Consider the following 56305-nt stretch of genomic DNA (forward strand, 5'->3'; position numbering starts at 1 on the left):
CCCGCAATTGGATACCAAGACGGCCATCAAGGAACTTCACTGGACTTTATGCAAACTGGAAACCATATATCCCGAGGCTGCATTTATTGTAGCTGGGGATTTAACAAAGCTAATTTGAGAACAAGGCTACCTAATTTCTATCAGCATATCGATTGCAGTATACGAGCGAGCAACACGCTCGACCATTGCTACGCTCACTTCCGCGATGCATACAATGCCCTACCCCGCCCTCCTTTTGGCAAATCTGACCATGACTCCATCTTGAAGCTCCCCTACTATAGGTAAAAACTAAAACAGGAAGCGCCGTGCTTAGGTCTATCCAATGCTGGTCTGACCAATCGGATTCCACGCTTCAAGATTACTTCGATCACATGGACTGGGATATGTTCCGGGGAGCCTCAGAGAACAACATTGACGTATACACTGACTCTGTGAGCAAGTTTTTAAAGAAGTGTATAGGAGATGTTGTACCCACTGTGACTATTAAAACCTTCCCTAACCAGAAACCGTGGATTGATTACAGCATTCGCGCAAAACTGAAAGCACGTACCACCGCATTTAATCATGGCAAGGCAACTGGGAATATGGCCAAATACAAACAGTGTAGTTATTCCCTCCGTAAAGCAATCAAACAAGCAAAGTGTCAGTATAGAGACAAAGTGGAGTCACAATTCAACGGCTCAAACACGAGATGTATGTGGCAGAGTCTACAGACAATCACGGATTACAAAAAGAAAAACAGGCCCGTCGTGGACATCGACATCTTGCTTCCAGATAAATTAAACAACTTCTTTGCACGCTTTGAGGACAATACAGTGCCACCGACACGGCCCACTACCAAAGACTGTGGGCTCTCCTTCTCCGTGGCTGACGTGAGTAACACATTTAAACATGTTAACCCTTGCAAGGCTGCCAGCCCAGACGGCATCCCTAGCCGCGTCCTCAGAGCATGCGCAGACCAGCTGGTGGCTGTGTTTACAGACATATTCAATCAATCCTTATCCCAGTCTGCTGTCCCCATGTGCAAGATTGCCACCATTGTTTCTGTTCCCAAGAAAGCCAAGGTAGTTGAACTAAATGACTATCGCCCCGTAGCACTCACTTATGTAATCATGAAGTGCTAGTCAAGACTAGTCAAGGATCATTTCACCTCCACCCTACCTGTCACCCTAGACCCACTTCAATTTGCTTACCACCCCAATAGGTCCCCACACGATGCAATCGCCATCACACTGCACACTGCCCTAACCCATCTGGACAAGAGGAATATCTATGTAAGAATGCTGTTCATTGACTACAGCATTCATCACCATAGTACCCTCCAAACTCATCATTAAGCTTGAGTCCCTGGGTCTTGACCCCGCCCAGTGCAAGTGGGTCCTGGACTTCCTGATGGGCCGCCCCCAGGTGGTGAGGGTAGGAAACAACATCTCCACTCCGCTGCTCCTCAACACTGGGACCCCACAAGGGTGCGTTCTCAGCCCTCTCCTGTACTCCCTGTTCCCCCACGACTGCGTGGCCATGCACGCCTCCAACTTAATCATCAAGTTTGCAGACGACACAGCAGAGGTAGGCTTTATTACCAACCATGACGAGTCGGCCTACAGGGAGGAGGTGAGGGCCCTCGGAGTGTGGTGTCAGGAAAATAACCTCTCACTCAATGTCAGCAAAACAAAGAGATGATGGTGGACTTCAGGAAACAGCAAAGGGAGCACCCCCCTATCCACATAGACGGGACAGCAGTGGAGAAGGTGGAAAGTTTTAAGTTCCTCTGTGTACATATCACCGACAAACTGAAATGGTCAACTCACACAGACAGTGTGGTAAAGAAGGCGCAACAGTGCCTCTTCAACCTAAGGAGGCTGAAAAAATGTGGCTTGTCACCGAAAACACTTACTAACTTTATAGGTGCACAATCGAGAGCATCCTGTCGGGCTGTATCATCGCCTGGTACGGCAACTGCACCGCCCAAAACAGCAAGGCTCTCCAGAGGGTGGTGCTGTCTGAACAACACATCACAAGGGGCAAACTACCTGCCCTCTAGGACACCTACAACACCCAATGTCACAGGAAGGCAAAAAAGACCATCAAGGACTTTAACCACCCGAGCCACTGCCTGTTCACCCTGCTTCCGTCCAGAAGGCGAGGTCAGTACAGGTGCGTCAAAGCTGTGACAGAGAGATTGAAAAACAGTTTCTATGTCAAGGCCATCAGATAGTTAAACAGCCATCACTAGCACAGAGAGGCAGCTGCCTACCTACAGACTTGAAATCATTGGAAACTTTAATAAATGGAACACTAGTCACTAAAATAATGCCAGTTTAAGAATGTTTACATCTCTTGCGTTACTTATCTCACATGTATATACTGTATACTACACTATCTATTGCATCTTAGCCGCTCTGTCACTGCACATCCATATATTTTATGTTTATATATTCTTATCCCATTCCTTTACTAGATTGTGTGTATTAGGTTTTGTTGTGGAATTTGTTAGATATTAGGTTTTATTGTGGAATTGTTAGATATTACCTGTTAGATACTGCTGCACTGTCAGATCTAGAAGAATAAGCATTTCACTACACTCGCAATAACATCTGCTAACCATGTGTATGTGACCAATAAAATTGGATTTAGAATTCAAGGCACACTTAACCAGCATGGCTACCACAGCATTCTGCAGCAATACGCCATCCCATCTGGTTTGGGCTTAGTGGGACTATCATTTGTTTTTCAACAGCACAATGACCCAACACACATCCAGGCTGTGTAAGCGTTATTTGACCAATAAGGAGAGTGATGGAGTGCTGCATCAGATGACCTGGTCTCCCCAATCACCCGACCTCAACCCAATTGAGATGGTTTGGGATGAGTTGGACCGCAGAGTGAAGGAAAAGCAGTCAACAAGTGCTCAGCATATGTGGGAACTCCTTCAAGACTGATGGAAAAGCGTTCCAGGTGACGCTGGTTGAGAGAATGCCAAGAGTGTGCAAAACTGTCATCAAAGCAAAGGGTGACTACTTTGAAGAATCTAAAAGATAAAATATATTTAGATTCCATATGTGTTATTTCATAGTTGTGATGTCTTCACTATTATTCTATAATGTAGGAAATAGTGAAGAATTAAGAACAATCATTAAATGTGTAGTTGTGTCCAAACTTTTGACTGGTACTGTATGTCCTAATATGTCCACCTACACCTGCTCTTCTTCCCTCCATACGCCTGTGGAGAGCTAATGAGATGTGGGCTAATTTACATGAAGGTCATGCACTCTTCAAAGCCCCATGACGGCAGGCAGTAAACCACAGTGGTCTGGTCACCATGGCCCTCACTTCAGCATTCTGATAGGGTCTGCAATTCTCTGTCAACATTTGATTTCAAGCTGCCTGGATCGTGCTCTCAGAGGAGGGGAGGTCACCTCAAGGCTCACATCAACAAAGAGGGCACCTTGCTGACTTTGTTTAGATTCACCAAAGACTCATGTTGTTTAATATATAATGCCGGTGATGCTTTAAAAATGCCATAAAATCTTAACTTTTAAGTGAACATGTATTTTAGACTTTTTGTGTTATCTGCCTCCATTTGTGTTACTTTTAATTCAAATGTAATTCTGGCTCTTATCAAGGTCTCACACCTGACTTTCTCAGCTCTGCTCCTGTGTGATTCCCATGTATCCAATCCTACCATCCACCTCAAACCTGCTCCCTGGGCACTGCAGCTGTTAGTACTGTGTTCACCCCTGACCTCTCACATCTGTTGAATTAGCTTCCTTACTATATAAGGGAGTGTTTTCAGTCTCAACACAATCATTTTACTGTTAGATTAATAGGGTGGCAGGTAGTTAAGTAGTTAGAGCATTGGGTCAGGAACAGAAAGGTCGCTGGTTTGAATACCCGAGTAGAGAAGCTGACAAATCTGTCTATGTGCCCTTGAACAAGGCACGTAACCCTAATTTGCTCCAGAGGCGCTGTGCTACTTTGCCTGACCCTGTAAAACAACACATTCCACTGCACCTATCCAGTGTATGTAACAGTATAAACATGTTTTATATACACTGAACAAAAATATAAACGTGGAGTGTTGGTTCCATGTTTCATGAGCTGAAATAAAATATCCCAGAAATGTTCCATACGCACAAAAAGCTTATTTCTCTCAAAATGTGTGCACACATTTGTTTTCATCCATGTTAGTGAGAATTTCTCCTTTGCCAAGATAATCCATCCACCTGACAGATATGGCATATCAAGAAGCAGATTAAACATCATTATCATCACACAGGTGCACCTTGTACTGGGAACAAGGCCACTCTAAAATGTGCAGTTTTGTCATACAACATAATGCCACAGATGTCTCAAGTTTTGAAGGAGAGTGCAATTGGCATGCTGACTGCAGGAATGTCCACCAGAGCTGATGCCAGAGAGTTTAATGTTAATTTCTTTACCAAAGTCGTTTTAGAGAATTTGGCAGTACGTTCAACCGGCCTGAGAACCGCAGACCACGTGTATGGCATTGTGTGTATGCTGATATCAAGGTTGTAAACAGATTGGTGACAGTGGGATTATGGTATGGGCAGGCATAAACTACAGACAACGAACACAATTGCATTTTATCTATGGCAATTTGAATGCACAGAACAGGAGGCTGGTGGCACATTAATTGGGGAAAATGGGCTCGTGGTAATGACTGGAGCGGAATCAGTGGAATGGTATCAAATACATCAAACACTTCGTTCCAGACATTATTATGAGCCGTCCCCCCTCTCAGCAGCCTCCGCTGATGCATAGAGATATTGTGGCAAGATCCTGAGGCTCATTGTCGTGCCATTAGTTCGCCACCATAATATGTAACCTTTTATTTATTTAACTAAGCGTGTACACAATTCCTGGAAGCTGAAAATTTCCAAGTTCTTCTACGGCCTGCATTCTCACCAGACATGTCAATGATTGAGCATGTTTGGAATTCTCTGGATCGAGAGTACAACAGCATGTTCCAGTTCCCAACCAGAAACTTCGCACAGCCATTGAAGAGGAGTGGGACAACATTCCACAGGCCACAATCCACAGCCTGGTCAACTCTATGTGAAGGAGATGTGTCGCGCTGCACGAGGCAAATGGTGGTCACACCAGATACTGATCCATGCCCCTACCTTTTATTTAAGGTATATGTGACTAAAAGATGCATATCTGTATTCCCAGTCATGTGAAATCCATAGATTAGGGCCTAATGAATTTATTTCAATTGACTGATTTCTTTATATGAACTGTAACGCAATAAAATCTTTGAAATTGTTGCATGTTGCGTTTATTTTTTTGTTCAGTATATATATTTTTTGCATACCTTAATAGAAAATGACTCAAGTAAAAGGGAAAGTCACCCAGTAAAATACTACTTGAGTAAAAGTCTAAAAGTATTTGGTTTTAAATATACTTAAGTATCAAAAGTAAATGTAAGTATCAAAATAAAAAGTAAAAGTATAAATAATTTCACATTCCTTATATTAAGCAATAGCCAGGGGCACACTCCAACACTCAGACATAATTCACAAACAAAGCATTTGCGTTTAGTGAGTCCGCCAGATCAGAGGCAGTAGGGATGACCAGGTATGTTCTCTTGATAAGTGTGTGAATTGGCACATTTGTCTGTCCCGCAGGGCATTCAAAATTGAACTAGTACTTTTGGAAGTCAGGGACAATGTATGGAGTAATAATTTGAAATACATAAGGTATTCAGGCTATCATAGGTATTTTCAATAGATGGTACCTTACCTCTATATTGTAATAGTGAATGTAATAGTGAATGAGAAGTCAAGGTTAAAAGGTAGGCTGAGCATAATGACATGGCAGAAAGTAGGCTAAACTGTATAGTGGGTCAATTTCCACAACCACTAAGAGCGCAGAAGTGTGAGGCTCAACTTCTCTGCTGTTTTGGTGGCCTGGCTACCATGCTGTGAACAGCATGATGGGAACCCATGCACATGCGCAGATACTGTATGTGAATATGTGAGAGAAAAGTCTTGCATCTCGCATATCTCAATATCTGTGGTGCTGCTCTACCTTTATGCTTTTTCAAAGCATGTTACAGTACGTATCCCTCTATCAAAATTTATGGTGAGGTATGCAAGTTCTGGTTCTGAGAGGCACTAATGGATACAGACTTCCTCTCATGTCTGCCGCTCAGTCCCTGAATGCTTTGGGTTCATCATAGGAGTTTATTCAGAATTATTCATAGGGAATATTGAAGACTATGAAAATGTGATTTATAAGCATCACTTGTGCCTGAAATTACCACAAAACCGAAGTGTGTGTGTGAATGTATCTTTATGCAAGAGGTTCTGAAATGTTTTGTACACACACTTTTTGTATCCTGTATATGTCTTTAGGTGCCTGTATGTGAGTGTGTGTGTGTGTGCACATTGGCTGCCCCAAGCACTGCACCTGGTCCTTTAGTGATCAACCAAAGCACAGGCCTCCGTAGCATCGCAGTAAACATATTCGTTCCAATATAAAATTCATTAGCTTTCCCCTGTGTTACCGCAAGCCAGCCAACACTGCTGTGTTAGACACAGGAATCCTGCAGCTCCTAACCTGCTCTGGATCGCAAAGAAAATGTTGTGTGGTGACGATTAAAGCTTGTCTATCCTTATCTAGAAAGCACCACACAAGCATGCATCTGTCACTTCCGATTCATCCATGTTCATCAAAACAAATGTGAATGGACAGGAAGTTTCACTTATTCAAATTTGCTGAGACTGATTTGCTCTCAATGTAGATTTATTTCAGACTTTTTGCAACCACTGAGATGATAAGGAGATTCCTACATTCAACATAGGCTCCAGATTAAGATTGTTCTATTACGGCAAACCCCCTGTCCTTATACACCTCATTTAAATATCCAACCTCTGTATGTTTACAGTATAGCTGGCAAACATATTTCAGCACAAGGCCACAAGGTCTAGTCTTGTCTGTATTTATTGATTCTGTATCATTGATACACTTTTTCCCCTATGGTTTAAGACCCCTTTATCCCTCGATTCACACACCCTGAATAATGTCACAAACTAACAGAAATATGTTTGCCAGCTATACTGTAAACATACAGAGGTTGGATATTTAAGTGAGGTGTGTAAGGATCTTAATTTGAGCCAGTTTGCTACAGCAGGAAAATAATCCTGCATCTACAGGAAATTAGAATTATTATGTGAATTATAACTAATGGACATTTACAGTGGCTTGCAAAAGTATTCACCCCCCTGTAACGGCATTCCTCCTCCTCTTCTGAGGAGGAGAAGTAAGAAGGATCGGAGGACCAATGCGCAGCGTGGTAAGTGTCCATAACGTTTATTTAAAGACATAAACTGAACACTACAAAACAATAAACGTGAAACATGAATGAAACCGAAACAGTACCGTGTGGCAACAAACACACACACAGAATACAAAAACCCACAACTCAAAAGTGAAACCCAGGCTACCTAAGTATGATTCTCAGACAACTAACGACACCTGCCGCTGATTGAGAACCATACTAGGCCGAAACAGAAACCAAACATAGAAAAACAAACATAGACTGCCTACCCCAACTCACGCCCTGACAATACAAAATAAAGACAAAACAAAGGAAATAAAGGTCCGAACGTGACACCCCCTTGGCATTTTTTCCTGTTTTGTTGCCTTACAACCTGGAATTAAAATAGATTTATTTGTATTTTTTATAATTTGATTTACACAACATGCCTACCACTAGAAGATGCAAAATATTTTTTATTGTGAACCAACAAGAAATAAGACAAAACAACTGATAACTTGAGCATGCATAACTATTCACCCCCCAAAGTCAGTACACCTTTTGCAGCAATTACAGCTGCAAGTCTCTTTGGGTATGTCTCTATAAGCTTGGCACATCTAGCCACTGAGATTTTTGCCCATTCTTCAAGGCAAAACTGCTCCAGCTCCTTCAAGTTGGATGGGTTCTGCTTGTGTACAGCAATCTTTAAGTCATACTACAGATTCTCAATTGGATTGAGGTTGGGTTTTGACTAGGCCATTCCAAGACATTTAAATGTTTCCCCTTAAACCACTCGATGTTGCTTTAGCAGTATGCTTAGGGTCATTGTCCTGCTGGAAGGTGAACCTCCGTCCCAGTCTCAAATCTCTGGAAGACTGAAACATGTTTCCCTCAAGAATTTCCCTGCATTAAGCTCCATCCATCATTCCTTCAATTCTGACCAGTTTCGCAGTCCCCGATGATGAAAAATGATCCCCACAGCATGATTCTGCCACCACCATGCGTCACTGGGATGGTGTTCTATGGGTGACGAGAAGTGTTGGGTTTTCACCAGACATAGCGTTTTCCTTGATGGCCAAAAAGCTCAATTTTAGTCTCATCTGACCAGAGTACCTTCTTCCATATGTTTGGAGAATCTCCCACATGCCTTTTGGCGAACACCAAATATGTTTGCTTATTTTTTTTCTGGACACTCTTCCGTAAAGCCCAGCTCTGTGGAGTGTGTGGCTTAAAGTGGTCCTATGGACAGATACTCCAGTCTCCCATGTGGAGCTTTGCAGGTCCTTCAGGGTTATCTTTGGTCTCTTTGTTGCCTCTCCGATTAATGCCCTCCTTGCCTGGTCTGTGAGTTTTGGTGGACAGCCCTTTCTTGGCAGGTTTGTTGTGGTGCCATATTCTTTCCATTTTTTAATACTGGATTTAATGGTGCTCTGTGGAATGTTCAAAGTGTCTGATATTTTTATATAAGCCAACCCTGATCTGTACTTCTCCACAACTTTGTCCCTGATCTGTTTGGAGATTTCCTTGGTCTTCATAGTGCCGCTTGCTTGGTGGTGCCCCTTGCTTAGTGGTGTTGTAGACTCTGGGGCCTTTCAGAACAGCTGTATATATACTGAGATCATGGTACAGATCATGTGACACAGATTGCACACAGTTGGACTTTATTGAACTAATTATGTAACTAATTCTGAAGTTAATTTGTTGCACCAGATCTTATTTAGGGGCTTCATAGCAAAGGGGTGAATACATATGTACTCAACACTTTTCTGTTTTTTATTTGTTAGAATTTTTTGAAACAAGTTTTTTTTTCATTTTTTTTTTTCACTTCACCAGTTTGGACTATTTTGTGTCTATCCATTACATGAAGTCCAAATAATAATCCATTTAAATGACAGGTTGTAATGCAACAAAATAGGAAAAACGCCAAGGCAGGTGAATACTTTGCAAGGCACTGTATGTTTGGGCTGAAACATTTTTCGTGAGGGAAAAATCAAGTCTGAAATTTTTATGTGGAAATTACTAATTTCAGAAGCCTTTTTAAACCTCAAATGCATTGCAGGAAAGTTATCAAATTAAGATCCTACACCTGTATAGGTCCACATTTATTATTAAAGAAGATATATGTTTGAACCTTTATTTAAGTAGGTACAACACTTATGAACACCAATTGTTTTGTGGAGGGAAACATGTGTGTGGTGGAAATATCTCAGAAGAAATTATGCAATTAATTTGATTGCACCATCTGACTCATGGGCCAAACAATGCTTTGTATTTCACAAAGTCAGGCCACCATATCCCCCTGATGTTAAATAATGAAGTCACAGTGTGGAGCCCGACACACTCAGCGTAGCTGCTCTGCTGCGATGCAATCACTGGCGACCTCTGCAGATTAGTGTAATCAGCTCTCACAGCTTGTGTGAAATTATATTGCTCCGAATGAAAGGAAACGGGTGGAATTCAATGGAAAGGATCCAGCGGCACAGCCCAAATACATTGGGGGGAAGAGATGTCATTAACACAGTGAGCAGACACTGTGTGAAAAGCCCAGCATCTTCAGGGATCATGGTACAAGTTAATTTAATTCTGTTGAACAGTGGAGATTCATGGTGGCTTTGGGGTTCAGCAGGAGGAAACAAGAGTTGATTGATTTAAAGATTTTTGAAAAAAACTTTTTGGCAAATGGTCCTTGAAAGTCATTGCTCACATGATGACTGCACTGCAGCTGAACAGACATGAGGAAACCTGTCATCTGTGACATCTTCTGTTTTATGTTTTACAGTACCTGCCTTTCACTGACTCCTCAGGCATGCATCCCTAATGGTACTGACAAGGTCTTTTTTTTTACCTTAAGTTTACATATTCCTATATAATACTTGCAGTGGTTGCAGGTGGCACTTTAAATGGGGAGGACAGGCAAATATTGTCTGGAACAGAATTAATGGAATGGTCTCAAACATCAAACACCTGGCTTCCATGTGTTTGATACCATTCCATGCACTTTATTCCATTCATTTTTTATGAAATGTCCTTCCTTCACCAGCCTCCTCTACTAGTACTTGTATTCACATCCAATGTGCGTCACGTCTTTGTTGTATAGAGGAGCTGAATATGAACAAATCTTGAGGCAGACATCACGTTCTGATAAGGCTTTCCTTCTGTCAGGGGATCCCTTTGCAGATGGTTGTTGATTAACATTGTTGTCAAAGCCACTGTTAGGAATATGCTCCTGCATGTTGATTTGAATGCCATAAGGACAAAGTAGAGGAAACTGTAACCAGTAACCACATCTTATGTTGATTAAAGGAAGACTCAGTGATATGACGTAGATGCAGAAAGTAAACCGCATAGTGGGCCAATTTCCATATCAACTAAGAGCATTGAAACGCGAGGCTTAACTTCTCCTGTTTTGTCCTGTGGCTCCCACGCTGTAACAGTGTGAAGCGAACCCATGCACATGCACAGATGTGTGACTGTGCGAGAGTGAAGACTTGCATCTCGCTCATCTCAATATCTGCGGTGCTGCTTGTGGCAATTTAATTTTCACTGAGTGTACCTTTAATATAATACAGCTCAGGCTTTCCTTTACGCTTTCCTTGACCATCTTTGTGTTAAGGAACAGGTTAACGTCTTTAAAACAATAGTTGATGTTGTATCTGTGTATTAAGGATTAAACAAGGTTTTGACTGCAGTTAATCAAGTTTTAAGTCTGGAGGAGGATAGAGAGTTTTTAATAGCACCACAGCTGGCCTTGTTTTATTGCTTTAGGAGGGAGGTAATAGAAAAACTACAACAACCAGAGGGCCATAAAAATCGTTGGTAATTAAGTCTCTGGGTAATTATTTTCAGCCAAACATTAATTTTACAGGTTTAATAGATGTTCCAATGGTTTCCAGGGCCAAGTGCCTTGGGCCTGGTTTGTAATGCAGTACCATTAATCATGGGTTCTTTCTCTGACTTTAAGTCTTCATAATAACAGTAACAATGTTCTCTTATGTCTTCGCAGGAAAGTTTCAACCAAGCAAAACACCCAGACAGGACAAAGTAATATAGCCACGGAGAACATTAAAATAACAATTGTGGACTCCTTGAAATGGAAAAAGCCTACATTAAATTTAGCATTACCACACACTGCTCATCATTCACGGCCGCCAAGGTTATGAGAGATGTCACCTCCAGCAGCGTTTCTTGGAGCCTTTATGGTATATTTACCATCTCAAACACAGCATGTGTAGTGTGATGTAAGACAGATTTTAATTACCTACATAGCAGGGGGTTTTGGAGACACTGCTGACCGTTGACCATAGCCACTCACACTTTTCTCCTTCTTTGTTTATCAACACCTGTTTATCAACACCCTGCTTGGCTTTTATACAGTAGGGTCATCTTCACTGGATTGGAAAGAACAACCATATTTTCCATCAATTGTAACAGCGTCATGAAGTGTGAGTATTTTGCCTTGCCAAAGTGCTTGTGTTTTATAACTTAGAATTTTACTGCCCGTCTCCTCTCTTTTCCCTTGTGTTGCTAGCATCGCAAGCTTGACTGGTTTACAATGGCCTCCTGTTTGGATATTGTTGCTATTGCACTACTGTCACAGATCGCTGGTCACAGTGAAGAGTGACAACATGGAGGCCCCTGCCAGACAACACTCATAAATCCCGAATGATGCAGATTGAAAAGGTGGTTTTCTGCTTGTCTCACATGCAGCCTTGCGCTGAATCTTTATTTCTCTTTTATTTTCATTTTACAGACACTCTGTTAGAGGACCTACAAGGCTGTATAGAGTGTATTTGTGTGTGACTGTGTGTATGCATGTGTTGCATCATGCCATAGTTGCTCTGTAATTATTTTTGAATTAATGACAGTATTATGATTATGCAATTACAATGCTGCAAATCCTGAAAATAAAATAAAGAAGTCCTGTAAAAGTTACCACCTGCATAATTATCGTATAACAATAAATGTAAATTCAATCTCACTCTATAGTATCTGTGCAACTTGTAAAGTAAACAGGAAAACGTGTTACCTCTTAATTTATGGGGACCTACAGCTAAGGTCCTTGGAATGTCAAGTCCCCATCAGTTCCTCAAAGCAAGTCTCCTCTTAAAAAAAAAAAGGAAAAAAAAAGTACCCTCTTCAGAATATCACGACAACGAAGTGCTTTACGGTAACATTTGCTGTTTTAAGTTTGTAGCGGGACATTGCGAGGCTGACATAGCCACTATTCATTGTTGGTAACTGTAACGTTTGCCCGAAACTTAACATTTCGTCATGGACGTAGGCGAGCTACTGAATTATCAGGTAATTAGCTGGTTAGACATATCCTCATATCCTAGCTAGCTAACTTACCGGTAACGTTAGTTAGCTAGCAAAATAAGGGTGCTGTAAACAGCGTATTTGACTCTAGCCCTATAGTTACGTTGTTAGCTAACGTTACTGGCTAAAATGATTGGTATTTAGCGAATAAACCAAGTTCGCTTAGCTAGTTAACGTTGTGACAAATTTAAGAAGTTGGCTATCTGATTTCCAGTTAGCCTAAAAAACGTTAGCACATACAGTTAACAAGTTACTGTAGCTAACTAACTACAGTATCTAGCTAAGCTATCTTGTGATACAAACGCTTGCCTAATTTAGCTCAGCTGAAGATATTTGCTATTTTTTATTTTTTCTATCTGTGGCTCAGCCTTGTTAGCTAAAGTAATGTTGCTTTCGAGGAATGTAATTTCTTGAGCACACTACATGACCAAACGTGGGCATTAATATGGTGTTGTATAGGGTTGAGGTCGGGGCTCTGCACATGCCAGTCAAGTTCTTCCACACTGATCTCAACAATCCATTTCTGCTTGTACCTCGATTTGTGCATTGGGGCATTGTCATGCTGAAACAGGAAAGGGAATTCCCCCAAACTGTTGCCACAAAGTTGTAAGCACAGAATCATCTAGAATGTCATTGTGTGCCTTAGAGTTAAGATTTCCCTTCACTGGAACTAAGGGGCCTAAATTATGAACAAGCAGCCCCAGATCAATATTCCTCCTTCACCAAAACTTTACAGTTGGCACTATGCTTTGGGGCAGGTACAGTGGCTTGCGAAAGTATTCACCCCACCTTGGCATTTTTTTTCCATTTCAATTTGGACTATTTTGTATCTGTCCATTACATGAAATCCATATAAAAATCCATTTAAATTACAGGTTGTAGTGCAACAAAATAGGAAACCTGCCAAGGGGGTGAATACTTTTGCAAGGCACTGTAGTGTTTTCCTGGAATCCGCCAAACCCAGATTCATCTGTCGGACTGCCAGATGGTGAAGCGTGATTCATCACTCCAGAAAACTTGTTTCCAATGGTGACAAGTTTGGCATTGCACGTGGTGATCTTAGGCTCGTGTGCAGCTAATCGGCCACGGAAACCCATTTTGTGACACCCCGACATACAGTTCTTGTGCTGACGTTGCTTCCAGGGGCAGTTTGGAACTCGGTAGTGAGTGTTGCAACCGAGGACAGAAGATTTTTACATGCTTTAGAATAGAGGTCGACCGATTATGATTTTTCAACGCAGATACCGATTATTGGAGGACCATAAAAGCCGATGCCGATTAAAAAATATATATATAATAATAAATAAATAAAAAAATAAATATTTATTTTATTTTAAATTTGTAATAATGACAATTACACCAATACTCAATGAACACTTATTTTAACTTAATATAATACATCAATAAAATCAATTTAGCCTCAAGTAAATAATGAAACATGTTTAAATAATGCAAAAACAAAGTGTTGGAGAAGAAAGTAAAAGTGCAATATGTTCCATGTAAGAAAGCTAATGTTTCAGTTCCTTGCTCAGAACATGAGAACATATGAAAGCTGGTGGTTCTTTTTAACATGAGTCTTCAATATTCCCAGGTAAGAAGTTTTAGGTTGTAGTTATTATAGGACTATGTCCCTCTATACCATTTGTATTTTGTTAACCTTTGAATATTGGATGTTCTTATAGGCACTTTAGTATTGCCAGTGTAACAGTATAGCTTCCGTCCCTCTCCTCGCTCCTCCCTGGGCTCGAACCAGCAACAAAATGACAATTAGCGCGCGCTAACTAGCTAGCCATTTCACTTCGGTTACACGAGCCTCATCTCGGGAGTTGATAGGCTTGAAGTCATAAACAGCGCAATGCTTGCCGCACAACGAAGAGCTGCTGGCAAAACGCACAAAAGTGCTGTTTGAATGAATGTTTACGCACCTGCTTCTGCCTACCACCGCTCAGTCGGATACTTGTATGCTCAGACTATATGCAACGCAGGACACGCAAGATAATCTAGTATTATCGTCAACCATGTGTAGTTAACTAGTGATTATGATTGATTGTTTTTTATAAGATCAATTTAATGCTAGCTAGCAATTTACCTTGGTTTACTGCATTTGCGTAACAGTCTCCTTGTGGAATGCAACGAGAGAGAGGCAGGTGGTTAGTGCGTTGGACTAGTTAACTGTAAGGTTGCAAGATTGGATCCCCCCAGCTGACAAGGTGAAAATCTGTCCTTCTGCCCCTGAACAAGGCAGTTAACCCACGGTTCCTAGGCCGTCATTGAAAAGAAGAATGTGTTCTTAACTGACTTGCCTAGTTAAATAAAGATTAAATAAAGGTGTGAAAAAATAATAAAAAATCGGCAAATCGGCGTCCAAGAATACTGATTTCCGATTGTTATGAAAACTTGAAATCGGCCCTGATTAATTGGCCACCCCTCGAATTCGGCAGTTCTGTTCTGTGAGCTTGTGTGGCTAACCACTTCTCGACAGAGCCGTTGTTTGAAAGGTGGCATCCAATGACGGTACCACATTGAAAGTCACTGAGCTCTTCAGTAAGGCCAATGTGTTTCTGTGGAGATTGCATGGTTGTGTGCTCAATTTTATACACCTGTCAGCAATGGGTGTGGAATACACAGATTTGAATTTGTCCACATACTTTTGGCCATAGTGTGTATCAGAAAATCAAGTGCTATTGCATGTAAAGATGAATGCATTTGCTACATTATTAACTGTTTGCTTGGATACATTGCAAGTCCTTATGACTTGACATCCCTGTTTTGATGTACCTGCTCAACATGGTGTTGATGGTGTGATCTTCATTGTAGCCTGACAGGGGGGCAAAGCGTCTGCGGGATGATGATGATGATGATGATGGTGATGACCCCAGAAGCAAGAAGGTTGGCAGAGACCTGGCCAGACGCCTGAAGAGTGACTGTGATGACCCGAGTAGTGACAGGAAGAGGATACTGGAGAAACTCATGGATGATGATGAGGACGCAGACGACCAAGAGGTCGGCAAAGTTTTACTGACATAAAATCAATCAAATCAAATTGTCATATGCACCGAATACAACAGGTGAAATGCTTACAAGCCCTTAACTAACAATGCAGTTTAAAAAATAAGAATAAGAAATAAGAGGAACAAGTAATTAAAGAGCAGCAGTAAAATAACAATAGCAAGACAATATACAGGGGGTACCGGTAACGAGTCAATGTGCAGGGGCACCAGTAAGTGGAGGTAATTGAGGTAATATGTACATGTAGGTAGAGTTATTAAAGCGACTATGCATCGATAATAACAGAGTAACAATGGTGTAAAAGAGGGGGCAGCAATGCAAATATTCTGGGTAGCCACTTGATTAGATGTTCAGGAGTCTTATGGCTTGGGGGTAGAAGCCTCTTGGACCTAGACTTGGCGCTCCGGTACCGCTTGCTTGCCGTGCTGTAGCAGAGAGAACAGTCTATGAGAGTCTACGACTAGGGTGGATGGATCATTTTTAGGGCCTTCCTCTGACACCGCCTGGTATAGTGGTCCTGGATGTCAGGAAGCTTGGCCACAGTGATGTACTGGGCTGTACGCACTACCCTCTGTAGTGACTTGTGATTGGAGGCCGAGCGTTGCCATACCAGGCAGGGATGCAACCAGTCAGAATGCTCTCGATGGTGCAGCTATATAACCTTATGAGGATCTGAGGATACATGCCAAATCTTTTCAGTCTCCTGAGGGGGAATACGTTTTGTCGTGTCCTCTTCACGACTGTCTTGGTGTGCTTGGACCATGTTAGTTTGTTGGTGATGTGGACACCAAGGAACTTGAAGCTCTCAATCTGCTCCACTGCAGACTTGTCGATGAGAATGGGGGTGTGCTCGGTCTTCCTTTTCCTGTAGTCCACAATCATCTCCTTAGTCTTGATCACGTTGAGGGAGAGGTTGTTATCCTGGCACCACACGGCCAGATCTGTCGGTGATCAGGCCGAGTACTGTTGTCATCGGCAAATTTAATGATGGTGTTGAAGTTGTGCCTGGCCGTGCTGTGCCGAGTGAACAGGGAGTACAGGACGGGACTAAGCACGCACCCCTGAAGGGCCCCCGGTGTTGAGGATCAGCGTTGCGGATGTGTTGTTACCTACCCTTACGGCCTGGGGGCGGCGCGTCAGGAAGTCCAGGATCCAGTTGCCGAGGGAGGTGTTTAGTCCCTGGGTCCTTAGCTTATTGATGAGCTTTGGTGTTGAACACTGAGTATTGAACGCTGAGCTGTAGTCAATGAATGGCATTCTCACATAGGGCATTTGCAAATTGGCTACATAAGTGAGTGTTACTGGTCGGTAGTTGTTTAGGCAGGTTACCTTAGTGTTCTTGGGCACAGGGACTATGGTAGTCTGCTTAAAACATGTTGGTATTACAGACTCTAACAGGGAGAAGTTGAACATGTCAGTGAAGACACTTGCTAGTTGGTCAGCGCATGCTTGCAGTACATGTCCTGGAAATCCGTCTGGCCCTGTAGCCTTGTGAATGTTGAGCCTGTTTAAAGGTCTTACTTACTGAGAGCGTGATCACACAGTCTTCTGGATCAGCTGGTGCTCTCATGCATGTTTCAGTGTAATTTACCTCGAAGCGAGCGTAGAAGTAGTGTAGCCCGTCTGGTATGCTCGTGTCACTGGGCTGCTCTCGCCTGTGCTTCCCTTTGTAGTCTGTAATGGCTTGCAAGCCCTGCCACATCTGACGAGCAGAGTCAGAGTCTGTGTAGTACGATTTGATTTGGTCCTGTATTGACGCTTTGCCTGTTTGATGGTTCGTTGGAGGGCATAGTGGGATTTGTTTGGTCTTAGTGCCAGCATCCGTCTGTGCTGGTAAATGGACCGCTACAAAAAATACAGATGGTGTGGTCTACAGCTTATCATGAGATACTCTAACTCAGGCGAGCAAAACCTCAAGACTTCCTTAGATATTGTGCACCAGCTGTTTACACATTTACATGGTACGCCACCCCTTGTCTTACCAGACGCCACTGTTCTATCCTGCCGATAGAGCGTATAAGCAGCTAGCTGTATGTTGATGATGTTGTCGTTCAGCCACGACTCCATGACGTGTAAGATGGTTTTTAATGTCCCATTGTTAGTTTAATCTTCCTCGTAGGTTGTCGATTTTATTTTCCAATGATTGCACATTAGCTAGGAGAACGGAAGGCAGTGGGGGTTTATTCGATCGCCTACAAATTCTCAGAAGTCAGGCCCCCGCCCTCTTTTTCTCCGTCTTCTCTTCACGCAAATAACGGGGATTTGGGCTTGTTCCCGGTAAAGCACTATTTAAAAAATAAAATAAATAATTACATTATTTCACCTTTATTTAACCAGGTAGGCTAGTTGAGAACAAGTAAAGCATAGCAATTTGACACATACAACAACACAGTTACACATGGAATAAACAAACATAGTCAATAATACAGTAGAACAAAAGAAAACGTCTATATACAGTAAGTGCAAATGAGGTAAGATAAGAGAGGTAAGGCAATAAATAGGCCATGGTGGCGAAGTAATTACAATATAGCAATTAAACACTGGAGTGGTAGATGTGCAGAAGATGAATGTGCAAGTTGAGATACTGGGGTGCAAAGGAGCAAGATAAATACTGTAGGGGGATGAGGTAGGTAGTTAGATGGGCTGTTTAGATGGGCTACGTACAGGTGCAGTGATCTGTGAGCTGCTCTGACAGCCGGTGCTTAAAGCAAGTGAGGGAGATATGAGTCTCCAGCTTCAGAGATTTTTGCAGGTCGTTCCAGTCATTGGCAGCAGAGAACTGTAAGAAAAGACGACCAAAGGAGGAATTGGCTTTGGGGGTGACCAGTGAGATATACCTGCTGGAACGCGTGCTACGAGTGGGTGCTGCTATGGTGACCAGTGAGCTGAGATAAGGCAGGGGCTTTACCTAGCAGATACTTGTAGATAACCTGTAGCCAGTGGGTTTGGCGACGAGTATGAAGCAAGGGCCAACCAACGAGAGCGTACAGGTCGCAATGGTGGGTAGTGTATGGGGCTTTGGTGACAACATGGATGGCACTGTGATAGACTGCATCCAGTTTGTTGATTAGAGTGTTGGAGGCTATTCTATAGATGACATCACCGAAGTCAAGGATCGGTAGGATGGTCAGTTTTACGAGGGTATGTTTGGCAGCATGAGTGAAGGATGCTTTGTTGCGAAATAGGAAGCTGATTATAGATTTAACTTTGAATTGCAGATGTTTGATGTGAGTCTGGAAGGAGAGTTTACAGTCTAACCAGACACCTAGGTATTTGTAGTTGTCCACGTATTCTAAGTCCGAGCCGTCCAGAGTCGTGATGCTGGACGGGCGAGTAGGTGCGGGCAGTGATCGGTTGAATAGCATGCATTTAGTTTTACTTGCGTTTAAGAGCAGTTGGAGAGCTGTATGGCATTGAAGCTCATCTGGAGGTTAGTTAACAAAGAGGCACCAGAAGTATACAGAATGGTGTCGTCTGCGTAGAGGTGTACCAGAGAATCACCAGTGTACCAGAGAATCACCAGCAGCAAGAGCAACATCATTGATGTATACAGAGAAGAGAGTCGGCCCGAGGATTGAACCCTGTGGCACCCCCACAGAGACTGACAGAGGTCCGGACAGATTTGACACACTGAACTTTATTAGAGAAGTAGTTGGTAAACCATGTGAGACAATCATTTGAGAAACCAAGGCTGTCGAGTCTGCCGATAAGAATGTGGTGATTGACAGAGTCGAAGGCCTTGGCCAGGTCGATGAATACTGCTGCACAGTAATGTCTCTTATCGATTGTGGTTATGATGACGTTTAGGACCTTGAGCGTGGCTGAGGTGCACCCATGACCAGCTCTGAAACCAGATTGCATAGAGGAGAAGGTACGGTGGGATTCAAAATGGTTGGTTATCTGTTTGTTGACTTGGCTTTCGAAGACCTTAGAAAGGCAGGGTAGGATAGATATAGGTCTGTATCAGTTTGGGTCTAGAGTGTCTCCCCCTTTGAAGAGGGGGATGACCGCGGCAGCTTTCCAATCTTTGGGAATCTCAGACGATACGAAAGAGGTTGAACAGGCTAGTAATAGGGGCTGCAACAATTTCGGCAGATAATTTTAGAAAGAGAGTGTCCAGATTGTCTAGCCCGGCTGATTTGTTGGGGTCCAGATTTTGCAGCTCTTTCAGAACATCAGCTATCTGGATTTGGGTAAAGGAGAAATGGTGGGGGCTTTGGCGGGTTGCTGTAGAGGGTGCCGGGCAGTTGACCGGGGTAGGGGTGCCAGGTGGAAAGCATGGCCAGCCGTAGAGAAATGCTTATTGAAATTCTCAATTATAGTGGATTTATCGGTGGTGAGTGTTTCCTAGCCTCAGTACAGTGGGCAGCTGGGAGGAGGTGCTCTTATTCTCCATGGACTTTACAGTGTCCCAGAACTTTTTTGAGTTTGTACTACAGGATGCAAATTTCTGTTTGAAAAAGCTAGCCTTAGCTTTCCTAACTGCCTGTGTATATTTGTTCCTAACTTCCCTGAAAAGTTGCATATCACGGGGGCTATTCGATGCTAATGCAGAACGCCACAGGATGTTTTTGTGCTGGTCAAGGGCAGACAGGTCTGGAGTGAACCAGGGACTACATCTATTCCTAGTGCTAAATTTTTTGAATGGGGCATGCTTATTTAAGATGGTGAGGAAGGCACTTTTAAAGAATAGCCAGGCATCATCTACTGACGGGATGAGGTCAATGTCATTCCAGGATACCCCGGCCAGGTCAATTAGAAAGGCCTGCTCACAGAAGTGTTTTAGGGAGCGTTTGACAGTGATGAGGGGTGGATGTTTGGTCGCAGACCCATTACGGATGCAGGCAATGAGTAATCGTTGTTCTTCTGTCCAGAAGTTATTTTCGGTGGTAAGATACGGTAGAAGCAACATTATGTACAAAATAAGTAAAAACCAATAAGTTGCAAACAAACTAACAGAAAATAACCCCACCTCTTTCAGGAATACCTAGGATAGGATAAAGTAATCCTTCTCACCCCCCTTAAAAGATTTAGATGCACTATTGTAAAGTGGCTGTTCCACTGGATGTCTTAAGGTGAACGCACCAATTTGTAAGTCGCTCTGGATAAGAGCGTCTGCTAAATGACTTAAATGTAAATGTAAAATCAGTTGATTAGGAGCACTTAAAACATCAGCCATCTTCTCTCATGCGGTGTTAAATGTGCTGATCTTCTTCCTAAAATACTTTTTTGTTGTCTTGGTTACACTTTTCACAAAAGGGCACTCTGTTTTCAGGGTGAACCAGTGGATGAGAGTTCGGTGAAGAAAATGATCCTGACCTTTGAAAAAAGGTCTTACAAAAACCAAGAGCTGAGGATAAAGTTCCCAGACACCCCGGGGAGGTGAGTTAATGAGGGACATTTATACGTAAGGCTGTGACGGTCATGGAACTTTGGATGACTTTATATTTGAGATTCTTCAAAGTAGTCACCCTTTGCCTTGATGACAGCTTTGCACACTCTGGGCATTCTCTCAACCAGCTTCATGAGGTAGTCACCTGGAATGCATTTCAATTAACAGGCGAGCCTTGTTAAAAGTAAATTAGATTTTCTTTCCTTAATGTGTTTGAGCCAATCAGTAGTGTTGTGACAAGGTAGGAAGGAGAAGAGCCCTATTTGGTCAAATATCAAGTCCATATTATGGCAAGAACAGCTCAAATAAGCAAAGATAAATGACTTTAAGAAATGAAGGTCAGTTAATCCAGAAAATGTCAAGAACTTTGAAAGTTTCATCATGGGCAGTTGCAAAATCCATCAAGCGCTATGATGAAACTGGCTCTCATTAGGACCGCTACAGGAAAGGAACACCCAGAGTTACCTCTACTGCAGATGACAAGTTCTTCAGAGTTAAAACCTGTTATGGCAAGGCGTTCCCCGAGGGGAACTCCACCCCCCCCATTCAACTAAAAAGGTGGCGCAGTGAATTCAAAAATATTCTTTAGAAATATTTAACTTTCACACATTAACAAGTCCAATACCTCAAATGAAAGATAAACATCTTGTTCAACTACCCATCATGTCAGATTTTTTAAATGTTTTACAGCGAAAACACAACATATATTTATGTTAGACCACCACCAAATCAAAGGAAAAACGCAGCCATTTTTTTCAGCCAAAGATAAAATCACAAAAGCAGGATTAGAGATAAAATGAATCACTAACCTTTTGAAAATCTTCATCAGATGACAGTCATATGACATGTTACACAGTACATTTGTGTTTTGTTCGATAATATGCATTTTTATAACCACAAATCTCGGTTTACATTGACGCCATGTTCAGAAATTCCTCCAAAATATCCGGAGGAATTATGGAAAGCTACGCCAGATAACAGAAATACTCATCATAAACTTTGACTAAAGATGCATGTTCTACATATAATTAAATATACACTGGTTCTTAATGCAACCGCTGTGTCAGATTTTTTTTAAACGTTACGGAAAAAGCCTAACATTGCAATAATCTGAGACAGCGCTCAGACGTAACAGTATTTCTCCGCCATGTTGGAGTCAACAGAAATACGAAATTATAACATAAATATTCCCTTACCTTTGATGATCTTTCATCAGAATGCAGTGCAAGGAGTCCTAGTTCCACAATAAATTGTTGTTTTGTTCCATAATGTCCAAAACTAGTGTCCAAGTAGCTGCATTTGCTATCACTTTCAGCTCACGTGCCCAAAAACTGACTGCTGGTCCAAGATAACTCGCACGAAAACTTCAAAAAGATATATTCCAGGTCGAATAAACTGGTCAAACTAAGTAGAGAATCAATCTTCAGGATGTTATTATCATATATATCCAATACCGTTCCAACCGGATCATACGTTTTCAGCTGGAGCCAAATTGAACAGCGATAGCACCCACAGAGAAATGCGCCACAGGAAAATGGCATTCTGTCGGGACACTGACTATTTCCCCTCCCATTCGGTCAAGGTTAACAGCAAATGCTCCATTCTACTTTCTACTGAATGAGGACATCTAGTGGAAGGCGTAGGAAGTGCTTCCAGATCCATATCTTGTTGGGAAAGGAGGGGGCGATGATGTCAAAGCTGTCCCAACTTTCAGAATTTCACTTCTTGTTTGGAAGATTGCCTGCCCTATGAGTTCTGTTATACTCACAGACATAATTCAAACAGAGAAGTTTTAGAAACTTCAGAGTGTTTTCTATCCAATAGTAATAATAATATGCATATATTAGCAATCTAGGACAGAGTAAGATGCAGTTCACTATGGGCACGCAATTCATCCAAAGTGAAAATACTGCCCCCTATCCTCAACAAGTTTTAACTGCACAGATTGCAAATAAATGCTTCATAGAGTTCAAGTAAGACACATCTCAACATCAACTGTTCAGAGGAGACTGTGTGAATCAGGCCTTCATGGTCGAATTGCTGCAAAGAAACCACTACTAAAGGACACCAATAAGAAGAGACTTGATTGGGCTATGAAACACGAGCAATGGAGATTAGACAGGTGGAAATCTGTCCTTTTGTCTGATGACTCCAAATTCCAACCCCCATTTCTTTGTAAAACGCAGAGTAGGTGAACGGATGATCTCTGCATGTGTGGTTCCCACCGTGAGGCATGGAGGATGTGTGGGTGTGCTTTGCTGTTGACCCTGTCTGTGATTTATTTAGAATTCTAGGCACACTTAACCAGCATGATTATCACAGCATTCTGCAGCAATACGCCATCCCATCTGGTTTGTGCTTAGTGGGACTATCAGTTGTTTTTCAACAGGGCAATGACCTAACACACCTCCATAGTAGAGAGAATAATTTATTTCAGCTTTAATTTCTTTCATCACATTCCCAGTGGGTCAGAAGTTTACATACACTCAATTAGTATTTGGTAGCATTGCTTTTGAATTGTTTAACTTGGGTCAAACATTTTGGGTAACCTTCCACAAGCTTCCCACAATAAATTGGCTGAATTTTGTCCCGTGCCTCCTGACAGAGCTGGTGTAACGGAGTCAGGTTTGTAGGCCTCCTTGCTCGCACACGCCTTTTCAGTTCTGCCCACACATTTTCTATAGGATTGAGGTCAGGGCTTTGTGATGGCCCCTCTAATACCTTGACTCTGTTGTCTTTAAGCCATTTTGCCACAACTTTGGAAGTATGCTTGGGGTTATTGTCCATTTGGAAGACCCATTTGCAACCAAGCTTTAACTTCTGACTGATGTCTTGAGATGTTGCTTCAATATATCCACATAATTTTCCTACCTCATGATGCCATTTATTTTGTGAAGTGCACCAGTCCCTCTAGCAGCAAAGCACCTCCACAACACGATGCTGCCACTACCGTGCTTCAATTGCACCTCTTTGTCCATGTGCAATTGCAAACCGTAGTCTGGCTTTTTTTATGGCGGTTTTGGAGAAGTGGCTTCTTCCTTGCTGAGCGGCCTTTCAGATTATGCCGATATAGGACTCATTTTACTGTGGATATAGTAACTTTTGTACCGGTTTCCTCTTCTTCACAAGGTCCTTTGCTGTTGTTCTGGGATTGATTTACACTTTTTGCACCAAAGTACGTTCATCTCTAGGAGACAGAACGCATCTCCTTCCTGAGTGGTATGACTGCTGCGTGGTCCCATGGTGTTTATACTTGCGTACTATTGTTTGTACAGATGAACGTGGTACTTTCAGGCGTTTGAAAATTGCTCCCAAGGATGAACAAGACTTGTGGAGGTGTACAATTTTTTTTCTGAGGTCTTGGATGATTTCTTTAGATTTTCCCATGATGTCAAGCAGAGAGGCACTGAGTTTGAAGGTAGGCCTTGAAATACATCCAACAGGAAATGTGTTGAGTGGTTGAAAAACTAGTTTTAATGACTCCAACCTAAGTGTATGTACGTAAACTTCCGACTTCAACTATGTCTGTATGTATATTTATATATATTTATTTTAAGAGGTACATTTTCTCCTCCACTCCTGACTGCATGGGCTGCTGCTGTAGGCTAGATTGAAGATAACAGGTTAGGATTCCATGTAGAAACTTTTAGAATATTAACAAGTTTATGTGACGTGCCGTTGCGAAATACCAGTGCCGTTGCTAACTAGCATAGCTGGTTCCATTGCGGCGAAGAGTTGTGGGATATTGGAATCCTTTTATCTTAACCTTTGGGTGTGTTTGTAAATTTGCTTTGGCAAACTACTCTATCAGAGCACTCTTGTTTTTGTGACAGAGTGCAGAATAACTGATGAATTTACGAATGCACAACACCCGTTGAATTTGACAGGTATCAGTAAATGTCAGACAAAAAAACAGAAATAAGTTGTTGCTAGCAGCACAGTTACAATCCCCAACGCTCTAGATAACAGTGAGGTGTGTTCTCTCATTCGTGTCTGGCAGTAGCTAGCAAGCTAGCCATCTTTAGCCAGTTAAATTGGGTGCTTGACTGCCTTTAGGTCAGAATGCTTGCACACTTTTCCCCCTAGACCAGAGCGTCCAGTGTGCACTCTGAATAATCCAAGAGCGTAATACACTGAATTTGCGCACAGATAATCTGACAACGCTCTGAATATACGAACCCGCAGAGTGCACTCTGAGCGCACTCACACTTCAGAGTGAATTTACAAACGCACCCGTAGTCATCTTCAACCTAGACTTCAGGGAGGGGGGCGTTGCCCTAGGCACCGAAGACTCTTGTTAAAACAGGTATGACTGTTATTTTATTTTCATGGCAGTCTTCATCCATAACCGTCGGTTTATACGGTAATCGTGCCAGCCCTAGTTTATACATTAAGTATTCATGCTTTTGTCTTATAAAGGTATCATTATTTTTTAAGGGTAAATTGATCTGCTCCAGTCTTTAATTACATGACATTGCATTCAACAAGTCTGGATTTATTTTCCATTTCTGACATACTTTATTATGCCTCTGCTCAGGTTCATGGAAACAGAGCTGGATCTGAATGACATCATCCAGGAGATGCATGTCATCGCCACCATGCCTGATCTCTACCACCTCTTGGTGGAGCTCAATGCTGTCCATTCCCTGCTGGGCTTACTCAGCCACGAGAACACAGATATCCTTTCCTTCAAAGATGGCTTACTGGGCATCATTCACTGTTAAGTTCAGTTAATTTACCTGCACTTGTTAAACCATTGACTAATGCTATTCTATGCATTTTACCTTGAATAAGGCTACTAATGATTCAAAACTGAACATAGAAAAAATCTAACATATTAATACCGCGGTAAAAATCCTTAGCCTCTCCTACATATTGCCATTGCAGTGGTTGATTTGTTACAAGAGCTGACGGACATCGACACACTTCATGAAAGTGAGGAGGGCGCGGAAGTACTCATAGACTCTTTGGTGAGTCCATTTTGTTTGTATACAATCTAGTCATGGCTAGCAGCCATTTTGTGTTATTTCTCATCCCCCCTACAACCATATTGATGCGGATGATATACTCAATAGATTAAAAGCAGATTCAATCCCAGCTAATGTCCATTGCTTTAGTGAAAATGGTCGGTCTTAAGGCGTCCGCATGCTTCCCATCCAAAACAACTTGTGCATATATTATGACAACACTTTGTGACGTTTGTGTTAGTTCTGGTCTTCGGCAAGTTTTTTTCCGGCTGTTCGTTCCAAAGAAAAATCTTGAGGCGAGCCAAATTTCAGAGCTGAAGTCTACGCCCCTTCGTCGGTCATTGGTCAACAGTAGGGATCCTTCAATAAAGTGTTGTCATTCAACGATAGATGATTCGTTTTCATGCATATTTTTTCATTCAAGAAATACTGCACCGAACATCTTAGATAAAAATTGTGTGACTAAGATCTCTGCAAAAACTGCAAAATTAATGACAGATTTCTTGAGTTGTCTTGGATTAATTCTGACTATTTTTTAAATAATACATTTGACCCCCCCCTTTTCTCCCCAATTTCGTGGTATCCAATTGTTAGTAATTACTATCTTGTCTCATTGCTACAACTCCCGTACAGGCTTGGGAGAGACTTTTATGGTCTTTCTAGCTAAGGTATTTTATGAGAGTATGCGAGCACACTCGTTCGTTTCCAAATGAAGCATGCGGAAGCCTTAGCCCTCCCTTTGCACTCACTTTGACAGCAGCAAAGTTATTGGCGGTTTTCTGGAAAAGGTTGAGTACCCCATCATAATGTCGGCTGACATTTAGAAAGACCAAGGAGGCAAAGGTCAAATCACTCTGGTCTTATGACTTATAAGTTAGCAACGGAAATTAGGCCTGAGCCTTTATTGTTGTCACTCAACCACACAGTATTCCATAATGCTGTGATAAACAGCCTGTCTTCTTCTTTAACTGTAGCTGGAGGGACAGGTTGTGGCCCTTCTGGTGCAGAACATGGAGAGGCTGGATGAGCAGGTGAAGGAGGAGGCAGATGGAGTCTACAACACATTAGGTAAGACCCACTGCAGAATGATTGGACAAAATACGGGGATTATTTAAATGTTTGTAAATGCTGGCGTGGAGCAGTTTTAGCCCATAGTCTAAAAATCTGTTTGTCATATCATGTCCTAACGGTTTGTGAATCAGTGGGATGCCCTCCACTCAATTCACATAGAATAAACACGTTCCGATTATTTAATCATTACATTTGGGCTCAGTGCTCCTAGTGTTTTGATGGCGTCTTATCAAGGCAGTTCTCCAGGCTTGAATAAGCCTTTTGTTTGCTTCGTGGTTGGGGCTCAGAGGCTCATGTCCTCCAGGATGGTGTCTGCTGTCTGCTCAGCTGGAATTAGTGATAAAGGCTTCCCTCTTCTCCAGCAGGCCTATATTGCTTCCTCTCCTTGTCCTTTTGTCGTCTCTCTCTCTGGGGTTTTGCCGACCTTCTCCTGGCTGATTGAGGAATAAGGTGTCTCAGACGGCTTTATAATGCAAGTATTAGCAAAGGAATCTGAGACCTCTATACTTCTCAGCGAGGTGCTGTCATAATCTGAAAGTCTCATTCGCCTCTCTTCTCCCATCAGCCATCATTGAGAACATGGCAGAGTTCAGGCCTGGCCTGTGCACAGAAGCAGCTCAGCAAGGACTCATGCAGTGGTTGCTAAAGAGAATAAAGGTGAGGATATGACTGAAAATGACACAATCCATGTTTTATTGATGCTTTAAGTAGAGGTTTTTGCAGGCTGGTTGGGTATGTCTCATTGAAAATGTCTGTTCTAGACCTGTACCTACAGTACAGCATATAGGCTTTCAATTGCTCATGCTGTCACTGATTTTGGCATTCACCCCCCTTTCTCTCTTTCAGGCAAAGATTCCATTCGATGCTAACAAGCTGTACTGCAGTGAAATCTTGGCTATCTTGCTTCAAAACAATGACAGTAAATTTACAGCCCTTTCTCCTCTACTTGCTGTACAACGTGATGAAAACTGCTCTAGTCGAATGTGTTATTGTCAAATAAACATTGCCACAGAGGTGGTTGGTGTGATTACTCTGTCTGGACCAAAATTGTAGAGTAACATGACTGGTTAAAGTATACTTTTGTTCGTTTCTGAGTGGCTAGGTCCAGAAGGCCTTGTAGTGCTGCTAGATGACAGCCAGGCACTATGTCCAGAACAATAATGCACTGGGCCACATTGATATTCTGTCCTATCTAATTTTCTTCTCGGTCTCCCCCTCTGAGTGAGTTTAGCTGCCTGGGTTGGTTGTGCTGCCTCGATCGATTCACCGTCTCCCACCGTCCCGCTCTAACTATGTTTGTCAATGTTTATGTCCACAATATTTTAAGTTTCTCTCTCTCTCTCTCTCTCATGCTCTCTCTACACCTACCTACCTACCTCCAGGCACCAGGGAGCTCTTGGGGGAGCTGGATGGGATTGACGTTTTACTGCAGCAGCTCTCTGTAAGACTCCTAGGGATTTTACCAACCTGTCTGTTCACACTTTCTACTGCTCCTCCTTCTCTCTCTGATTCATCATTCTCTCTCACACACACCTTACATCACACTGTTGAAGTTTCAGCAGCTCATAAGAACGGTGTGTTCTTTACAGTAGTGATCTAGCCATACCCACTTCATCCTCACATGAACACAACCTCAGTTAGATTAGCCTTATGTGCAGGATTCTTTTGGCTATGTATTATAATATTTGATATATTCAAGGTCTCCAGTATAATGCTGTCTAATGCAAATTAATAAGATTTTGAAATGTAACTTGATGCTAGACAGATCTTCTGCTTTGCAAGTCTCTCCACCTTGTTGGCGATGCCGGTTGCAAGGATTTCAGTGTGTCCTTAGTTCCGAGGGCAATTATATTGTACTTTTGAAAACTAGATGACTACTTTCAAATTCAGAAAGGATGTTTGTGATTTTTTAATTATTTTTTTTCAACTTTCTGTTTGCTCAATGACATTCAAATCAGAGTTCCTCCCTTCTAAACTCCTCTGTGGTATTGTGCTCCATACAGTCAAAGACAAGTTAAATTTAAGAAGACCACGAGTGGGTCTTTTGTTGCTCAATCAAATTTGTGCTAATTCAAAAAATTATTCTATAAGCCTAATGGACATATGCTCAAACTCACACACTTTTGATTGACTTAAACAGCTGCAAATGATCACGATATCAGTGTCACCAACAAAAGCGTAAACAATAGGCCTATAGCAAATGCAGCATATGTCATTAATTTCTCACATGCAAAAGGGACTTTTCGGTAGTGCTCAAAGCACTACTTTCATGAGAGCAGCATTTATTTTTCAACTCGAAACAATGAGCCCAATCCTCCATGACAACAAAATCATAAACAGAGTAGGCTAATAAATCCTTATTATAAATCCTTATTTCCAAGTCCTGTTTTTGAAGATCAATGGATATTATATTAATTGGAATGACAGTCAGATTTCCAGACTTTGGTTTGTAATGTATAGAGAGCATAATTGTATTATTACTATTATTGTCTGTTGTAGAAACCAATGGATTAATACATAACCAACCCATAAAGTAAAATGCAACATAATTGTATTATTACTATTATTGTCTGTTGTAGAAACCTCCTCAAAGGAGGTACTTGGCTTGGATCTAGGCCTTTTTTAAACCCTCCTTTCAATTCACACTGGTCACTGGTGATCTGATATCTAAGTAGGGATTTACAGTGCATTCGGAAAGTATTCAGTTCTCTTCACTTTATCCACATTTTTGTTACGTTACAGCCTTATTTTAAAACTGATTTAAATTAAATGTTTTTCCTCATCAATCTACACACACTACCACATAATGACAAAGCGAAAACCAGGTTTTTAGAAATGATTGCTAATGTATTAAAAATAAATGACAATATCACATTTACACATGTATTCAGACCCTTTACTTTGTTGAAAGTAAAGCCTTGAGTCTTCTTGGGTATGACGCTACAAGCTTGGCACACCTTTATTTGGGGAGTTTCTCCCATCCTTCTCTGCAGATGTTCACAAGCTCTGTCAGGTTGGATGGGGAGTGTCGCTGCTCAGATATTTTCAGGTCTCTCCAGAGATGTTCGACTGGGTTCAAGTCTGGGCTCTGGCTGGCCCACTCAATGACATTTAGAGACTTGCCCCGAAGCCACTCCTGCATTGTCTTGGCTGTGTGCTTAGGGTCATTGTCCTGTTAGACTAGGGCGAAGGTTCACCTTCCAAGGTCCTGAGCGCTCTGGAGCAGATTTTCATCAAGGATCACTCTGTACTTTGCTCTGTTCATCTTTTACTCAATCCTGACTATTATTTCTGCCACTGAAAACACCCCCACAGCATGATGTTGCCACCACCATGCTTCACTGTAGGGATGGTGCCAGGTTTCCTCCAGATGTGACACTTGGCATTCAGGCCAAAGAGTTCAATCTTGATCTGTGCCTCGACACAATCCTGTCTTGGAGCTCCACAGACAATTCCTTCAACCTCATGGCTTGGTTTTTGCTCTGACATGCACAGTCATCTGTGGGACCTTATCTAGACAGGTGTGTGCCTTTCCAAATCATGTTAAATCAATTGAATCAATCAAGTTGTAAAAACATCTCAAGGATGAATAATGGAAACAGGATGTACTTGAGCTCAATTTCCAGTCTCGTAGCAAAGGGTCTGTATACTTATGTAAATAAGGTATTTATGTTTATTTTGAATATCAAATCAAATTTATTTATATAGCCCTTCTTACATCAGCTGATATCTCAAAGTGCTGTACAGAAACCCAGCCTAAAACCCCAAACAGCAAGCAATGCAGGTGTAGAAGCACGGTGGCTAGGAAAAACTCCCTAGAAAGGCCAAAACCTAGGAAGAAACCTAGATAGGAACCAGGCTATGTGGGGTGGCCAGTCCTCTTCTGTGCCGGGTGGAGATTATAACAGAACATGGCCAAGATGTTCAAATGTTCATAAATGACCAGCATGGTCGTATAATAATAATAATAATAATAATAATAAGGCAGAACAGTTGAAACTGGAGCAGCAGCACGGTCAGATGGACTGGGGACAGCAAGGAGTCATCATGTCAGGTAGTCCTGGGGCATGGTCCTAGGGCTCAGGTCCTCCGAGAGAGAGAAAGAAAGAGAGAAGGAGAGAATTAGAGAACGCACACTTAGATTCACACAGGACACCGAATAGGACAGGAGAAGTACTCCAGATATAACAAACTGACCCTAGCCCCCCGACACATAAACTACTGCAGCATAAATACTGGAGGCTGAGACAGGAGGGGTCAGGAGACACTGTGGCCCCATCCGAGGACACCCCCGGACAGGGCCAAACAGGAAGGAAATAACCCCACCCACTTTGCCAAAGCACAGCCCCCACACCACTAGGGGGATATCTTCAACCACCAACTTACCATCCTGAGACAGGGCTGAGTATAGCCCACAAAGATCTCCGCCATGGCACAACCCAAGGGGGGGGGGGGTATTGTGTGTAAATTGTGTAAATTGATGAGGAAAAACATGTATTTAATCAATTTTAGAATAAGGCTGTAACGTAACAAACTGTGGGATAAGTGAAGGGGTCTGAATACTTTCCAAATGCACTGTATGTACATTGACAGGGTTGAGTGTCTTTTTTCACAAAACACGTCTCTGACTCTGCTCAGCTGCCAGTCCAGTCAATCAGTCGACACGGCGCTGGAGCACCACGACATTGACCTTAAAGAGCAATAAATAGACGCATTTATGAAACCCTCCATGCCCAAGCTCTAATCATCATGCCGACGCCTAGCAGACAGCTGGATTTACACACACATCGACGTCTATACTGAACAAAAGTATAAGCGGAACATGGATTTATGGATTTCACGTGACTGGGAATACAGATGTGCATCTGTTGGTCACAGATACCTTAATAAACATGGGCCTCGTGATTTTCGCTCCTTCAAAACTTGAGACATCTGTGGCATTGTGTGACAAAACTGTACATTTTACAGTGGCGTTTTATGTCCCCAGCACAGGGTGCACCTGTGTAATGATCATGCTGTTTAATAATCTTCTTGATATGCCACACCTGTCAGGTGGATGGATTATCTTGGCAAAGGAGAAATGGTCACTAACAGGGAAGTAAAAAAAAAAAAAAAGAAGAAAAAAAGCTTGTTGTGTGATCATTTATTTCAGTTCATTAAACATGGGACCAACACTTTGCATGTTGCATTCATATTTTTGTTCAGTATAATTATAGCAATGCAAAACTCACTTTTATATTATCCCCAGGAGAAAGCTTTCCGAATGGGTTATCTAGGGAGGAACGTGTAACTCTCTTTTCACTTCCCTTGAGATTCACAGAATCATAAGTTCTGCACCTCTGCTTTAATACTTTTCTCTATTTTTGTAGAGGTTAGTCTTTATCAAGGGGTTTGCAATATGAGCTTAGGAACACGGTTGAAGGCATCTTTATAATTGCCTCTGCATTCTTAAAACCCTTTTAACTTTGTCAAAAAAGATTACTACCTCCATAAGCTGCAGAAAAGTTGTGTTATGAGGAGTTATCTTTAAAGGACTGCCAATAGATTTAGATAATGGAGAGGGACTCCATGTTGCTAGGTCACTAAGTCTGTGTGCCTGGCAAAAGTCCATCATGAACATGCTGTGAGCTAGCTGTTGTGCCAGAGATGGTTGAGCCCTTCTGAAATGTTTTTTTTGTTTTTTTGTACACTTCCCAGGGAAAAGAAAATGTCACGGACCAGCGCCCTGAAGGTCTTAGACCACGGCATGATTGGCCCAGAGGGTTCTGATGACTGCCACAAGTTTGTGGACATCCTAGGCCTGAGGACCATCTTCCCCCTGTTCATGAAGACTCCTAAAAAGATGAGGAAAGCTGGGACAGTAGACAAAGAACATGAAGGTTTACTAATTTCTCTATAAACTCCAAATTTCCATTGGAAACAAGATATTATTGTTTGTCTGAAGTTACATTACAGTAGATGTTTCCTCAGCAAAATCTGCAAAAGCTTACAACTGTCCCACTGAGTACCCAAAACACAATTTGCCATGGCAGGAGATCGAATCAGGTTTGTTTCATGGCTTTTTAGTCTGTCGATTTGTTATCAATATAGCATTGACTAATTTGTTTGATTTTCTTCTCAGAAACCATACTTGCGTTGTGAAATAAGAAAATGCTTATCAGCCTCCCTCCCCTCCCCCTTTTGATGAGGTGGTCAACCAACAGGAAAACATCTCTCTCTCTAATTATATTTCATACGTCCTGACAGCCCACCCAAGGTGAACAAATTGGCTTCCTTTGTCTGTCTCCTTCATCTGGGGGACAGAATGAATTAACCTGAGACCTGCAGAATAGCCTGAGATAACAGGGCCTGCTAAAGCTTCTCCCCCTGGTGCTCCCACTGATGAACCTCCCACTAGTCACAGCCAAGCCAGCCAGCCATGAAGTATGGTTACACTGCTGTGTCCCGCTTTTAATGCTTAGAGTAATTGTATGCTGAGGCAGGAGGACATCTAGGTTATAGAACAGTGGACTACCGCTAGTAACGTACCCTTGGACTATAATAATCCTTTTCATATGCCTAGACATGTTCCTAATGCATAGCATAATTTATTGACTAAGATGTGTCCTTACAACATTTGTGTTTTTATATATTATTTTGAGTGACAACCAATTATATAGTAGTGTAAGCACTATTTAGCACTTTTGCAACATTTTGAGTCGTGGCTCTTTCATAATATAGCAGTGACATTTTAGAATGCGTATTAAATTGCTATTGTTTTGAGGGCATATGATTTCCACATGACCATAGGATTTGTCATATAGCATGTGACAGTAATTAGACCTAGAGTGGATCCTCCTTTGCTGTAATTGAAAAACGGATGCGAAAATTGGTTCTGAAGAATAACACAATGCAGTCATAGATTAATTAATTATCAGCGGCTACACATGAGTGTAAGTAATTAAGAGGCAAAGCGCTCTCCAAACCCCTCTCTCTATCATATAAAGAGATTGATCCCCATGAAATCGCCTCTGAAAATATTCTGAGGCCCAATGGCTGCGAATTGTCAGACATTTTTATACAAAGGATAATCAAGAGAAGATGTTATAAGAAAATATTGCAGATAGCCTTTTTAGATCTGTATTCATTTCCATGTCCTAATGTTGTGCATAGATTGAATGAGATTCTAGATGTACAGACAGTGGCAGACTATATTTAGCAAGCTAATGATGCACACCGTGTGGTAGAACAGAAGTAAACAGCTCATTTACATCCAGCAGCACAATAGTTTTGACCACAGCCCTTTTATAGTCTTTTTATTTTCCTTTGATGTTGAGTTAATGCCTTGGAGTGTTTCTTTAATGTCTCTAGGATTCCCGTTTCCACGTCATACTGAAATGACAGCAGAGGAGCTGTAGTAGATGTGTTTCTAGGAAATCACTTTGTTTCAGGTGATCGGTCTAGTTAACAATTATTGTGATCAGTGCACAATATCACACTAGTTTTAATCTACCAGTAGTCTCAATCCTTTGAACTCAAGCTGGATGAATAGTTGCTGTATTACAGCCCTGTTCAGTCTCCTGTGTTGTCAATGAGGGATTATGATAATGGAGAACTCATGCATACCTGCATACAAATCTCTTTTGAATTGGTTTGAAACTTGGTCAATCCATTTCATTGTTGCTGATACCCAGCAGTGATAGGAGCCATAGTGTAGGCATCACATGGGTGTCGACAATCAAAATACCTTATGAAGTACAGCCCAGCCATGTCAGTGAATTCTTCCCCTGGACTATTCTAGTCAGGTATAGTGGGATCCTCCGACCGTATAGATGGGAGCCTGTACTTTGCAGAGGTGCCTGTGGTCTACTCTTAAGGGTTGATTGCTTTCCTCAGGGCACGGCTGGTTCTGGTTCAATCTCTCCCCAGCGGCGAGCTGTCAGGACCTGTCACCCTTAACCTCTACTGCTCCTCTGAGCTCAATTGCAGCGTGGCCCCCTTTGCTATTTGCATGTTAACTTAAAGCTGAGATCTGCATTAGGTGAAAAATCGCCGCTGGCTGCCCCAGGCACATTTGTTATTGTTTTTATGAAACGACAGAGCGGAGCTCCAGCATTAAGGTAATGAAAATGTAGTACATACTCTACTGTTAAATCGCGAGTGCAATGATGTCCGACACCCTTGTTGTAATATCAAAAACAGACATGGCATTATCACCGCTACGGATTCTAACTTTAATGGCTGCTCCAGGTTGACGTGTAGCAGTTTTTCTTTTAAGATTATATTTTCAATAGGTGTTGATGGTAATACAGTAGTAACATGGACCATTTCTTTGTCAAATTGCGTCACCTTGTTCTGGTTCTCTTGGACTGGAACAGAAAGTCTCTGGTACTTGGAGCTCCTCACCCATGAATCTGATCACCATTCTAGACTGAGACTGTTCACAGCCGACGCTATGCTAGCTCTCCCAGAGATTGGTATTATTTCCTCATTCATGTTTTTCACTTGTCCACCACTCTGCTGCAGGGGCTGTGATATGGAAAGCATTGTGTTGTTCTCTCCTGCTGCTGATTTATGGAAGGTGGGGCACTATGGATTGGCATGGTGGTAGTGGGGTGGCGGTGTAGTCTTTTTTTAAGTTGATGAGTTGTGCGTTTCCTCTCATTCACCAAGGAGGAGAGGAGGCAGTTAGAGCTGGTCAAGCACAATGCTGCATTGAGCAACTCTCTGACACGGAACCCAAACCAGGTGCGCGCGTGCGCCATTGTGCATATATAAACGCGATCACGACATGCATGTTAAAATATCAAAACAAACTCTGAACCAATTACATAGTTTGGGACAGGTCCAAAAGCATTAAACATAGTTAGTTTACACTTGCCAGCTAATTTGTCCTATTTAGCTAGCTTGCTGTTGCTAGCTAATTTGTCCTGGGATATAAACATTGAGTTGTTATTTTACCTGAAGTGCACAAGGTACTCTACTATTAATTTCTAAACTTCCACAGTATTACTTATATTTTAGCATGTGGCAACGCAGACGCTTGTTGACGCGTGCGAGCGAGCAGTGTGGGTGCAATAATTGAATAACAGATTTCTAAATTTATTTTGCAACACTCGCACACGCGACGCGAGCGATGTGGGCGAGCGGTGTGGTGAGCCTATGAGAAACCAGCAGCAGAAGCAACCATGCTGCTCCTCTATCAATTGGGAGATCTGAGACCAACATTGCAGTCTATAGTATGCTATGTCTTGTTGTGATGTGCCTTTTGATAAGGCTAATAGATGTTGTATTCAAACGGGAGGATCTGCATCATTTTTCTAGGTCATGTCTAATGAACAGTTGGCCTTAATGTGGCGTACCTGTATTGAGCGAATGGGGTTAAACCGTTGTTATTATGTGTAATTCTGGAACACAGCGTGCCTGTATTTGATATACCATTGTGTTTTAGTTTAGTTGCATGAGTCCATTAACTAGTGCTAGGCGATTAACTGACATTTGGGGTGCGTGCTCAGTCCTTTCCTGTACTCCCTGTTCACCCACGACTGCATGGCCAGGCACGACTCCAACACCATCATTTAAGTTTGCAGATGACACAACAGTGGTAGACCTGATCAACGACGAGACAGCCTATAGGGAGGTGGTCAGAGACCTGGCCGGGTGGTGCCAGAATAACAACCTATCCCTCAACGTAACCAAGACTAAGGAGATGATTGTGGACTACAGGAAAAGGAGGACCGAGCATGCCCCCATTCTCATCGACGGGGATCTAGTGGAGCAGGTTGAGAGCTTCAAGTCCCTTGGTGTCCACATCAACAACAAACTAGAATGGTCCAAACACACCAAGACAGTTGTGAAGAGGGCACGACAAAGCCAAAGATGAGACTCTCACGAATACGATGGTGTTCTCCATTGACTCGTCTGATGTGCCAACTTCTGTAGCGTCCGAACCATCATGGGACTCATCTGAAGGTAACTGATAGCGGTAAAAAAAAAAGAATTGTGGCCACCCCCCAATTTGTTCACTGAAATTATATTGGTCTGCCGGATGTTTTATAGAATCGTGATACGGAGAGAGTTGGATAAATCATTAACAATACTGTTAATCAACCATACTGTATTAAAAAAATTAAGCACATTCAACCATTCCTTTTATTTCGACACTAGTTATGTTATCTTACGGACCATATCATTTTTTTTGCTTTGTGCAATTTACTGTAACAGGAACCCTTCAAAACCAAACAAACCAATAGGTAGGCCTAAAACCTGCAGTAGGTTATTTATCAGCAGAGATTCATAATATAAGTTACATACATTTAATGGAGCTGTTATTACTGCTAGGTGTTCAAGCTGAAGCCTTCTATCACTTGGGGTATAATGATCAGGCTGTGGAATGTCACACTGCAACCATGGCCCTGTGGCTAATGGCTTTTCTCATTGAGGGGCTCTGGAGTGTGCCGTAGTGAAGACACTCATTCACAGACCTCATCCACCTATCCTGATAACAGAGAGGAGCAGATCTGGCCTAGGGTAAAGGCCAGGGCTGCATCTGAAATGGAAACCTATACCTGATATAGTGCACTACTTATGACCAGGGCCCATGGCTTTTGTTAAAAGTATTGAACTATATAAGGAATAGGGTGGCATTTAAGACACAACCCAAGTGGTACTGTAACACACTCAGACTTTGAGTTGAACTGCCACCGACTGCAGACTAGTACTTCTTCCACAGCCTTCTGCAGCTCAGCCCAGGGAGTCTTTGCAGTGGTCCCAGTCCTTCACCAGAGGCACTTCTTATACTAACTCTAATGATGTCCTGATTTACCCACCCAGCCATCAAACTCCCACTGTGCCCATGTGACACTGGTCCTCTGGAGATGGGGAGAGCTGAGACAGCACTTCCTTTCTGTGGTGCTGTTTGATCTACATGCTGCCTCTGTTTACTTCCTGAATTTGATGTCCCTCTTATTGTACAGTATTTAGTGGGGAAATAGGCCTATCACTGTGACTGCCAAAATATGAGTTTATAATAAGAGGGTGGGTGATATTTTTCCATTGAAATGTATATCTTTGGTCTTGTATACTTGCCTTGCTTAGTTGTTCGGCTGTTCATTTTCATTTTAAAAAAGCCGAATATTTCTGATCAGCATGGTGTAGCTCCTAAAGCTTGAGAAGTGACAGGAACTCCCATGCCATCAGTAGTCTAACGACACCCCCTCATTGGATGACAAGGGTATGTCTTAATCAGCATCGATCTTGTGCACCTGTTTGTGTAGAGTGCCCAGTAGCGATCAATAACATCCCACGGTGGTGTCAAGGTGCTGACAACAATTACCACTCGGCTTATGTTGACAAACTAATGTCCCCGGAAGTTGTATTCCCCTCATTATGTGTAGACAGTCCACTTGTTGACATTAGCTTAAGATGGTAAAACCTATAATAATAAACACAAACAGTTAATTATAAGACTAGTGAATAGAGTTGTGGGCTTGCTTTGTATGGCATTTATCTCTCTTGCAAAATGAGTTGATAAGTGACACATGGGAGAGCAGTATTGAGCACCTTCCTGAAGATGAGTCTTAAACCAAAATAGAATCAAGTCTTGTGCGTGTTGCTTAGCAACTTCCAAGATAAAATTGAACTTAGAAATTGACCTCTTATTAATTGTCAAATTACAGTTTCATATCAGCATGTAACTGTTATTTTTCCGTCTTTTGTTTTAGTATTTTGTGTGTGGCCTATTCATAAGCATATTTTTTTTGTCAGATTTAGGTCTAAATGTCAGATGCAGGTGTAAGCTGGAACAAAAGTGGTGTGTCAGTGGTAGAGTAAATGTTCTGTGAAGTGTGTTTTGGTTTAGGTTAACAATAGCACTCGTAGGACCAATTGCCTTTTGTTACTAATTTTTTCAATTAACCAGAGATTTTGGAGCACAGGCTCTTTAAATGGCCACACACCCTATACAGAAGGGCTTTTTATCACCACCAGAAAATTATATTCAATGACAAGCATAACAGTTGTGGAACATTACAGCAAGCCTTTAATGAAAATGGATTTTTAAATTTCATGACTTTGTATTTTTTTCCCTGCTAAGATTTTCCATGCTTCTCTCTGCATAGTAATAGCAAATTATCATCAGTCCTAATCATTATGTGTTTCCATTCCTGCCACTGCCAGACTGTAACCTGATCTTGGAATATAATCCGTTTTACAATAGTCTGTTGCTCCTATGAATTCTGGTTCAATAACACTAGGCTACTTCTAACACCTGATGAAGCTGAGCTACCTTGGTGAAGCCACAGTGGAACTGATATTGTTATTTTCCCTTTGCAGAACACGTGTGTTCCATCATTGCTTCCTGCCTGCGGAACTTGAAAGCCCAGCAGAGGACGAGGCTCCTCAGCAAGTTCACAGAGAATGACTGTGAGAAGGTGAGATCTTCACAGATCCACCACTGTGCAGATACAAAATAACCAATATTTCTGAAAGTTCATAAGGAATAATGTGACCCATTGTTCGGGTTTTGCATGTTAAGTTCTCGAGACAACAGTCTACCTGAGTAGTTCTACAGACACGGTCGTAGACATACTACATGCCTGCCGATGACTGTCTGAATTCTATTTTCTCCCTACCTGGGGATTTTGTATGCATAGTTTCTTGTATTGGTGTCTGATGTCTTCTCCCTCTGTCCTACAGGTTGATAGACTGATGGAGCTGCATTTTAAGTACCTGGAAGCTGTTCAGCTGGCTGACAAGAGGATTGAAGGAGAGAAACATGTAAGGGTCCTACCCCTACCCCCCTCCGCTACCAACAGCCTGCATTCTAACCTCGGCTGACAATAATTCTGAAACAAGGGCAGATAAGTGTCCAGATAAAAAGTCATTTTAGATAGACTTGTAATTGTCACAACTTCAGGACTAGGGGCTAGCTTGGAGAGAGGCTGGAATCCTTGATTTAAATCCAATGCCCAAATATAATGTTATTATCTACGTTTGACTCCCCAGCTTCTGCTGCATGGACCCACTCAGAATATGTTGCTGTGTGAGGGTTATGTCTGCTTGCTTTTTGTGGCTGGAATCCCCCTCCATTGTTACAGGCAGAGATGCCCAATGAGATCCGATCAGCCACAGGTAAGCAAGGCAGTGTTTGAGTCTGATACCCTGTGATCCCAGAGAATGTGTGAGGCCCAGACTGTGCTGTGCTCCCTCAGCCAGATGGAAAGAGCCAGATAAGAGAATTCTCTTCTCCAGCAGGAGAGAGAACAGGAGAAGGTAGAGTTTTAAGAGGGAGATGGCTTTAAGATTCATATCTGATGAGAAATTACTTTATTTGACCCCCATTGATTTGACATTGTAAATTAAAGGGTGACAGCTTGACACTGCTTGACATTCCCCATTACTTTTGAGTGCAAGTATGACCAAGTGACACCCAAAGAACACATTTTCTGTCTTCACTATCTTGATGCACATGGATAGCCCTAGTACATTGTTCGAAATGAGAATGTATTTAGTTTCATTACAGATTGAAGAAACGTAGGTAACTAATACATTATGTATGTTATTTCAGTCCTGGCTGGGATCTTCTCTCATGTCTATCTATAAAGATGCCATTTCCCGCTGTGTCCTGTGCCCCTTCCACTTCCTTTGTACAACTGGCTGCCGTCAGCGGTTCTGTTTTTATTAGTCCACTCTCGTTCAGGTGTTATTTTTTAGGGTAAGCAAAATGTTTTCCTTTTCTACTCCGCAGGAGTATACTTCTCGTCAGAAGTCCTCCGGACCTGAATTTAATAAGCTGCTTATTTCCCCTCCCTCATCCCTCTTTCTTGGTGATAATAATGATGCTCTTGGAAATTGATTAAAGTAAAACATGTCTGAGACCGACCACAATATGGCAAAATTCCTCAGTGCAGTTCTGAGAACCTGGACATATCAGTTGTTTGCATTTGATTAAACTCATCTCATCTTCTATTTAAAGGCTGTGTTAAGGCACTAGTCCCCACGTCTGCCCCCCCCCAACTCCTCACCCACTCTCTAATTTCTGCTTTCGAGGCAGGCCGAGGTAGAGAGATGACGGTGCTAAGTTGCTGTGAAATTGATTAGCGCCGACAAGTAATTACAGCTGTAGCCCCTGTCAGGTTAGTCAGGTCTCTGCTGACTGCAGGCAGGGAACGAGGAGTAGTCTAACTACCTGCAGCTCCTCTAGTAGCCACACTATCCTAGTGGTCATGCTATAGACATGCAGGGCTGCACATTCTACATGCAAACAGCATTCATACAGTAACTTGTGAAAGTGTTCACCCCCTTGGCATTTTTCCTATGTTGTTGCCTTACAGGCTGGTAGTAAAATAAATTGTTTTGTGGGTTTGTATCGTTTTACACAACATGCCTACCACTTTGAAGAAATAAGACCAAAAAAACAACTGTGCATAACTATTCACTTTGTAGAGCCACCTTTTGCAGCAATTACAGCTGCAAGTCTCTTGGAGTATGTCTCTATGAGCTTGGCACATCTACCCACTGGGATTTTTGCCCCTTCTTCAAGGCAAACCTGCTCCAGCTCCTTCAAGTTGGATGGGTTCTGCTTGTGTACAGCAATCTTTAAGTCATACCACAGATTCTCAATTGGATTGAAGTCTGGGCTTTGACTAGGCCATTTAAAAAAATATATATATTTAAACCACTAGTTTTGCTTTAGCAGTATGCTTAGGGTCATTGTCCTGCTGGAAGGTGAACCTCCATCCCAGTCTCAAATCTCTGGCAGACTGAAACCGATTTCCCTCAACAATTTCCCAGTATTTAGCGGCATCCTTCAATTCTGACCAGTTTCCCAGTCCCTGCCGATACAGCATGATGCTGCCACCACGCTTCACTGTAGGGTTGTTCTCGGGGTGATGAGAAGTGTTGGGTTTGCGCCAGACATAGCGTTTTCCTTGATGGCCAAAAAGCTCAATTTTAGTCTCATCTGACCAGAGTACCTTCTTCCATATCTTTGGTGAGTCACCCACATGACTTTTGGCAAACACCAAATGTGTTTGCTTATTATTTTCTTTAAGCAATGGCTTTTTTCTGGCCACTCTTCTGTATAGCCCAGCTCTGTGGAGTGTACTGCTTAAGTGGTCCTATGGACAGATACTCCAATCTCCGCTGTGGAGCTTCTTCAGGGTTATCTTTGGTCTCTTTGTTGCCTTTCTGATTAATGCCCTCCTTGCCTGGTCTGTGAGTTTTGGTGAGCAGCCCTCTCTTGGCGGGTTTGTTGTGGTGGCATATTCTTTCCATTTTTTTAATAATGGATGTAATGGTGCTCTGTGGGATGTTCAAATTTTCAGATATTTTTTTATAACCCAACCCTGATCTGTACTTCTCCACAACTTTGTCCCAGATTTGTTTGGAGAGCTCCTTGGTCTTCATGGTGCCCCTTGCTTAGTGGTATTGCGGGCACTGGGGCCTTTCAGAACAGCTGTATATATACTGAGATCATGTGACTCTTAGATTGGACACAGGTGGACTTTATTTAACTAATTATGTGACGTCTGAAGGTAATTGGTTGCACCAGATCCTATTTAGAGGCTTCATAGAAAAGGGGGTATGCACGCACCACACTTCCGTTTTAATTTTTTTAGAAACAAGTTATTTTTTCATTTCACTTCATCAAATTTTGTGTCTGTCCATTACATGAAATACAAATATAAATCTATTTAAATTACAGGTTGTAATGCAACAAAATAGGAAAAACGCAAGGGGAATTCATATTTTTCCAAGGCACTGTAACTGGATGCATCAATGCTGAAAAGGATTTCAAAGGAGAAAGTATTTCAAAGCGTCCATAAATGAGCCTTTCTCTTGCCTTTCCCAACCCTGTCTATAGTCTAGCATGCACTATATATACAAAAGTATGTGGACACCCCTTCAAATTAGTGGATTCTGCCATTTCAGCCACAGCCGTTGCTGACAGGTTTATAATATTGAGTACACAGCCATGCAATCTCCTTAGACAAACATTGGCAGTAGAATAGCCCGACCTGAAGAGCTCAGTGACTTTCAACCTGGCACCGTCATAGTATGCCACCTTTCCAACAAGTCAGTTCATCAAGTTTCGGCCCTGCTAGAGCTGCCCCGGTCAACTGTATGTGCTGTTATTGTGAAGTGGAAACGTCTAGGCGCCGCAAAGTGGTAGGCCACATATGGTCACAGAATGGTACCACCAAGTGCTGAAGCGTGTAGTTTGTAAAAATCGTCTGTCCTCGGTTGCAACACTCACTACTGAGTTCTAAACGGCCTCTGGAAGCAACGTCTGCACAAGAACTGTTCGTCGGGAGCTTCATGAAATGCGTTTCCATGGCCGAGCAGCTGCACTCAAGCCTAAGATTACCATGCGCAATTTCAAGCGTCGGCTGGAGTGGTGTAAAGCTCGCCGGACTCTGGAGCAGTGGAAAAGCGTTCTCTGGAGTGATGAATCGCGCTTCACCATCTGTCAGTCCGACGGACAAGTCTGGGTTTGGCAGATGCCATGAGAACGCTACCTGCCCGACTGCATAGTGCCAACTGTAAAGTTTGGTGGAGGAGGAATAATGGTCTGGGGCTATTTTTCATGGTTCGGGCGAGGTTCCTGAGTTCCAGTGAAGGGAAATCTTATCGCTACAGCAACATTAGGGTTGACTCCGGCAAAAAAAAAAAAAATCAATGTTGGTCTACCAAAATTCGTCTGTTCTTTCGACCAATCGATTGGTCCCCCCCCAAAAAAATTTTTTTCCCGTATAGAGACAAAACCTGTTTTATTTTTTATAAAATCAACTATATGCATTGAGCTTGTCTGATGCTTTAAGCTTACGGTTTGATGAAATTAGACAAATGCCTCGAGGGCGCCAGAGTTATAGATGACAAGAAGAAAAAAACCTGAACCTGACCCAACTGTTCTCCTCCCACTCCTGCTGGCTTTCACAGGTTCTGCCATTACTCTTTTGAAGTAGCCGGTAATTGGCTAAAGGAGTCGGCGGAGACCTTTCTCATGTGGAATGCCAATTTATCTTACCATTTCTACCAATCTGCATGCCTTTTATGGTTTTCACATGCACATTTTTGTGAAAGTTTCAATTATAATGTTTTCATGTCTGAATCATTGTCATGTGGTTAATCAAAATTCTACCCAAATCTAATTGAAAATAATACAAACATAAAAAGTAACTTATTTTGCCTTTGCCAACTATGTAAAAATAGCCTACACAAAGCCAACAAATAAAAACATTGCAGTCTGCAGTTAGAAAATATCCTGTAAATCACATTGGCTACACATGGCCTGTCTGCAATGAACTTGACACATTGTAGCAACTATTAATAACTTATGTGGGTCCAGCCCAATGCTTGTGCTAGCGAACTTGCAACGTTGTATATTCTGGGCCCTCAGTTTCCCATGCCAGTGAGCTCGGGACAGACACAGCTGTAGGCTTTGCACAAGGGTTAAGAAGCCGTGCTTGACTTGGGCAGGAGCTCACTGGAGCACTGGAGTCCTAGCACCTCAAATGTTTTACTGCTTGAACTCATTAAGCAAACCAGAAATGGTATCAGATCCCCAAATGGGCACATTTATATGCCTACATTCCCTTACTCAACATTGACAGAAGTTCTCCAAATAAAATACAATGACTAAGTTGACAAAACTCATAAATCGAATGAAATAAAACAAAACTTGTTTCTCACAAATGTAGCATAGGTTGTGCACTCTGCAAACAACGTGTCCAGTCCGACAATGATAACGGGAAGACTGGAATAATAATATTGAATGCATTAACAGAAATGACCGTAACCAAAGTAACAAACATTGTAGATTAATTTCTTATTTATAACAGTATATGTACTACTGGTGATATAGGTAATGGGAAATTGATATACGCCAACAATCAAACGCAAACAATGAATGTGCACAAATTGGCGGGAGTGTGTGTAACTGACAGTTAGACTTACAGGTTATGTCGTTGTCTTTTGTTTGAATTGTTTATGTGTCCGCTGTGCGGGGGAAATGATAATACAAGCGGAACTACGTAGCTAATACTGTTGTAACGGGGATCCTTATTGTAGCAACGCACTTTTGGAGGGAAGGCAATCCTGCGCTGCGTTAGCTAAGTTTTCATGTCATCGGGTGTAGTTCATAAAGGTTGAAGAGTGTATGTTAGGATGAAGTGTGAATTCATGCCAGGAATAATAAGTGTGAAGTTTGATTTCCTCCCTTCGGTAATAAGCAGCCAATGAGGTATTTGTTCCTTTATTCATGTGTTTAATCTGAACCCGTTATAACGCCGGTTAAACTGTTATGTATGTAAGCACTTCAGAGTTATACCAAGCTAATAAGTCACTCGTAAGATAAGGTTGTAAGAGTGTGCTTAACTGTATTTTTCATTTACTTTATAGTTCTCACGGAAGGTGATAATTCTGACTAAAACTACAGAATAAAGCCGCCAGTTAAAATCAAGGAACGGTTGTGCTCGTGGTTACTGAAGGGAGTTACAGTGTGCACGTTCAGCAGAGAGAAGTGCATTGTGCGTCTGGGCACATGGTCAATCCATGGCCATGCATCATTTACGGTGATATGGCCTCAGCAGAAGTCAGGGCATTCATGCTTCACGGAGCAGTGCAGATCTGTTGTCAAGGAAGTGAGTTTGTTATTTCTACAGGATGTTCCGCCCCCGCCTACCGTCAACCAATCATGTCAATGTGGAGCTGTACAGAGCCCTTCGCATTGTTAAACATTTGGTTCCAGTCGTTAGAACGAGCCTGTTCTCCTCAGTTAAAGTGCCACCGACCTCCTGTGCTATCTATTTGTTACTGCTTGACTGAAATAATCTCGGTCGAACAACAGCCTAATGACCAAACAATCCACCAGTTGACTAATTGGGGTCAGCCCTAAATTACATTCTAGATTATTCTGTTCTTCCAACTTGGTGGCAACAGTTTGGGGAAGGGCCCATGCCCCCGTGAACAAAGTTTGGTCCATACGGAAATGGTTTGCTGTGAGCGGTATGGAAGAACTTGCACAGAGCCCTGACCTCAACCCCATCAAACACCTTTGGGATGAATTGGAATGCCGATGGCGAGCCAGGCCTAATCGCCCAACATCAGTGACCGACCTCACTAATGCTCTTGTCGCTGAATGGACGCAAGTTCCTGCAGCAATGTTACAACATCTAGTGAAAAGCCTTCCCAGAAGATTGCAGGCTGTTATAGTACAAAGGGGGGACCAACTCCATATTAATGCCCATGATTTTGGAATGACATGTTTGATGTCAGGTGTTCACATACTTTTGGTCATGTAGTTTACCTTTCATCCAATTTGAAGTGTTGGTGGATGGTTTCAATGCTTATTGGATATTTTTGCTCCTCTCTCTCTCCCTGCTTCCTGTCTTCCTCCCCTTACCTGTTCCAGCCTCATTAAGAGAATGGAGCTATTGCTCAGACATCCATTGCCTCAGCCTCTGTGTGTAGGAGGGCTGTGGGATTGATGGGAGCTGGGTAGGGATCGGTCCTATTGCGCAGCATCATCTCCCAGCCAACCACTGGAGTCTTATTGATCCTTGTGATGGCTTAAAGTGTGTACGTTTGTGTGTAGGTGGTTGCCTGTATTTCTGGGATTCTATTACCTAGGGTAGGATCAAAATAGATAAATCCCATTTGATTTCTGAAAAGCCTAAATGTTAATCTGTGCAACTATCAAAAGTGAAAATCAGCATCTCTCCCTGTTCAAGTTTTATCACCTACTCTTACACCACACAAGTAAGCTGATTCGGTAAGCCCTCTGGTGTACGGAGGGCTACAGTAAGCTCAGGGAAAGTGCTGACAAAGAAGTAACTTTAATTCTTTGCATTCCACCAGAGGAAAAGCATGGAGCCAGCATTTGTTCCATTTTGCTGTTGTCATATTAACACCTGTACTGGACCAGGATGTGGAATGGAGAAGAGACTGAAAATCGGTCCTCATTACTTTCTCCTTGGTGGTTGGTTGTCAGGCCTCATTCCTTGATTAAGTCGTCCAGGCTTCCTTTGAAAAAGTTTTTCTCCACTCCAATTATTTTCAGAGTAATGAGGACAGACTAGCTGGTAAGTTTGCCAGTCCCCTTGTCCCTAGGGTTCGCTATACATTAGCATATACAGATTTTTTTTTTATCCACTTGGTCTGATGCAGTAGCCTATATGAGATGACCGTCTCAGAACAGCCAGGAGTTTTGTTCTGAAAGCTGCACCAGCTATATCCCCAGATGTCTTTTTAAACATTGTTTCAATCATGGGTAGGTCTATTGTTTACATCTAAATAGGCTAGAGTTGCAAATGCTTACATGTCCCAAAATAGTTTAGTCTTTGATATTAGCATACTAAAGATATTTTTACGTCATAAATTAGCCTAGCTTGAATGTGTCTTGATATGATTTATTTAAAGAAATGGAGCCCTTCAATGTTGTAATGCTTTCAAATTAAAGTCAACTGACAGGCGTCAGTATTTGAATCTGAATGTCAAGCACACGGTACTGCCCTCTGGATCCACATTTGAAGAGCAGTTTGTTTTCATCACAAACCTCCTTAAAAGATCCTGTTTGTTTGCTCATATATAGAGCACGGATTAATATTCCTGTTGGATGCCCTTGTGTATGACTACTAGAGCACACTGACTGCTGCTGTGTGCATGCCAGCAATATGCCTCCCTCTCTGATGCCAGAATATCCCTTGAAAATAGATTTAGTCCTGAGGGGGAGGCTGATGTCTATTGGTGCAATTATATCCAGTAAAGAATGCCAACTGTCATGTTCTCCACCTGGGCTGACAGCAGGGTGAGAGCTAACATGCACATCACGGTTCTGTTGCAGTTCTTCTCAGGTGTCAAGTCGTCATGGTTAGGCGTTATGCACCACATGCTAGAAGCCGCTTCTCCTAGGTCCGGTTGCATGGCTCATGATGATTAATGTGGCCGTTGTGTTTTGACAGCCATACGTTATTGGCATATGGACAGCTTTGTTAAGATGGATAACTATGCAGGTGTGCATGCGAGCAGAAGCAGCAGAGCAGACCCCCTGGCCACTTAACTCTTAAATCAATTGATATGTGTGTTGACTTGATCAATAAAGAGATTGGATTTGGAAAGGTTGACAAATAACACTTGAATATTATTTCTTAAATTATGTTTTTATCTGTGTGTGTGTGTGTGTGTGTAACAGGACATGGTTAAACGTGGTGAGATTCTGGATGATGTGATGGAGGATGAGTTCTACCTACGGAGGCTGGATGCTGGGCTGTTTGTCCTCCAGTTGCTCTGTTATATCATGGTGGAGATCAGCAACTCAGGGATATCCCAGGTAGGGCCATGGGCTGATTTACATTAAATATGAAAAATACCTACTGTATGCACAGTATATATGAAGATTCGGCTACTTGTATTTGGTACCTTATAGGTACACTACACAACCAAAAGTATGTGAACACCTGCTCGTCAAACATTTGCATTAGCGTAGTCTCTTCTGTAGCCTGTCAACTATGTGTCTGTCTATCCCTGTTCTCTTCTCTCTGTACAGACCATACAAACGCTCCACACCGCGTGGCCGCGGCCACCCTAATCTGGTGGTCCCAGCGCGCACGACCCACGTGGAGTTCCAGGTCTCCGGTAGCTTCTGGAACTGCCGATCTGCGGCCAACAAGGCAGAGTTCATCTCAGCCTATGCCTCCCTCCAGTCCCTCGACTTCTTGGCACTGACGGAAACATGGATCACCACAGATAACACTGCTACTCCTACTGCTCTCTCTTCGTCCGCCCACGTGTTCTCGCACACCCCGAGAGCTTCTGGTCAGCGGGGTGGTGGCACCGGGATCCTCATCTCTCCCAAGTGGTCATTCTCTCTTTCTCCCCTTACCCATCTGTCTATCGCCTCCTTTGAATTCCATGCTGTCACAGTTACCAGCCCTTTCAAGCTTAACATCCTTATCATTTAAAACCCTCCAGGTTCCCTCGGAGAGTTCATCAATGAGCTTGATGCCTTGATAAGCTCCTTTCCTGAGGACGGCTCACCTCTCACAGTTCTGGGCGACTTTAACCTCCCCACGTCTACCTTTGACTCATTCCTCTCTGCCTCCTTCTTTCCACTCCTCTCCTCTTTTGACCTCACCCTCTCACCTTCCCCCCCTACTCACAAGGCAGGCAATACGCTCGACCTCATCTTTACTAGATGCTGTTCTTCCACTAACCTCATTGCAACTCCCCTCCAAGTCTCCGACCACTACCTTGTATCCTTTTCCCTCTCGCTCTCATCCAACACTTCCCACACTGCCCCTACTCGGATGGTATCGCGCCGTCCCAACCTTCGCTCTCTCTCACCCGCTACTCTCTCCTCTTCCATCCTATCATCTCTTCCCTCTGCTCAAACCTTCTCCAACCTATCTCCTGATTCTGCCTCCTCAACCCTCCTCTCCTCCCTTTCTGCATCCTTTGACTCTCTATGTCCCCTATCCTCCAGGCCGGCTCGGTCCTCCCCTCCCGCTCCGTGGCTCGGCGACTCATTGCGAGCTCACAGAACAGGGCTCCGGGCAGCCGAGCGGAAATGGAGGAAAACTCGCCTCCCTGCGGACCTGGCATCCTTTCACTCCCTCCTCTCTACATTTTCCTCCTCTGTCTCTGCTGCTAAAGCCACTTTCTACCACTCTAAATTCCAAGCATCTGCCTCTAACCCTAGGAAGCTCTTTGCCACCTTCTCCTCCCTCCTGAATCCTCCTCCCCACCTTCTCCTCCCTCCTGAATCCCCCCTCCCCCCCCTCTCTGCAGATGACTTCGTCAACCATTTTGAAAAGAAGGTCGACGACATCCGATCCTCGTTTGCTAAGTCAAACGACACCGCTGGTTCTGCTCACACTGCCCGACCCTGTGCTCTGACCTCTTTCTCCCCTCTCTCTCCAGATGAAATCTCGCGTCTTGTGACGGCCGGCCGCCCAACAACCTGCCCGCTTGACCCTATCCCCTCCTCTCTTCTCCAGACCATTTCCGGAGACCTTCTCCCTTACCTCACCTCGCTCATCAACTCATCCCTGACCGCTGGCTACGTCCCTTCCGTCTTCAAGAGAGCGAGAGTTGCACCCCTTCTGAAAAAACCTACACTCGATCCCTCCGATGTCGACAACTACAGACCAGTATCCCTTCTTTCTTTTCTCTCCAAAACTCTTGAACGTGCCGTCCTTGGCCAGCTCTCCCGCTATCTCTCTCAGAATGACCTTCTTGATCCAAATCAGTCAGGTTTCAAGACTAGTCATTCAACTGAGACTGCTCTTCTCTGTATCACGGAGGCGCTCCGCACTGCTAAAGCTAACTCTCTCTCCTCTGCTCTCATCCTTCTAGACCTATCGGCTGCCTTCGATACTGTGAACCATCAGATCCTCCTCTCCACCCTCTCCGAGTTGGGCATCTCCGGCGCGGCCCACGCTTGGATTGCGTCCTACCTGACAGGTCGCTCCTACCAGGTGGCGTGGCGAGAATCTGTCTCCTCACCACGTGCTCTCACCACTGGTGTCCCCCAGGGCTCTGTTCTAGGCCCTCTCCTATTCTCGCTATACACCAAGTCACTTGGCTCTGTCATAACCTCACATGGTCTCTCCTATCATTGCTATGCAGACGACACACAATTAATCTTCTCCTTTCCCCTTCTGATGACCAGGTGGCGAATCGCATCTCTGCATGTCTGGTAGACATATCAGTGTGGATGACGGATCACCACCTCAAGCTGAACCTCGGCAAGACGGAGCTGCTCTTCCTCCCGGGGAAGGACTGCCCGTTCCATGATCTCGCCATCACGGTTGACAACTCCATTGTGTCCTCCTCCCAGAGCGCTAAGAACCTTGGCGTGATCCTGGACAACACCCTGTCGTTCTCAAATAACATCAAGGCGGTGGCCCGTTCCTGTAGGTTCATGCTCTACAACATCCGCAGAGTACGACCCTGCCTCACACAGGAAGCGGCGCAGGTCCTAATCCAGGCACTTGTCATCTCCCGTCTGGATTACTGCAACTCGCTGTTGGCTGGGCTCCCTGCCTGTGCCATTAAACCCCTACAACTCATCCAGAACGCCGCAGCCCGTCTGGTGTTCAACCTTCCCAAGTTCTCTCACGTCACCCCGCTCCTCCGCTCTCTCCACTGGCTTCCAGTTGAAGCTCGCATCCGCTACAAGACCATGGTGCTTGCCTACGGAGCTGTGAGGGGAACGGCACCTCAGTACCTCCAGGCTCTGATCAGGCCCTACACCCAAACAAGGGCACTGCGTTCATCCACCTCTGGCCTGCTCGCCTCCCTACCACTGAGGAAGTACAGTTCCCGCTCAGCCCAGTCAAAACTGTTCGCTGCTCTGGCCCCCAATGGTGGAACAAACTCCCTCACGACGCCAGGACAGCGGAGTCAATCACCACCTTCCGGAGACACCTGAAACCCCACCTCTTTAAGGAATACCTAGGATAGGATAAAGTAATCCTTCTCACCCCCCTTAAAAGATTTAGATGCACTATTGTAAAGTGGCTGTTCCACTGGATGTCATAAGGTGAATGCACCAATTTGTAAGTCGCTCTGGATAAGAGCGTCTGCTAAATGACTTAAATGTAAATGTAAACATCTCATTCCAAAATCATGGGCAGTAATATGAAGTTGGTCCCCCCTTTGCTGCTATAACAGCCTCCACTCCTCTGGGAAGGCTTTCCACTAGATGTTGGAACATTGCTGCAGGAACTTGCTTCCATTCAGCCACGAGCATTAGTGAGGTCGGGCACCGATGTTAGGCGATTAGGCCTGGCTCGCAGTCGGTGTTCCAATTCATCCCAAAGGTGTTCGATAGGGTTGAGGTCCGGGCTCTGTGCAGGCCAGTGAAGTTATTCCACACCGATCTCAGCAAACCATTTCTGTATGGACCTCGCTTTGTGCACGGGGGCATTGTAATGTTGAAACAGAATTGTCTAGAATGTTGTATGCTGTAGCGTTAAGATTTCCCTTCACTTGAACTAAGGGGCCGAACAATGAACAGCCCCAGAACATTTTTCCTCCTCCACCAAACTTTACAGTTTGCGATATGCATTCGGGCAGTTCGCTTTCTCCTGGCACATGCCAAACCCAGATTTGTTTGCTCTGCCATGGAAACCCATTTCATGAGGGTCCAGCCTAACGGTTCTTGTGCTGACGTTGCTTCCAGAGGCAGTTTAGAAAACTGTAGTAAGTGTTGCAACCAAGGACAGACGATTTTTACAAGCTACGCGATTCAGCGGCCCGTTCTGAGTTGTGTGGCCTTCCGCTTCGTGGCTGAGCCGTTGTTGACCCTAGACATTTCCACTTCACAATAACGGCACTTACAGTTGACCAGGGCAGCTCTAGCAGGGCAGAAATTTTATGAACTGACTTTTTGCAAAGGTGGTATACTATGATGGTACCACGTCATAGGATGTACAAATGTTTATGGAGATTGCATGTCTGTGTGCTCGATTTTATACACCTGTCAGCAACAAGTGTGGTTGAAATAGCCAAATCCACTAATTTGACGTTGTCAAGACACTATCTTTTTAGCTTAACTTCTGAGTGATATAGTAACTGTACAATGTCACAGAGGCCAAGTGTACAGTTGCTAGCATTATTAGTGATTCAGTCATGACCCTTTGTCTTTTCTCCTCTCAGCTGCAGCAGAGGGTGCATCAGATCCTGAACCTGAGGGGAGGCTCTGTCAAAGTGGTGCGGCACATCATGAGAGGTGAGGGTCCACGTCACACCCTGCTAGAGGCAGAGAGACTAGCACTGACATGGATCTACTCCGAAGCCATACAACACCTAGCCTATTTACCAGCCTCACTGCTTCCTTCTTTACCTAAAAGGCATAAATACACGTGTACTATCTGTTTTTAGTTTATATATTAATGTGATTGTATTTTGAGTTATTTATTAACCTCTGTCATTGTCAACTAAGACCAGGAAGCTGTGGACGGTATGGCTCTCAGCCCTGATGACATGTAGTGATGTAAATAGAGACATCCATCATGTCACAGCTTGGACAGGGTAGCGAGTCTCATGTTGATGTGCAGCACTAGCCCCATGTCCCCTGTCTCCCTCGAAAGCTAACAGTTACTACTTACTTACATTCATGCTCAGCTGCCCTCGTCTGTGTCGTCTCTGTGAGACTGACACTGTGTGGGTGCCCATTAGAGTGGGAAGCTCCTCCCTGATCTTCCCCATTTAAAAGGCTGACTCCTGCATTGGACATGGCTTAGGCAGCATGAACAGGTTAAATACATTCAGAGAGAATGTCAATGGCTCTGAACTTGACCCCGATCTTTTAGAATGAAAGTGAAGGCTGTCTAGAGTGGACCGCTGATGAATTTGAGATGACCAAATGTAGAGATTTTATTTTTTTTGCTGCCGATTATCACACCCGTTCTATGGATAATATGGAGCTTGAGAATAAATTGTAATACTAGATTATTACTTCTGTTGAATGATACACTAGGTATATTACATTCTGTCTGCTCCAGATGATATAGGTTGTCTGTCCAGGCCTCTACACTCCAGCAGCCTCAGTGGTCTGGCCAGGCCGGGTGAAATTACCTTAATGTCTGATGGGCTCGCACCAGATGGGGACTCTTGGCCCTCAGCTCAGAGTGGGAGGTTCTGTGGAACCAAGGTATCAATGAAACTGTGTTGGAATTAATAATGTAATGTAGCTTTCTAACCTAGCTCCGATCGACAGCTGCTCAGTAAAAGGGCCCAACCTGTGAAGTCACGTGTGGTGGACGATGCCATCCAGAAGCATGATGATCCCCTGTGTGTGACTGCCATACCCTCCCAACCGGTGCAGTCGAAGGTTTTGAAGTCTTGCATAAGACTACAACCTATAGATTGAAGGTGTTATTCTTGGGAGAAATTAAGCATTGCAGTTCTTCGGAGTGTCTTGACAAGCACTGCCTCAGTCTGCACTCCCTGTTATCTTCAGCTCATAGCCTCATCGGTGACACATCAGAGTTGACAGGTGAAGTGTCAGGAGTGGTCCATTTCAAAGGTTTCTCCATTCTGTAAGTTTGCAGGCTGAGATCCTTAATGATTAACCTACTTGTCGACAGTGAGACTGGCTTGAAAATTAAGTGCAACATTTGCGATCGAGCAGGAAGCCCTAGTCGGTGACCCAGCAAATGGTAGCAGCGTTTGTCACGCCATATTCCCCTCAGCCTGGTCGCCACAGTGACAGGAAGGGCGCCTTAGAATGCCAGCCCATGATTTTGGAGAGTGGGCCTGTCTTCTTGAGGCTAATTCTAGGGGATATTGAGATTGTGTGGGTCATTTGTGGAACCCTGCTGGCTCACACACATTCGGGGCTGAATGAGCAGGGTATGATGTAGAATCTAGGACTTCAAGAAAATATTTGGAGTCTTGTTTTTTGTTAGTGCTTAATACCACTGTGTATAGTTTTACTATCAGTCATCATGAATATGAGATTCAGAGCGCTGCTCTGTGTTAGAAAGTGTGTGTGAGTCTCTTGAATTTCTGCTCATGGTCATGGTTACTGAATCTCATGAGGAGATGAATCCTCTGTGTGAACTCCTTATGATTCACCCCAGCAGTCTATTGAAGCCATGTTTTTCCCCTTGCCTCAGGCCATTGTCAGAAACTCTTTTATTCTCTGGCATTTAAAAGAGAAACTTTGTTTTTGATCTCCTCTCTCAAGGGTCCACAGGCTTTACTGGTAATCCTGCAAGAGGGGCTACCTGCGCTGGGCTTCTGACAGCACACCCCTCCACATTAGACTCACAAATAGACTGCTGCTTTCAGAGGCTACGCCTGTGTGACTGCCTGGCGTTCCACAGCGAGTTTGCCTCCGTTAAAGAAGAGTCTAGTGTGAGTTGGCAGGGAATATAGGCTGAAGTATGTACCCTTGAGAGACGGGGTGTTAGCCAGGGGATATAGGAGTAAACGTACTGCACTGCTAGAGCACAACACTGGATCTACGGGCTAGAACATAGGGTTGGAGATTCACTTTTAGAAAAATGTATATCCTAGATTTTTAGGTTGCAGACTGCAGCCTTTTCTAGATCTCTCCTTTTTTGTATTCTGGCCTCTGCACTAAGCCACTGGTTATTTAACATGCGTATGGGGAAACTGGGTGTGTTCAGTGTTCATGCATGTATTCTTGTGTGGGCGTGAGAGAGAGGAAAAGGGTGGTTATGCCGTTGTCATTCAGGAACATCCTCCTAGGTTTCAATTCCCATTCCTTTGATTTGTGTGGATTACAGGAACCATGCCCATGGAGTGGTTTGATTCAAAAGAAGACTGCGTGAAGAGCTCATAGTCTGCCAAACTAAACTTGGGGATTTGTCTTTTTTCAGAGTATGCTGAAAACATCGGGGACGGGAAGAGTGAGGAGTTCAAAGAGAGTGAGCAGAAGAGGATTATGGACCTGCTGGAGAACTTCTAACCCTAACCAATCCCTGGGAGGAGTACCTAACCAGAACAGAGGTTCTCCACACACTCACAGACAGAAGATACCAGTGTCCAGCAGGTGCAGAGAAGCTGTATTGACTGCGCTCTCTGTGTGCTGGACTATAGTGACTCAAAATATAATAACAAAAGATGTGCAATCTTAAACTGCAACTCTTTCAGACTCACATGTTTGTGGTGTTTGATTTGTGTATTTTGTAATAAAATCTCATCCGGATAAATTGTTTTTGTGATTTTAAACCCCCATTTACACCTCATTTCCATTCTTCTTTTGAGATAGAAATGCTTAAGGAATAAAATAAATTGCTATCACATTGTTTTCTGTGCAGGTGAATTATGTGTAATTATTTCCCACTTTGTTGCTGTCGGCAGGGTTGTGTTAGCTGTAAGAGAGGTTGAGGGAAGACTGTAGGCCAAGGGCATGATGTCTATGCTTCTTTTAGGTTGTGCGTCAACTACTCTCAGGCCTTTTGTCATCATCTGGCAAGACTAGAATGGTATTTATATCTCAAGCATACATATTTAATGGGAAGATGTCTGAATATACAGTATGCCTCCTCTACACAGAAGGACTGCCGCAGTTGGGTTGTGAAATCACAGCGTGACACCCTACAGGTAGTGGTAATGTGGTCTGATGCCTGGGATTTCCAGGATGACATAAAGGTGCTGGTATCATACTGCACCATGTCTGTTCAGATAACTTCCTTGGCAATCCCAATGGGGCGGGTAGGCCTTATACGCAGATTTTAGTAGAAACTGAAATGTGCTTGGAAAGCAGACTCTGTGATATGGGCTATGGTTTATTCATGAGCAATGGAG

The 56305-nt window shown here is 43.1% G+C and overlaps 1 protein-coding gene across 3 annotated transcripts; it reads left to right on the top strand.

Moving 5' to 3' along the window:
• Positions 1–12452: 12452 nt before the first annotated feature.
• Positions 12453–55812, top strand: LOC115102292 (beta-catenin-like protein 1). Of its 3 annotated transcripts, XM_029622092.2 has the most exons (15): positions 12453–12586; positions 15419–15604; positions 20886–20992; positions 25540–25679; positions 25875–25972; positions 26944–27037; positions 27606–27697; positions 28423–28481; positions 32738–32919; positions 39353–39450; positions 39716–39796; positions 48213–48350; positions 52682–52754; positions 53530–53678; positions 55375–55812. In XM_029622092.2, the coding sequence occupies exons 1-15, from the start codon at positions 12557–12559 to the stop codon at positions 55630–55632; spliced, it is 1785 nt and encodes a 594-aa protein (XP_029477952.2). In that variant the 5' UTR covers positions 12453–12556; the 3' UTR covers positions 55633–55812. The 3 variants fall into 3 exon arrangements, with proteins under 3 accessions (XP_029477952.2, XP_064861487.1, XP_064861488.1); XM_065005415.1 differs by lacking the exon at positions 15419–15604; XM_065005416.1 differs by lacking the exon at positions 53530–53678 and having other exon boundaries at positions 12454–12586; positions 55375–55548.
• Positions 55813–56305: the final 493 nt, after the last annotated feature.

Source organism: Oncorhynchus nerka, linkage group LG20 (assembly GCF_034236695.1).
Source record: "Oncorhynchus nerka isolate Pitt River linkage group LG20, Oner_Uvic_2.0, whole genome shotgun sequence".
NCBI classification, from domain to species: Eukaryota; Metazoa; Chordata; class Actinopteri; order Salmoniformes; family Salmonidae; genus Oncorhynchus; species Oncorhynchus nerka.

Bases quoted from the DNA above. Each gene is read 5' to 3' on its own strand.
- LOC115102292 (XM_029622092.2), top strand. From the start codon at position 12,557: ATGGACGTAGGCGAGCTACTGAATTATCAG. The intron at 25,973-26,943 runs GTGAGTCCATTT...CTTTAACTGTAG, and splicing joins AAGTACTCATAGACTCTTTG to CTGGAGGGACAGGTTGTGGC. The intron at 32,920-39,352 runs GTTTACTAATTT...TTCCCTTTGCAG, and splicing joins AGTAGACAAAGAACATGAAG to AACACGTGTGTTCCATCATT.